The sequence below is a fragment of the Taudactylus pleione genome, unplaced genomic scaffold (assembly GCF_031769625.1).
Source record: "Taudactylus pleione unplaced genomic scaffold, aTauple2 ptg000138l, whole genome shotgun sequence".
Taxonomy (NCBI): Eukaryota; Metazoa; Chordata; class Amphibia; order Anura; family Myobatrachidae; genus Taudactylus; species Taudactylus pleione.
The window spans coordinates 3,055,615-3,127,703 of NW_028284540.1; positions in this window are offsets into that span (position 1 = coordinate 3,055,615).

Genomic DNA, 72,089 nt, shown 5'->3' on the forward strand with positions numbered 1-72,089 from the left:
GTGGAACCAAGCCATACGCCATGTATCGCTATGCCATGGCATATGGAAGATCGTCACTGCACATGCCCAGTTGTCTGTTTATACTATGCTGTTGAATCTTCACACGTGTACTTACACAATTACACAATAGTAATTTCATGACTTCAGAAACTGCTAGTGGGCTCTGGGCCTGATTCAGAGCCGCTCGTAAGCGGACGCTCGTTCGCTCCGAGCGATGTTCGCACATCTGCGCATGCGTATGGGTCACATCTGCGCATGCGCCAACCAGTCTTTGCGGTCAGAAATCATGCGTTCGCAAAACCGCGAGGGCCTGCTAATTTGAGTGACAGAATGAGGCGTTTGTGGGTGGTAACAGGGGAAGGTGCTTGAAGACGGGGAGTCGAGATCCGAACGCAGGCGTGACAAATGGTCAAAACGGGCGTTTAATGGGAGTGCATAATTAGTAAAGGAGCGTCATTGACCACGTCACCTGGTTGTCTTTTAGCCTGAACTGCTCGCAGTGATTGCGGGAAGTAAAACCTACCACAAGCACTGCGAGCAGTTCAGACACCTTTTGATGTACTCGATTAATCTAATAAATAGCGGAGATGACGTATGATGCAAACGGCCAGGGGGCGTCTTTACAAAATAACGAGCGCATGTTTCGTTCGCTTGCTCAGACATAGAGGCGTCAAAAGACCACAAAGAGCGAGCGATCAATTTAAATAGCCGGCCCCTTTCTCTGAATGACCGTTTGCAAATAGCGTCCATCTCTGAATCAGGTCCTCTGTTTGAGAGAGGTCTCTGTGTTACAAACTGACTGTGATTTTAAAGCACAAACTTGCGTCAATTTCGATGCTATCCCAGACTTGTACACTTTAGTGATTTCATGAGGTCAGTAACTGGTAGTGGACTCTGTTTGAGAGAGAGGTCACTGTATTACAAACTGACTGTGCGTTTAAAGTGCAAACTTGTGTCAATATCAGCACGGTTGGTGCTGTGGTGACTGTCAGCCAGTTCCAAGGGGTAACAAATGGGATCTCTGGCACATGCCCAGTGGAGATGCCCAATGGAGTTGTTACAATGACAATGGAATCTGTGGTGCATGCCCAGTGGAGCCAAGCCATACGCGATGTATTGCTATGCCATGGCATATGGAAGATCATCACTGCGCATGCCCAGTTGTCTGTATGACTATGCGGTTGAATTTTCACACTTGTGTCACTCTGCGCTGTCCCAGACTTGAACACAATAGTCAATTTATGACTTCAGAAACTGCTAGTGTGCTCTGTTTGAGAGAGAGGTCTCTGTATTACAAATTGACTGTGCATTTAAAGTGCAGACTTGCGTCAATTTTGATGCTATCCCAGAATTGTACACTTTAGTGATTTCATGAGTTCAGTAACTGGTAGAGGGCTCTGTTTGAGAGAGAGGTCTCTGTATCACAAACTGACTGCATATAAAGCGCAAACTTGCATCAATGTCAGCATGGTTGGCGCTGTGGTGACTGTCAGCCAGCTCCAAGGGATCACAAATGGGATTTCTGGCGCATGCCAGTGGAGCCGCTCCATAGCTGTGGTGTAAGGAGGCTCATATACTGTAGTAGTAATGTGCAGTGTGTCGGGAGTCGCACACAATGGAGCCACTCCATACACCAGTCGAGCTACAAGGAGGCTCACTACACATACAGTACTGTAATTCGCAGCTATCACATCACATACATGACAGATGCAATTCTTAATAGGACAGGCTTGTGGGCAAGGGGTTAGGTGAACCGCCTTGCTTACACTCCTGTACGCCTGTTCAAGACCTTGATAATTTATTTATTTAAAAATGTTCACTACAGTAGTTCAGTATTGTTATCCAACCCTTACTAAACTCAATACATTATACTGTATATGTTGATGTGCCCAGCTACTGTAGTTTGTTGCCCCTTACACCATGTAGCGCATTGCTCGTCACACGCTACACTGTGGCGTATTGAGTCTCATAGCACTGCGCATGCCCAGTTGTCTGTATTACTGTACATACTGTACTGACTGTGCACACTTGCGGTAATGTAAGTACAGTACTGTCGGCATTGTCCCGGACTTAGACATTGTAGTGATTCCATGACTTTAGAAACTACTGTAGTATAGGGTTGAGGTGTGTGGGCTAGGGGGCTAATGCCTAGCCTCACTGCTTCTACAGTCTTCTTGTCCCATGGGTTCGAGACGTTGAAAATATATATAAATATTTTTTGAAAATCTTCACTAATACATTATCCACAAATACTGGCATTTCTATGCTACAGTACTTTATGACACTGTGTGCTCAAGAAAGGGGTGTATGGTGCACCAATACAGTACCCACGTACAGCACAAAGCTAGTCTCACTACAGTATAGCGTTTCGAGTCTATTTCTACTGTGTATGCCAAGTGTGTCGGGATTCACAAACTGTATCCCAGACTACAGTACTGTATAGTGATTTCATGACTTTGGAAATTAGTAGTGTATTAGGCTGTTTAAAAGTGGGGTTTCTATAATACAAACTGATTTTGCATTTAGAGCGCAAAATTGCGTCAAAGTCGGTGCTGTCCCAGCCTTGGACACTATAGCGATTTCTCATGACCAGCAACTGGTAGTGGGCTCTGTTTGAGAGAGAGGTCTCTGTATTACAAAACTGACTGTGCATTTATAATCCTCCATTTTTATATGCTTACTGTTTTTTAACATCTTTCGGTGGCATATTTTATATATATATATATATATATATATATATATTATTGTATGTATATTGCCCTATATATTTAGGGTATTTCTGTGTTATAATTAAATTCCCCTTTTAATATTCTCATTGCTTATGCATTAAGTTATTAATATTTATATTTTTATATCTTTTACTGTATTGAATTGCACCTTTTGCACGGTCTGCACTTTATATTGCAATTTGCACACATACTCAGACTTTGGAATTGTACATATTTCTATTGCATTATCTGTACCTTTTGCAATATTGCACTTACTAGCACATTCAGTGCATTATATCAGTTCTGTTTTATATATATATATATATATATATATATATATATATATTAGTGTAGAGATGTGCGGTTCGGTTCTCCAGATATCCGAATCCACACGAAATTTGTGAATATGGGTAAATCCGAGTCGCAGTTCTAATCTCCTGAGGAAATCCGGCTAAATCCGGGTCGCAGTTATGGTCTTTTTGTGGTTCGGATTTCAGATTTCAAATCCGAATTTCGGGTTTTGGATTGCATAAATTACATGATTTTAGCTGTTTTTAAAATTTTTATCTATTTTTTATTTAAAAAATCCAGATCCAAAACCAAAACACTTGAGGGTGGTTTGCAAAACCAAATCCAGATCCAAAACCTTGAAGGAGATACAGATCCAAAACCAAAACATGGGGGCAGGCGCACAGGGAGGCAATCGGGAAGCCGACTGCCTAAATACCGGCAGCCGGCTTCCCGACTGCCATTTCCCGGCAAGGGTGAAATGCCGGGCGTCTAGATGTAGACGCCCGCATTTCCCCGACGCCGGGAGACCGGCGCCCGGCATCCCGATCATAGGGATGCCGGGCGCCGCCAGCGGACAGCCGCGGGGGGGAGGGTTAGGTTTAGGGCTCCCGGGGGGGACTTAGGGTTAGGAACCCCCCCAGGAGGGTTAGGGTTATGCTTGGGGGAGGGAGGGTTAGGGTTAGGCACCCCCGGGGGGGACTTAGGGTTAGGCACCCCCCCAGAGGAGTTAGGTTTAGGCAGCGGGGAAGGGGGTGGTTAGGGTTAGGTACTTAGAGGGGGGATTAGGGTTAGGCACTTGGGGGGGAAGTTAGGGTTAGGCACCCCTAAGGAGGGTTAGGGTTAGGGGGGTTAGGTTAGGTTAGTAAATACTATCCACGATCGGGATTTCCAGCGCTGTCGGGCTTCCGCTGCGTCGCACTCTGCTCCTGTCGGGCTGCCGCTGACGGGAATCGAACCGCCGGCCGCATCATTCAGATTCCGGCACACATCCCTAATATATAGGAACCCCCCATAAAAATCCTGCATTTGCCCTTACTCTGATGTTCTCTGCAATACAAATGTGTAGTCATACAGTATTGCAGCATCTGTGCCAAATAGCCCTTTTCAGCGCACTAGGTACAGTACCATGCGACTCGGTATATGCCAGGCACCTTTTTCGCTTGAAAATGCAATGCAACACAACCGCTTAATGAGAATGCATGATTAATTTTATATGAAACACTTGCTCATCTGTGAGCCAATAAGTCTGAATTTGTATATGAAATACAACAATGCAGTGACTGCTGCTGTTTTTCACACCATGATAAGTTGTGCTTCATCTGCAACTTTGTAAATATTTAAAACAAATTAATCTGTGGATAAAGTTGCAGCACAGTGTCTCTGATACAAATCGAGTGGTGTTTTGCTGCATTCGCAGTGCAAATAAAACATAAATTTAAAGGAAAAGTCACAACATTACACAGCTAAGCATGGTACACTTGCACCATGCATCTCACGCCGCATAGCATATTGAGGCTAAGTGTATGAGAACACATCTGTATATGGCTGTCTCTGTGATGTTCTCTGCATTGTGCAGGGGTCACTGTGATGCTCTTTGTACTGTATGACAATCACTGCAATGCTCTGTGGCCTGGAAGCTAGTGAAGTACAGGCAGTAATACTTTCCTTTGAGTATTGAGACAATGCAGCCTGCTTACTCTATTTAAGAGTGCCAGGCTGAGTCTTTGCCCAAGGTGAGAGAAAGTCTATCTTAACCCCCGGTTAACTACAATGTTTTTAGCGAGTCTGTGAACAATACTGAAATTGCTTTAACTGTCTTTATCATTGCAAGCTACATAGAGGATATGTTTATTAAAGCATGTTAACGCATGTTTTGTCACATGATAACCTATAGCCAATTTGTAGCCTGCATTGTAAAAGGTTTATTTATGCTGTAGAATACCAGAGTGGAAGAGCTTTAAGATGACAATACCATTTGGCTACACATGCACTATCCAGCACTGTAGGGTCATTTCTACTGTCAGTGGAGAATGTAAGTATGGTCATTATATAACTGCACACACAAGTTGATACCAGTTATTTTTTGACGGCATGTACCAACATGCTCTATAGTAATCATGAGAGACCCATTATCTCCTGTGAAATGTTCACACTCTTATTGATGCTCAGAAGGAACGTGGTCTCTTACTAATGAACATAAAACAGACTGCACAGATTTGGTGCAGACAGTAAATGTAATACATATATGCTTATATGTTGTCTGTTCAGATATCAGTTTAACATTTAAGCGAAAAGTCCACATTAGGTCATATCATAGGCAATACATATTTTGAATGTCATGGCATTTCAGTTTCTGGTGCTCAAAAGAGGAACCAAAGCAGCAAATCAAATCTGTTTTGTTTTTGGATTGCACTGTTACTGTACTTCAGTGTATGAAATAAAAAGGCATAATGCATTCCTGGGAATTATAAGGGTATTAAAAGTCAAGAAAGAGTAATAGCATGGCAGTAGAAAGTCACAGGCCGAGTGTTTTTATACATGTCTATTGAACATGAATAATGGAGATTCTAATATCTTTGCAATTCCAAGTGGGTAGCCAATTGTTTCAAACACAGTTTTTGCATACTTGCCGACATTCCTGGGCAGCTTTCCAGGAACAGCAGGAGGGGACCTGCTGCTGTCCTTTTTGGGGGGTGGGGCCAGACATTAGACAACATGAGGCCCCGTCTCTGTCCCTACAGACCCAAAAATTCCAGATAAAATCTCCCCATCCTGCCCACTTCACTAGGAAGTGGGCTGCATGTGGGAGATATGCTTACTCTTCCGGGGGTGCGGGGGGGCTACCTGAAAAATTGAGAGCCTCCCATGATTCCCGGGAGAGTAGGCATGTATGAGTTTTTGACTAAAATAATGTGGTAAACCTGTGTGTACATTGGATTTCACCTGAAACTAAAACAATTATAGTTTACAAAAAATCCTCTCATTTTTTTACAGATGAATATTATGGATTTTTTTTTAAAGAAAAAGTGTATATCTTTAGTGCAATACTTCCTTATGTACCAGTACAATCCCCCCCAATTACAGTAGGTCACCACACACTTACAGTACCATAGCCTGCAAAATGCTTCTTCATAGCACTAGTAATACCTCTCCCCTACCGCAAGCTTCTTCCATATTATATAATTCATATTATGTTACAGAAGGAGAAAATGAAAACTACAACATCCACTTTTGATCCTGGACCCTATATGTTAGAAATTGCATTAAGTACTGATATTGTTATAGCTATACTCAAGAGAAATGGGCTATATAACATTGTCATAAATATTTGGGGTTACACTAATTGCTCATTTAAGGCTTATAAATATATATTTTCTAACAGGGTTACAGAAAGCATTGTGTGCAGAAAAAGGTGATACAACATTAACTTGTGTAGAACAAGGAATAAAAAGTTATTAGTATTGAAGATTACCATAATGTAAATTTATGTCTGATCATGATATGGCAAAATCACTCTGGATATAAAAAGGTTAAATTAAACTCTTGAAGAATTGTACCATATACAGATAAGCCCAGCTATATCGTTGCCTCTAGCAAGGCAAATCGCGCCATGATTAGCGTGAGTCACACGCCCGTGTGCGGACAAGCACACTGTGTATGCGACCATGCCTTCATAGCAGAGCCGTAAATAGACTTTTTGGTGCCCTGTGCCAGAAAAAGCATTGGCGCCCCCCTCATTTTTCAAAGGGACATATTGCACCCAAAAAAGTGCCATGGCTTCATAGGGAAGGTCCAGGGAAGAGATAGGGGAGGCCAGGAGATGCTGGGGATATATAAGAGGAAGCTACAAGCAAGAATGGTAATAAACAGAAATTTGACAGGCCCAAACAGCGCCCCCTGACCTGTGGTGCCCTGTGCGATGGCACCGGCCGCCGGCCCTAGCTACGGCCCTGCTCCATAGGAATGCATATTGCGATCACAGTGTGCGCCATAGCATAGAGTAGAATATGCAGGCGCGGGGAGTCATATGGCACGATGTGTGCGCATGTTTGTGGCGCAATCAGCCACAATGTAACTGGGCGTATATGTATATTTATTTACCCTAAGTATAGAATTTGCTATGGGTACACACACTAACATACATATATAATATCAGGAAAATGTTTTTGATATTTCATTAAGGAATTTCACTGAAAGTGACTCTGTGGTTAGACATATACACTGTATATTATTAAAGTTTTTTTATATTGTCTTATTCTCCTATGGTTGTAACTCATTGTTATACCCCCATTACACACCCCTCTTATTCCATTAACATTATCTCCGTGTGGCTACTAGAATTATTTTACAGCATATTGCGCATGTTAGTGTCATTGGCAGAAACATATTTTGTATAGGTGCCATTTTCATGCCTTTTTACTAGCAGCGAGGTGACTGTAACATGACAGAGAGATGCTTCGGAATAATTTGCCATGTCGGCTTCATATTTTGTAGAAATGAACCTGCTGATGTTCCAGACTTAAAGGTGGAAACTGTGGGGAATTTAAGCTAAAAACATTACCACAACAATCCCCCGTAGACATTGCTTTTATTAGATATATCATGTACATGCCAGATATTTCAGTCAATAAATCAGAAATCCCACCTGAAGGACACTGAGCAGCGGAGCTCTGTAAATCCATCTCTGATTCTTTACACTCTGATATTTAAGCATATTTTAGGTCCAAGTTTAGTTCTTTCATTAATACTTTCAGCTTTTCCTTGTTCTCATCTTGCTCCTTATTTTAAAGGCTTCTGTCTTTCATATTGCGGTGTAATTGCTCTTGGTCACCTGTGGTGAGGTGGTGTATTGCAATCTGCTGTCACTCAAAATGTAAATGACAGGACGCAGAGCCTCAGGCAGAATAAATTACTCTCTGTAAAGGTTCATTATGAAGCAACTTCCAAAGTACAGTACATTTCAATGTATAATTCCAATATTAGATATTAAGATACAATTTTAAAAACCTAACATTTTACTAAATAATTTACAAAAATTATGTATGGTTTACTTTTGTCTTCAGTAAATCAATGTATTTATAGATTTACTTGTACATACTGAGCAATATGTAGTGCATGAAGTTTAGAGCCATACAGTAAATTACCCTGAACAGGATGATAATCTGATTTATATTAAAGATATGTGCAGGATAATTTTTGGCTGGTTTTGTTTGGTTCTAGTTGCTGTAAAAGAAAGAAAGAAGGATTACCTTAGAATTTGATGGCATATAAGAACGTATGTTTTTGGATTGTGGGATGAAACCGAAGCACCTCGAGGAAACCCACACAAGGGGAGAATATACAAACTCCACACAGTTAGGGCCATGGTGGGAATCAAATCCATGACCTCTGAGCTGTGAAACAGTAATGATAATCATTACACCATCAATATTGCTCTAGTTTTTGTAAAAGAAAGAAGGATTGATTGATTAGTAAATGTAACTGTTTGATTGACTAAGAAAATATATGATGGGGGAGGGGGGGGTAACTTACTTTAATTGTGTCCCTGCTACCAAATTCCATCTTGATTCCATTTTAATAATAATTTTTTTGCATGTTATTGGTCCTCGAAAAAAATCTAATTATTGGCCTACAAAATACCATTTTATCCACTGTCCACTTAAACACAGATATGTGGACAACTGGTACTGGTCAAACTAAAGATTACATGACTGTGACAGCCCACTGGGTGGGTGTATTGCCTTCAGCAGCAGAAGTATGTAGCATCAAATTCCAGCTCATTCACAAGCAGGCTACTCTCTCTATCACCAGCTTCATTAAGAAGCATAACAGCATCAATCTGTTAGAAAAACTCAGGGATGTCATATAAAGACAACTTATCCCGCTAAGACTCTCCTCGGGATTTGCCATTTCCAAAGCATTTTACATTGTGAGAGCATTATAACTGGGTGAATTTCAACAAGACCCATGTTTTGCTCACATGCTAAACTTGGTGGTTTACAATTTTTTTTCAAAATGACAGGGGCGTTCTGAACATTTTTTGCAATCAATCAGCAAACGCATGTATAAGATTACAGTGGATGCAAGAGCAGTTCAATTTATCATGCCACCAACTGAAGCAAGTGATAGTAACCAGGTGGAATTGCACCCTTTATATGATTTAGAGAATGGAAGCACCACAATAAGCCATCAAAACCTACACAAGAAAAGCTATAACATAGGGAGAGGAGGGTGAATGTACCTTACTCCAGCACACTGGAGAAGATGCCCTGTTTTATGCAAGCTACTGAAAAAAAACATTGGAAGTAGCAACTGATGAAATGTAAAAAAAAAGACACATGTTCATAAAAATGAACTACAAATTCTATGAGGAAGACTTTTGCCGCCCAATGCAGCAAAGTACAGAGACTTTTGTAATGGTGGATTCCAGTGTTGGCAATTTCATATTTTTCAGCAGTAAACTTTTCCTTTATTAGAGGTGATGTTTGTTTATGCAAAATAGACCATCCCCAATGTACCCCAAAAATACAGTCCATTATGAAAAGAAAAGTGGTGCAAGATGGAATTGTCCTTGAGTCCTCCCAACCACCTTTATGTTGGATATTAAAAACTAGGACATGCAGTTTAAATAACCAAGCACTTCAGCGACAGGGACTGACAGTTTTGTGGCTGAAGTGCTTGGTTTATTTGGGCCCCCACAAACCAATTTTTTGGAACGACTACCTCCGATCACTAAAAAGGAGGTTGATGATGAGGGTGTTAATTACACTACAATCATGTAAAATAAATTTCATGAACTTGCAAATAACTTAACATGGATGAGGTGCCTAGATGGTTAACCTTCCTATACTAACTTTGGGCTAACAAATGGGGTAGTTTCCTGTTGTCAGGATTTGGGTAAAAAAAATCCCACACCAAGAGGTGGCTTTTTTGGTCTTTGCCCGGGCATCACAATCAATTTATTTTTATTACAGGCAAGAACTGCAGCCACTGGTGACTGACTTACACAAACAACATCCTCATCCTCACTGTAAAATAGTAGTAGTCCACATATATCCCCCTCATCCTGTTCTACTTCCATACAAGCATCCTCAATTTCTATTATAAACCTCATCACCATCTTTACTTGTACTTCTCCTCACATGTGCAGATCATGCAGAAATGATGGAAGGTGGCAAAAGAGAACTAGTATCATCATGACTGCTGGCAGCAGCTGCAGGGACAGTAATTGGTTACTTTTCTCTAGACTCAATGTTATCTATTTTTGAAATTGCAGATCACTGCATAGCTTAAATATGCACATGAACAAAGTGCACTAGGGTAAAGCGCACCAAACAGTACAAACAATACACTTATTTCATTTATTTTTTGATGTCACAGTTCTATTCCTGCATTGTTGTATATATGCACGTGAAAAGAGCGCACCAAACAATCCAATTTTTTTATTTTTTTATGTTGCAGCTCTATTCTGGTGTGGACTGGAGCCACAGGGCTTGCCTTATATATGAACATGACAAAGCGCACCAAACAGTACAATTATTATTATTTTTTTTTTATATGACAGCTCTATTCCTGCATGGACTGGAGCCACAGGGCTTATATATGCACAAGAACAAAGCACACCAAACAGTACAAACAATACAATTATTTAAAAACAAAAATATGTTGCAGCTCTATTAATACGTGGCCTGGAGCCACTGCACTCATATATGCACATGAACAAAGCGCACCAAACAGTATAATTATTTAATTTATTTTTTTGATGTCGCAGCTCTATTTCTATACGCACTGGAGTCACAGGGAACCTGTGCCTGTGAACAAAAAGCACCAAACAGTTCAAACAATACAATTATTTAATTTCTTTTTTATAGACTGGAATCACAGGGCTTATATATGCCTATGAACAAAGGAGCTCATTCAGACCCGCTTGCAAGATGTGATCGCTCGCTGGCAAAAAGGGGCCGGATATTCAAATTAAGCGCTCGCACTGTATCGTATAAGTACGCCCACTATGTCTTAGTGAGCTACTGCACTGAGCGCTCACTGGTGTTTAAAGACGCCCCCTTGTCACTCGCAACACATGTCATCTCCGGGAATTGTAGGATCAATCGGGAACATCGAGAGTCATTGGAGCTGCTCGCTGCCCTTGAGGTTGCCTGTCCCCGCTGCAAGCACTGCAATCAGTGAGGGCTGAAAAATATGCAGGTGACGTGTACAATGATGCCACTTAGCTAATTATGCATGCCCTTTAAACTGCGCTTTGGTGGGCAAACATACCTGCGTTCACACCACTTCCCCGTTTACAAGCACCTTCCCCTGTTACCACCCACAAATGGCACTATCTGTCACTCAAAGTAGCGACCTGATACTAGCAACCAAAATCAGATCACAAAGACTGGCTTGCTCACATGAATTATACGCATGTGCAAATGGGTGGAAAATCACTCAGAGTGAGCGAGCGCAACTTAGCAAGTGGGTCTGAATCAGGTCCAAAGAGCACCAAATGGTTCAAACAATACAAATATGTCATTTTTTTTACGTTGCAACTCTATTCCTGTGTGGAATGGAGCCACAGAGCTTATACAGTATATAAATTATGCATGTGAACATAGCGCGACAAACAGTACAAATAATACAATTATTATTATTTGGTTTTTTATGTCACAGCTCTATTCCTGTGTGGATTAGAGCCACAGGCCTTATATATGCATGCAAACAAAGCACACCAAACAGTACAAACAATACAATTATTTAACTTTTTTTTTGATTTTCAGATTTTGCAGCTCTATTCAAACTGCGTGAAGTCACATGGCTTATATATGCACATGAATTTCTTTACTGATGGACACAGCACAGTCTACAGTATGTACAGCAGAGTACAACACAGTTTACAGTAGCATGCACCCCCTATATATATTCACTAAACAGCACAGCCACTAGTGAGTCTGGACACAGCACAGCCTAAACAGCAGAGTAAAGCGTAGCATACAGCTGCATGTCTGACAAGGAAATGCGGTGAGTACCATTTGCGTCAACTTATGTAGAATCCAAAAACCACGAGAATCCGACGCCGCAAGGATGAAATTTTGCCTCAAAGTGGAATGCGAGTCAGACAGGAATACCTGTGGTCAGATTGACTCAGATTCTTGTTGTTCAGGCAAGTTCAGAAGGAATCCGAACCGCTCATCTCTATTTATATTATTCAATATGTCCTGTCAGTCTATCGTACTTGAATAATTATTTATCTCAGCTTCGTGATTACTATATATTGGTGTCTATTAGTGGTTCACCTGACTTATAAAGATGGGCTTGTTGATGAGTGCCAAGAAATTCAAGAATTATGTATTTGAATGAGGGTGATTTTTTAGATTTAGAAATTAAAAAATAAATAAGTATAATGTTGCAAATCACAATTAGACCACAAATTAGTGCTTTGAGTACAACTGTTTATCCAGAATTAATTTGTTCTAATTTTTGATGTCTCAATCTTGAGAGGTATGGACATGTAAATAATTATGTTATCATATATTCTTGTTTTATGTACATTATTACATACCAGTGTCTTTAACGTTTATCTTGTTGTGTGGATACAATGCGTGAAAACATAATTTGACTTATGGTGACAATTCAGATTTCTAAATTAAAAAATAAAACACATAGGAAGAGATGTATCAAACTTCTCAAAAGTGGAAATGTGGACCAGTTGCATCAGCTTCTAACTATAATTTTATAGAATATATTCGATTAATTATATTGTAGCTAGAAGTTGATTGGGCAACTTCTTTACTTGTTCACATCCTAACTCTTTCGAAAGCTTTTGTTGCTGCATTTTTGTGACATGCTCCACCTACTCCTCCTTTTTCACTACCCTCCCTGTTTTGCCCACTCTTTCTGGGCTACAGTAGATGCTCAATTTCCCAGGAATCTCTTGGGATAACCAATTCCTTTAACCCTCTGCTAATGCTGCCATCCCTCATTCCATCTTCTTGCTTTTCATCCAGTTCCACCACCCCCCACACATCTGGAGTCCCTCACATCATTTTTTTGTTCTCACTCCACCCTTTTATTTTATTCTGCTAACTCAATTGTTCCTTTCCCTTGCTCCTCTGCTCTGCCACTTTTACATTATATTAGCCCCCCACCTTCTCCTTTTTCCACTACATATCTTGTATTCCATGGTTTCCAGTAGCAGGGTTTAACCTCCATTCACTTTCCCTGTATCAAGCCCTCTCCTTGCTGGTGGCTTCATCTAGCATTATTGGCTCACATGTCACCATCAAAATATTTGAGGTTGCAGTGGAGAGGATGTGGGCATTCATCAGTGAGACACGAGACTAATCAATCCCTGGTTATTGCTGCTGGCTGACAAGTGTGTTTCAAGTATGAGATTAGCCCTGTACCTAGTGAGTTTCATTGTTAGACTGATATAGTTGCATCTTTCAGGTGAAGGTAGAAGTGCTGTCAATAAGGAAAGGGTTGATCTAAGTGTTCGACAACTGTTTGGAGGTGAGATGTGGAGGCAATTACCAAGTTCTGGAATGGCTCCAGCAGCAAATGCCATTCTCAGATGGCATTATACCATAACAGCCTATGACTTACTGTATGATATATTTTACAATAGAAGGTTCCTCCAAATCCCACCCAATTGGCCTCCACTGATACATGTGAGGCCCAATAGCCTTGCGTGCATTGTATGCTCACTGGATCTTTAATGGAACAGGGATTTTTGGAAACTCTGTCCTGGCACCCTAACTTTGTTAAATGAATTTGGTCATTTTCATTACCACATTGTGAGTTGGGGAAATATTATTTTAAATGCAGTTTGTGGTAACCATACTCCATGTTTTGAATGTTCAGGGCCTGATGCAGAGGTGGATGCAATGCAAATGTTTGTGCAGTAGAGCTCTTATTTGCTAAAGTTCAGTAAACTCCTATGGTGCATGCATTACTTTCAGTGCACATGGAGTCTGCTGTTGGATATGGAGGCACTGGCATTAGAACTGGCAAGGCAAAACTTAGGGCATTCTTGGGTGTTGACTGGGAAAAGGCCTAAAGGTAATGCAAAAAATGACTCATGGGCATATTATGAGAGTGTCATGGGCGTGTCAGTAAATGCGGCTGTGTTTACAAAGGCATTCTCGCAGCAATAGATGCCTTGTTTAGTCGGAGTTCAGAAGGAGACACTTCACCAGCCACCACTGGCAATGAGATGACAATGGTGGATTGTTCAGAGGAAGCATCAGTGAAGTTACACTATCCATGGACATTGAAAGTTGGCTTCTCAAGGCTTGCATAGTCTGGCACACACTAGTACACTAGAGGAAGGCTGAGACTAGCATTTGCATATTACTGAGGCTGCAACAGCATCCACCTCTGAATCTGGCCCACAATGAGGAGTTCTGGAGGAAGCAAGATATTTTGGGGTGTATGAATTTTTGTTGAAAAGTAAGGATGTCAAAGTTCAGTTGGGGGCCTAAAATGCACATCTACTGTAAGTGAAGGGTAATTGCTTTGCTTTCAATAATGAGCAATGTAATAGAGGGATCCATTGTAGATTTTGTCACACCTGCATGCAATTCATGGGAAGGGGTGGTCACCTGGCAAAGAAATATGTTAAAGGTCTCAGCGAAGTAGTTCGGGGGAGGAGCATCTGAGTCATTTCCTAACTGGTAGAGACACATGCATTTCCACAGGGGCAAGGAATATTAGATGATTGTGGGTTAAGGGCAGGGGATGGTGTAGTTTTTGAGGATTTTTGGGAGATGATTAGTAGATATGGTATTCTCTATATATATTGGTAGTTCAAACGATAAGAATGACCAGGGTAATGGGATAACAAGTGACTTGATATTACACATTTAGGGTTTGATTCAGAGGTGGACACAAGGGCAACATGCATGCACTGGGCCAATGGTTTTGCTACTGCGCATGTGTTTGAGTCTCTCCGCACATGCATCAGGATTGCCTGCACACAGAGACGCTGTAGAAAATGGGATGCAGGGTCTGGAAACTATAATGGACTTTCCTGTAACGTAACATGGCTTGGAGAAAATGGTGTGGGCTGCATACAGAGATACAGGAATATTTATACATATATAAATGAGCGCTTGGAAAAAATATATTTATGTATTTATGTTGCATGTGTTTACACAAAACCTGTAACAAAAAAGGGTTTAATATGCAAACAATGTTTATAAGCCTCTTTTGCCCATTTAGACTGTCCGTGAAAAAAACTCTTTGGGTTCCAAATTTTATCAGTTGCAAAAGTAAGGAAAGTATTGCCGCAGGTCGGTCTAGCTGACTGTCCCTGTGTCAGGGTTCAGCCGGGGTTCGGCACTCCCTTACCGTCCAGCCGGATTCCTCTGACATCCTGGGCGGTCGAGCGGCTGGAGCGGGGGGGAGAAGACTATGGATGGTCCGGTGCCAGGGATCGGAGTTCCTGACATGGACGATGCCATGACAGTCTGCCCATGTGACAGTACTACAGGAAGTTGCCTGAACAACGGTTGTCTCCTAGTGCCTAATAGTTGAGTTCCCAGTCCCGGTTCCTGCTCCATTGTGTCAGCAGCAGTGTGTTACCATCTCTACCTGTGTGCCCAAACGTCTCTGGTGATTCTCCGTGCAGCAGTGTGTTACCACCTCCACCTGTGTGCCCAAACGTCTCTGGTGATTCTCCGTGCAGCAGTGTGTTTACCACCTCCACCTGTGTTCCCAAACATCTCTGCTGATTCTCCATGCAGCAGTGCTTACCATTCCAGCCTGTGTCTCCACACCGCTAGGGACCTCCCGTGCAACCGTGAGTTTACATCCCTAGCACCCCTTCCCACCTGTCCCTAATTGGTTTTAACCAGGGATCTGGCATTTTGACTGCACTTTAACAAGAGGCACAATCTAGGTAAGTCCTAAAAATGTTTATACTGCAGTGCAGCTAAGGGTTGATTTTTGGGGCGTGGGTCCCTTGGATTGATTTGGTTGGGCTGCTTCAGGGCATCGCATTATATACACATTTTTCCTTTCTTTCACTTTTAGCACTTTCATTGTTTGTTTGATATATATGTATTATTTTCACATCTTTATTTCTCACCTCCCTACATGCAGCAGCTGCTGCTCTTATCTATCCTACTTTTTTACACTTCACCCTTCCTTATTGGAGTGATGCCCTGGGGTGGCTCAGCTGGGCTGGTTTGGGGGTGTCCTGTGCTCTGGATTTCAACCCCAGTAGGTTAGGGACCCACCCTCAGAGGTTACCTGGGCGCGGTGGGTGGGCCCATAACCATGGCCATGATTATGCCAAAACCTCTTATTATTTGCAAAATGCTATTGCAAAATGTATTATACATAATGAGTAATGTTGGAGTTGTGCATCTGTAAATCTTTTTTTGTATGTTTGCAACAATAGTCTCCACATGTAGCACCTCCCATTACGTATAGTTTCAAGGTGTGCAGTCTAGGGCCCCCTTTCCACATATCCCTGCCTGTGTGCCAAAATTTCTTGTGCTCTTCGTGCCTGAGTGCACAATTACCAATGTGCTTCCTATACTACAAGTGTCCTAACATTGTTATTGGAAAGTATTATGAAGTGCCTTGTTCTAGGCATTTCCTCCCAGGTCCATTGCTATCTGTGTCTCCATTCCCATGGGGCTTGGGTACCTGGTCAAAGGACCGCAACCTCCCTGCAGGGTGCAGCTAAGCCCAAATCCCACTTGGAGGGGTCACTGGCGAACACCACCTTGTAGGTTAGACTCCGTACTTTTGCCCAGGTCTCGCCAACACCCAAGATCTGTGGATGAGGAGAACATATATCAAAGCCTCCCATCTCCGCTTCCTCCTGCAACGTAACTTAGGCCCACAGTTTCCCATACCTCTGCTACAGACGTGACACCCTGTTTCTGCCTACCTTCCCGGTATGTTTGCCGCTGGCTGGTTCCCTTGGTCTGTCTTGTCCGTAGATGCTTGCAAATCCTCTACTCCGTCTGTCTGTGTTTTTCAATAGCTGCAAACATGATGTGTAGAAGCTGCTGCTGTAGTTCTTTCAATCATGGTGTCCATAAAAAATGCCACCTACGCACTTCAGGCAGTAAGCCCTTTATCAAGGATAGCTTAGGTTGCTTAGAGTGTCCTTATCTTATAGGGAAGACTTTATTAGTAAAATGGAAATTAAATTAGAGCTTTCCTTTGAAAAAAGCAAGTACCATGTGTTATTCTTCCTTCAAGGTACTACACTTAAAATATACTTAAAAATGTAATAAAAAAATATATATATTAAAAAGGGTTTTGCGCATTAAAAATAGGTGAATTATGTATAAAATATGTTTTAATAAATTTATGTACTGTACATGTATAAAAATAGTGCATGTGTGTTTTAAAATTGTGTTTTTTCTTATGTAATGAAAATTATGAAATGATAAATATATCATTAGTTCTGCAAAAACGCATTAATTTCTATATCTATGTTTAGACCTTTTGGTTGCAAAGTTTGAATATTAAAAATCCATTCTGATTCTTTTCTTCGTAATGTTTCTTAAAATTCTCCCCCTCTCCAATATTTTTATATTTTTTGGATTCCTATTAAATTCAGTTTTGTGGGGTCCTTTATTGTGTTATCTCAAAAATGTGTTCTGCGATCTTGGTTTTAAGCTTTCGCTTTGTCTGTCCTATATATTGTAAACACAGTCACACTGCAATAAATAGACCACTCATCAGCCTCACATGTGATTCTTTGTTTCACTTTAAATTCTTTTTCTTTTGATTTGAAAAATATAACAAGTTGAGTGGAAGTTTTTTTTCGTAATTTTACATGGTAGGCAATTTAAACAGTAGAAGCAGCCTTCCCTTTCCATTTTTTTCTTGTTGAGGTCTTCTGTTCTTATATAACTTTTTACTAGTTCTTGCTTTAAACTTCTTGCATTTTTATATATGATGTGTGGGTTGTCTCGGATGTATGGTTTCAATTGATCGTTCAAGTGTAGAATAGGCCAGTACTTTTTAAGGATTGATTCGAGTAAATAATGTTGACTGTTATATTGCATGATAAAAGCTGTGTGATATTCCTCTTGTATTGGCTTTTGTTTATATTTAATCATTTCTTTCCTGTCCATTTTTGCTACTTTATCTATTTCTTTGTCCAGGTCTGAGTCTTCATATCCTCTTGCTACAAATTTCTTTTTCATATCATTACTATGTTCTAAGAGTCTCCTGTTGACTGTTGTTGCATTTTAATCTCCTAAATTGTCCTCCTGGGATGTTTAGAATCCATTGACTGTGATGGTTGCTAGTTAATGAAAGCATGTTGTTACCACTGACTTTCTTAGTATGGCTCCTAGTATGAATTCTATTATTTGAGATGAAGATTTCCAAGTCTAAATAGACTATAAGTTCTCTACTCGATGTGCAGGTGAAGTCAAGACCAAAAGTGTTCTCTCCCATTTATTCAAAAAAGTTGTTTAGTGTTTGTTCTGCTCCTTCCCATGTAAAGAACAAGTCATCTATATACCGCTTCCAACAAATGATGTTTTTGGATTATGGGTTAATGTCCATATTTTCTCCTCCTCCCGCCTAGCAATAAATACATTTGCATAGCTAGGTGCAAAGGAACTCCCCATTGCAGTCCATTTTGTCTGGTTATAGAATGACCCCTGGTTCCAGAAATAATGTCAATGCAATATATATTCAATGCAGCTCATCAAAAAATTAATTTGTTGCTTCACAACCTATATTATGGGATATACATGTATATAGGCAATGCACATCACTTGTGCAAAGGATAAGTCCATCTATCCATTCCATTTTTTCAAAATATTGAAGAATATGTAGGGTGCCTTTTAAGTGACTTCTTTGTTGTTGTACCAATGCTTGCAAATATGAATCTACATACTTGGATAGATTAGAGGACAATGATCTAATGCCCGAAACAATCGGGCGACCTGGGGGATTTAGTGGGTTTTTGTGTAATTTTGGTATTTGATAAAATGTTGGTATTTTAGGGAATGTGGTAAATAGGAAGTCAAATTATTTTCTTGCCAATATGCCTATTTCTAATCCCTCTTCTAGTAGATCCTTAAGTTCTTTTTGATACTGAACAGTGGAGTCATCTGATATTAATTTGTATGTTACATTGTCTGATAGGAGATTTGTAATTTCTGCTTCATATGAGGTTTTGGCCAAAAAAAACAGGCCACCTCCTTTGCCTGGTGGTATAAATACTATGGTGTCATTATGTTTCAAATCTTCTAAAGCTTGTTTTTCTCCTTTTGTTAGGTTATATTTCTTTTGTTCTTTTCCTGTGATTACACTTATGTCCTGTTCAACCAGCTTTTGAAAAGTTTCAATGTGAGGACCTTTAACATATGATGGAAAAAATGTGGAAGCCAGTTTGAATTTTCTGTGTGTGAAAGAGTCCTCTCCTGGAGTCTTTGTAGTTTCTTTTTTTGTGAAAAATGTCTTTATACAAAGTTCCCTAACAAATTTATGGGTGTCAATATAAAGATCAAATTGCCATATATTATAATGGGATGAAAACTTTAATCCCTTCTGGAGGAGGGAAATTTGTTGTTCTGTGAGTGTTTTACTGCTAAGGTTGAATATGCCTTCCTTGTTTTGGTCTTTTTCATTTTCTTCCATATTGCTTATTGTTTTTTTTTTCTTTTTCCCACCCCTGATACCCCTTCTCCTGGTTATAGTATCATTCTTTTCTTTTTTTGTTTCTGGGGGGTGCTGTCCTGTTCTGGAGGGTTTACTTTTCTTATGAGATATTCTAAAAAATCTTCATATTTTTCTTCATCTTCCTCCATTGAGTATGTTCTTTTTATTTGTTGCTTTGTGTCCTTTGGTCTTTCCAATGTTTCACTTGCTTCAATATTTTTCATAAATGTTTAATATTCCAGTTCTTCTTCATTTCTTGCTGTTTCTCTTATATTCGAAATTTCTTGGATTATAAGGTTGATAACTCATCTCTTTTACCGTCATAGGTGGTCTTTTCATAATCAAAGGTTCTTTACATTTATAACATTCAAAATCTTGACCTCTGTGTATTCCTCCATAGCCATTATCTCCTGATTTTAAAATTGTGATTTCTGTTATTATAGTTCCATGTATTCTTTTTTTGTTATTTGTTTGTTTCTTGGATTTTAGAGTTCCCTGTTCTTCTTTCATTTCTTGTAATAATTTGACTTTCCATTGAATCCCTGTGGAATTTTCTTTGTTTTTGCTGAATATTTTCCTCTTCCAATTTTTTCAGTTTGTTTGTCATTTTCATTAGGTTTATATATTCTGTCATGGTGTTAAGTGATTTCAATTTCTTCTCAATATTTAGAATTTTTTAATTTATCTGTTCTAGAGATTGTTTCCTATCTTGGATAATTAATGCAATTAAATCTTTTGAACAATTATCCAAAATACAGTTCCATTTGGTGAAAAAATCAGTTTGTACTGGTTCAAATTTTGGATTTTTCTGTATCCTTAATCCTCTTGGGATCAGATTCATTTCTAAATATTTAGTTAAGGTGGTTATCTCCCACCATTGTTTAATTTCTAAATTATAGGTTTTTTCAAGTAATAAGAATTGTCCACAGAACCGTTCATTTTCTATTTCTGGTTCAGTCGGTGGTTTATTAAGAGAAAATATATCTGTGACATTGTTTCTATGTGAATGTTTTATATACTCATTCATGTTGCAAGCTGCAGTAACTCGTTTAAATAAATGGCAGTATAAAGTATAGTACTGTGCTACTGAATTACAGTATATAATTGATAGCAGCTCACTGTTTAAAATAGCAGGAATATTTCTACATATATAAATTAGCACTTATAAAAAATATATGTTGTATGTGTTGCACAAAACCTGTCACAAAAAAGGGGTTAATATGCAAACAATGTTTATTAGCCTCTTTTGCCCATTTAGACTGTCTTGGTTCCAAATTTATATAATTGATAGCAGCTCACTGTTTAAAATAGCAGGAATATTTCTACATATATAAATTAGCACTTATAAAAAATATTTGTTGTATGTGTTGCACAAAACCTGTCACAAAAAAGGGGTTAATATGCAAACAATGTTTATTAGCCTCTTTTGCCCATTTAGACTGTCTTGGTTCCAAATTTAATGAGTTGCAAATGTAAGGAAAGTATTGCCGCAGGTTGGTCTAGCTGACTGTCCCTCTTTCTGGTATGACCTGACTCAGGCTGGCAGTGTCTGAACTCACTTAATGGGTTATAATTTCAAATGTTTTAAGTAGCTTGCATACAACAAATTGTATTCTTCAGTTTGTTAACATGATGTAATAAGGAGTAGGTGCTTAAATGGTTAATGTCCAAATCTTTACTTACTTTGGCACTACAAATGTCACAGATGCCTTAACAAATTTTGCTAGGATTTGGGTAAAAAAGAAATCCCCACTGAAGAGGTGGCTATTTTTGGTCTTATGCCCAGGCATTACAATGTACTTCATATCACTGGCAAGGACTGGTGGCTGACATCTTCGACAATAATAACATCATCCAACACAATTATCATCAACACCCTCATTAGCATCAGATACCCAAATATCTCCCTCTTCCTGTTGCACTTCCACATTACTATCCTCAAATTCTATGTCATCATCATTATTTTTACTATTACTCATTCTCACATTTGCAAAGGGATCAGAAATGGTGGAAGGAGGCTTCACTGTTTTTAAAATTGTTAGATTGAGAAATGTCAGACTCACACATAGCACTCATGGACACTCCTAGACCTGCTTCAGGCTATTGAGTATAGCCTGAGCACATGTGAGTTACACAGAGCATGTACAGATCAGTGTGATCTGTGAAGGCTTTTGTGTTAAAATAAATGTTAAAACTAAAAATAAACAATGTGTGGTCCCCCCCTAAAAGCACAACCAGCAATGGGCTTTTCTGAGTCTCTACTGGTTATAAAAATACAGGGGGGAAAACATAGGGTTCCCCTGTATTTTTATCAACCAGCACTGGGCTCAGTCCTGTTTATGGAAAAACAGGGGACTCAATTTGTAGTGGTCCCCTGTATAACCAGCACTGGACTCTTTCTAGCAGGGGGTGTAATGCCATAGCTGGGGAACCATTGGCCAAACCATTATCACCTGACTCCAGGGGCTAGCTGGCAACTTTCAGACTGGGGGGCAAACACAAGCAAGTGGCCCAGGAAATGCAATTTTAACAATGGATGTGACAATAATGTTGGGGGTGTGGTTTACATAAAATCAGGTCAATTTAAGGCTGTTTATTGCGGTGGGACGATTTTTAAAAAAAGAAAAAGGCTTAGACTGTGCTAAGGTCACAGTAGATATAGGGGCCTCTTCATGGTGAGGTGTTATTCAGCTATGGCTACTACTGTCCGCCTGTGTCTAGCCGCCGGTCCGCCCTCGCCTCTCACTGACAATTACAAAATGACCAGCAGCTTGTGTGTGTAGCATCTAATAATGCTTGTCCTGCCGGATTCTGGCCAAAAGCATTCAGCCTGCTCCATATCCTTCAGGTAAATTCATGTGCTCTGGTGTCTCGCAGTTATAGGGGAAAGCCGTATGTACGTGTGCTTGAGTGGATTGGGCTGCTGGAGACATGGGGCCTGATTCAGAGGTGGACGCTAATGCGTACGCAGCCATGCTTCCCCATGCTCGTAGCTGTGAAAATATGCTAATGTTAGCAAAGATCACCCAAGCATAAAGACGCCCACTGATGCATTCCTACTTGCGTGCGCTATCGCATGCACGCATAAATATCAGTAACATCAGATAAAGTGGATGGAGATAAAGTACCAACTAATCAGCTCCTAACTGTCATTTTTCAAACACAGCCTGTAAAGTGACAGTTAGGAGATGATTGATTGGTATGTTTTCTCCATCCACTTTATCTCTCTCCAAGTCTTAGTACATAGACCTCTAAAGTTTTTTATCTGTTATTATTATGCTGTATGCACAGCATTTACCAGTTAAAAAATAGTGATACGGTGGAACTAATGCAAGTTACAACGGTACTTCCGTATCTTTGCGGCCCCCTGCTGGATGTGTGTTGAAGATATGGAAGTAGCGTAAACTTCAGGAAATGCTATTCGGACCCTGCGGGCTCGCTGCGCTCGGCATGCTGCAGGCACAGTGGTTCGCTTCACTTGCCACATGGATTTATTCCTCCTCCATGCACACTTGTATAGTAGGGAATGACGTTGGATGGTAGGGAATGACGTTTGACACAAGCTTATAAGCCAGTGTCCAACGTGATTCCCTACCATCCAACATCATTCCCTACCATCCAAGTGGCACGGAGGGGGAATAAATCCATGTGGCGAGCGAAGCGAGCCACCGTGCCCGCAGTGTGGTGAGCGCAGCGAGCTTGCAAGGGTCCGAATAGTATTTCCTGAAGTTTATGCTACTTATGTATCTTCACTGAATAGTGAAGATACGCAAGTAGCGTAACCAGGGGCCGCAAAGATATGCAAGTACCGTTACAACTTTATAACAAATTTTTGGTCACAAATATTAATTAGAAAAAAATTAAACAGTTGTGTGGTAACAGTTATCTCTCTCTCATTTATATATATATATATATATATATATATGTGTGTGTATATATATATATATATATATATATGTGTGTGTATATATATATATATATATATATATTATATATATATATATATATATATGTGTGTGTGTGTGTGTATGTATATATTTATATATATATATATATATATATGTGTGTGTATATATATATATATATGTGTGTGTGTATGTATGTATATATATATATGTGTGTGTGTGTGTGTTTGTGTGTATATATATATATAGTAAAAAAAAAATATATATATATATATATATATATATCTCCCACCTTCCACTTACCTGGTATGAGTGGAGAAGATAGGAAGCAGGCTCTCCACTCTGTGAAACTCATCTCTGCCCCAGCCCCTCTGACTCTCACTTCCATGGGTGCCATAAAATTTAGTTTTTCAGCTCCTCTTCCCACTCGATAAGCCACGCCCCCTTTTCCCATTCTCCAGCCTCTTGGGTTTCTGGGTAGAGAAACCTGGCTCCCCATTGGTCAAAGGTGGCCATCTTTTTGTAGTCTCTTATGGGGGCAGCCATTTTCTTTTAGTCCCTGCACTTCAGTCAGATCTCTCTCTAGCTGGGCAGTGGCTGGGGAGCAGAAGAAGCATCCTCTGCCTGCCGCAGCCTGGCGGCCCTAAAACACTGGATTGTACCGGCCCGGGGGGCAGGTGGCACCCTGCCCCCCAGCCCAGTCCGCCCCTGCCTGACTCCCATCATTAGTGGATCCAGCATCCATTCAGAGAGCTGTCCACTGATTAGCTATGAGCGTGCAGGCTATCTGTCAAACTTTTCCCCATAGACTTCAATGGTGAAAAAGCACCATTGAAGTCTATAGTGGGAACTACTACATTGTATACTATGATGGGAACTGCAAGGCTAATAGGCATTAGGCCCTTTACCAAGATGGCCATTGAAAGTGTTACTGCAAATGTGTGGCATCATTGTGTCACTGTGTTGAGCATCACAGTACAGTATGGCTGTGTGGTACTTACAGTAGCTCTAGAGAGAGACACCTGTTAGAAAACCTTCATTACCCTCTAATGGTGTAGTACATGACCATCTCATCCTCTGTTCAAGCTCCACTTCCTCTACTAAATACATATTGATACTGTGAGTATAACTGTACAACTGCAAATTTCAATGAATCTGCAACCATAATGAAGTCACATTGCATCGCCAACTTTATAAACTGATTCTATTGGTGCTTACTATTAACTATTTTGTGAAGACCACAAATAGTACACATATATCAACAGATTATGGGCCCAGGCACCTCAAACACCACTGAACATTGTAAGTGAAAACATACTGAAAGACTAATAAATTGACTCAGCATACAGCATGTATACAGAAGCTGCATTCACAATGAACTTCTTAAAACTTAGAGGATTGAATGGAAAGTTGCAATGGAAATGTAAGTGCGAGAGATTGTGGAAAATTTCTATCAATCCAGGTGACAGTCCTAATCCTGATGATGTAGATAAAGCAATGGTAGCCATAGATTTAAGTGTTGAACAATGTTTTTATTCTATCATACATGGGAAGATGTCACCACATTACATGTGAATAGCCTAGCAGGTAGTATATGAGGATAAAGGTCTCATAGGGAGAATGAATCTGAGGAAAATATTGTATAATGCTAAATTGAGTGAATGCACAAATATGAAGGACTATATCAATAAGATGGTGCCCAAATCTCAGCAATTAATGTCTGTAGGTTTCCAAATTGATAATGAGGAGATTGCTATGGTGATGCTACTGAATTTGATGTCTGAATTTGATTTTCTTGTAGTAGCTTTAGAAGCTAATACAGCCAAGCTATCAACACCAATCATTAGAACAATACTGCAGCAGTTAAAATAATGTGTACTAGTTTATTTAGATGCTAAAAATACTGCATTTCACACTAAAGATGTAAAGCCCCAAAAATTCAAGTATAAGTGCTACTTATGTTATAAAGTAAAACACAAAGTATCTGAATGCAAACTGAAAAATTGAAATGCTGCACAGAAAAAAGAAGTGTAAATATGTGTCACCTTTAAGTGTCACAGTCATAAGAGAAATTGCTGGTATATTAACTTAGGAGCCATGAGGCAATTCAGTTACAATGAAGAATGGTTCACTATGCTAACCATGTGCAATCATGTAATCGTCTAAGGAATTGGAGACAAGGTACTTAGAGCCACAAAATTTGGGACAGTCATGGCTCAGCTGAGCATAACAGGTAAAACCAAAGTCATAGAAATCCAAGTATGGGTATACATACCAGATATAAGGACAAACCTCATTGCTATAACTATCCTAGAGCAGGGATTCAGATTCCTTTTCTCAGAAAAAATGCTTTGTATAGGGCAAAAGAGGAACTGTAATGACAGCTACCTGATCCTGACATCTGTATGTCCTAGACACAGAGGAGTGTTGTGTGATGATGACTTCTGACTCACAGGATATCTCTGCAAAGGGGATGCCGGTGGTTAGTATACCGGTGCTGGAATCCATCACCTGTCAGAATCCCAGTGCTGGCAACCTGACTGCTGGCAAACCAAAGGTAAGTAGTGGGGTTGGTGGGAGGGTCAGGGTTAGGCACTAGTAGGGGAGGGTTAGGTTTAGGGTGCAGGGAGGGGGAGGTTAGGTTTAGGCTCTAGGTGGGGAGGATAGGTTTAGGTACTTGGGAGGGAGGGTATGGTAGAGAGAGGGGGAGGGTTTAGGATGCATACCAACAGGTGTCAGTATTCTAACCCTGTGGGGATGCCAGCATCAGGATTTTGACTGCCAGGATCCCAAGCACCAGCATCTCATACCCAATCCCTGACTCGCAATCTATGGAACTCTGCACAGACAGCTAGACCATCGGGGGTATGACAGCATCCAAAAACTTCTTGATGGGATGGTGACAGGAATATCCATGAATAGCACAGGAAATTCAGTGTGTGAGAGCTGTATAGTAAGCATGCAACCCCATTGCCCCTTTTCAATATGAGCAACCAGAGTTGAGGTACCCCTGGAGTTGGTGCATGCAGATTTGTGTGGTCCAATAGAAGTGAAATCGATAAGTAGATACAGATACCTCATAACATTATTAAATGATTTCAAAAGAATGACACACATTTTTAATCTGAGCAAAGAATTAAGAAATGAATAAGTGTGCAGATTACAAATGACTGTAGAAACTCAAGTTGAAAGTCTTTAGATCTGACAATGGAGGAGAATACCAAAACAAAGATGTTGCAACTTTCCTAAAGCATCATGACATTGAATATCAACTGACCAATGCCTGAACAGTATGGTGTAAGTGAATGTGCTAATATAATAAAGAATGTATAATAAAGAAAGCTCAATCTATACTAAAATATGCCATCCTAAATAACTGCTTTTGGGCAGAAGCTGTATCTATGGCAGTATATTTAAATAATTATGCTCTCATAGTTGCTGTAAAATATAAAACACATCTAGAGGAGTGGTCTGTAGAAAGCCATGCATCAACCATCTTAAAGTCTTTGGGTACATAGGATATATGCATATCCCAAAGGAGAAAAGGCATAAGTTGTATCACAAATCCATGACATATATCATGCTTGGATACTGCCAAGAAAGTAAAGGATACAGACTCTGGGATTCTAAGAAGAAAAAATGTATAAATTCAAGAAATGTTATATTCCAAGAAACGGCACCACTTAAAAAAAGCTGGAATAGGAATTGCAGAACAAGTATTTTTCATTGGTATGCCAGAAGCTGGAGGCATGTCTAAAATAGAGACTACCACTGTGGACATCCAATCACAAAACAGAACTTCTTCAATTTCAATTAGTGGAAAACTACCTAAAAGATATTATGAGGAGTTTGCAAAAATCACATTTTGTGGACCCCAAGATATACAGGAAGCAAAGTCAAGGAACGACTGAATTGAATGGATATCAGAAATAGACAGGGAGATAACATAATTCAATGACAACAATACATAGATTACAGTTAAAAGACCAAGTCACAGCAACACAGCCAAAAGCAAATGGATCTTCTGCAAGAAGATGAAAGAAGACAGGACCATCACCTATTATAAAGCTAATTTTGTCACAAAGGGTTACACACATAGACATGGAATTGACTACAGTGAAACGTACACTCCTATAGCAAGGGAAAGTATATTATGCTTAGTCATTCCTATATCTGCCTTGTACAAAATCATGTTACATACATCTAAAAACATATCCAAAATTTGACCATATCTTACACAACACACTGCAAAATTTCTTATCCATGCACTCATTATTTCCTGCATTGACTATTGCAATAGTCTCCTTACTGGTCTTCCCAAAAACAGGCTATCACCACTACAATCCATTTTAAATGCAGTTGTGAGGCTGATCTTTCACTAAACATTCATCGTTTGCTGATCCGCTCTGTCAGTCCCTCCATTGGCTAGCAGCTTTCTACTGTAATTACTATAAAATATCTTTACTTACACATAAGGCTATTAACCATACCACTTCAATATACATCTCTTCACTTATCTCAAAATATCTCCCAACCCAACCTCTCTGCACTGCACAAGATCTGCATCTTTTATACACACGCAATACTTGCTCCCATTTAGGGTTACAGGACTTTTTTTGGGCTGCATCCAATCTGTGGAATGCCCTCCCATGCACAGTAAGACTTTCCGCTATTCTCCAAACCTTCAAGCGCTCCCTGGAAGCTCACCTCTAAAGACAAGCTTACCAGATTCCAGGAACACCCACATAACTTTCAAAGCTTCCCTATCTAATTACATCCCTCCTTACAGTATACATATAACCTCACATATTTTCTTTCTTCACTTTCACATTCTGGTAGCCTTAGGCCAATTTCCCTTTGTGACTGAATCATGCAGCCCACCAAGAACCTCTGCAATCTTGCTGGACCAATATGCAATATGTAGCACCTATCCTTGTGTATCAATGGCTAATTCCCTATAGATTGTAAGCTTGTGAGCAGGGCCATCTTACCTCTCTATGGGCTCTATTTACTACAATCCGCATTTGTAATGCAGAGTGTAGTGTGATAATACCGACTGAATTCGCATTGCGAATTCAGGCAATATCGCAAGGATATACTACAAATCCCTTGCAGGGACAGAGCTTGTGATAAAGCTCTGTCCCTGCGAATCCCATCCGCACACTAGTCACGGTATTTTTGCAAAAAATACTGTGACAAAGAGCCCGCGCATGCGCCGACCGGCCGCCGCTGCTACCCCCGGCACTAAGCCCCACCACAGGTGATAAGCCCCACCCCTATGATTGCGGCCCCCCCACACACCCCCTCCCTCCCATAACCCCCGCTCCCTTAATTACACTTACCTGCATGATCCGGACATCCAGTGATGTCTTCCATGTCCTCCGGTCAGGTGATATCCCATACTGCACTGGGACCCGATCACCTGATGACCAGGCCGCAGTGCAGCATGGGAGACCAGCTGACCAGAGGGGAGACATCGCCGAAGCCCCATTCACCAGTCCATGGAGTCAGATAAATTCATTTTTTTTTTACTATTTTTTGTTTTTGCAGTGATCAGCTTGCGGTCTGTTTAGACCACACAACTGATCACTGGGGCCAGCTCCCGGATCTGCGCTGCCTTCAAGAGCAGAGCAGGTGTCCGGTAACCGGGGGAGACCCTGGATAACGCAACCTCCAGATGGCATTCTTATCAAAGGGCCTCCCTAGGTATTTTTTTCAAAATGTATTTTTAGTAACTACCAGGCAGATCACATTTCCCATTACAATTATAGGAAATGCGATCTGCTTACTAAAAATAAGTGATACTTACGGGTTGGAGTAGCATTTTACGAATTCTACTCCAATTGCCCTATAGTAACTGTAGGTGATACTAAAATAATGCGAAAAGTGTGTCAAAACACCCTTTTTCACTTTATTTTAGTAAAACTAATGTTAATAAACAAAGCCCTATGTCTGTATGTTTTTACCCTGTTTTGTTTTATTATTTATATATGTTGTTTCCAATTGTAAAGCGCAATGGAATATGCTGTGCTATATACGAACCTGTTAATAATAATAATAATAATAATAATAATAATAATAATACAATATACTGCTTTACCAATTAAACTTTGACTCAGTTTTCTTGAATAGAGAACAGACAGAGGAGATATACATGGAACCTTCTGAGAATTATGGCAAAAATATGTTCCAAGAAGAAGAAGTCTGTCTCTTAATGAAAACTTTGTACTGTCTAAAAGAGAGTGGTCATTGTTGGTTTATCAAATTAGATGCTGTATTAAAAGAAATTGACTTTATGCGTTCTAAGACTGATCATTGTCTCTACCACTAATAAATAGAAAATTAATTCTTTATTATTGTTGTATATGTGGATGATCTGTTACTAGCAGGCCAAGAATAGCACATCCATCACAGATGTCAAGCAGCTGTTATGATAGAGATTCAAGATGAGTGATCTTGAATATCTACTACCTGCCCTGCACACTACCTGTTATGCCTGACAATCTCACAAGACTTAGAAAAATTAGTCATATCCATTGATCAGCAATCCTACATTAATATAATCTTCAAATACTTGGAAGTTGGAATTTACCAAGTCTAGAAATTCTACACTGAAATAGTTCTGTGATGATGACTGTCATTCATTAAGGGATGTCTGCAGGGTGGTCCGTAAGTGTGGAAACACCCTTATAGAAAGGAAATAAGTAAGGAAATATTACTCCAGTGTCTACAAATATGATATGGGAGTAGTGGAAAACGTTTTAGGGTATGTAACCAGTATGGTGACCATCTTGAAGTTGGTCATTTTGGATGCAATTGGGAATTTTAATTGGGAAGGTAGTCTTGTGACATAGAAAATAGATGCAGAATTTAATAAGAAAAATAAGGGTGTTCTTCATTTTAACATATCGTTATTAATTCTCAAGTTTTAACATAAAGTTTATAGGATGTATTCGAAGTGCTGTCCACCATGTTGCAGTATAAAGGTTATTCTCTTTTCCAATTCCTGATGACTGCTTACAGCGAGAGGGGTGTGAGTCATAGAGTCCACTCCTGCTCTATCTCCTTATTGTGCTTTACAGGGGCATTGGGCCCTTTACCAAGAGGGCTGCCAACAGTGCTACAGCAATTATGCAGTGCCATCTTTCCAGTGTGTTCAGCATCACAGTACTGCATGGCTGTGTGGTCCTTAGTTCCAGAGAGACAGACCTGTTAAACACCTCCAATACCTGATAACACTGCAGTACATGATTGACTGGTCCTCTGTACACATTCCACTTCCTCCACTATCTACATTTTAATACAGTGAGTATAGCTGTACAACTGCACACTTCAATAAAACTGCAGCCCTGGTTAAGTCTCACTTCATGGTCCAATTCATATGCAGATTTGCTTGTGTCTACTATTAATCATCTTGGTTATGCCACAAATAGTACACATATAAAAAGTTTGCAGTTTGCTTTGCACTAGATTGCAGTTGCTAGCAACTCTGTCTGACACACAAAGTCAAACACACACAAATTTCACAGTGACAAAGATGCCTGTACCTGCAGACACCCTTCCCACCTACCCCATCTATTTACCTAAAACTCCTAATGGCAGGGCAGCACAGACAGTGTAATGGTTAGCATTACTGCCTCACAGCACTGAGGTCATGGGTTCATATCCCACCGTGGCCCTACCTGTGCAGAGTTTGTATATTCTCCCTGTGCTTGCGTGGTTTTCCTCCAGGCACACTCCAAAAAATGTACTGGAAGGTTAATTGGCTCCCTAAAAAAATAACTCTAGTGTGTATGTGTATGTGTGCACATGTGATAGGGAACATAAATTAAAAGCTCCACTGGGGCAGGGACTGATGTGAATGGCCAAATATTCTCTGTAAAGCGCTGCGGAATATGTGTGCGCTATATAAATAACTGACGATGATAATAATAATCCTAATGGTGTTTTTTGAAGAACAATTGCAGCCCACACCCTCTCCCTACTCTCTCCTGTGAGAAATGGTACATGATCACAAGGGAGGGACTGTTACAGTATATGCAATCCAAATCACCTGAGATCTCTGGCATTTTGCCTTGTTCTGAGATACGAACGTGGCGGGACCATCTGAGTTGGGACTTGGTTCCACTTGTAAACCCAAAGTTTGAGTACAGTATGCTCAGAGTTTAGTAAACCAAACTCGCACATATCTACTTTAAATGGGGGGCTTTCCACTTTCCAGGTGCTCTTCAAAAGAAAAGTGCTGTTTGGACTGCATGTTCACCAATGTAATAAAAACATTCAGAAAGTGACATTAAATAATTTCTTGATTTTCCCTCAATATTATATTTAAGGAACATAAATGATGCTAAACAAAGCAGTTTTGTAGGAGACAAAATAAAGAGCTAAAATGAGTGAATTTGGCTAAAGTGAATGGACTTAAGTAGGAGTAGGTTCATTATTTTAGGGATGAATCGAAAATCTAGAATGTGGCTTTCACCTCTGTATGCAAAAGACAATTATCCTTGTAATTATACACTTGCAAAAAAAGTTTTATAGTCATTAATCAACAGCAACACATAAACTTCAAGTGCCTTCATACTCTGGCGATGCATCCCGCCAATTATGGCATCTAGTAATGCTATATGCATGATCATATAAGCAAAGAACAGCTCTTCAGATAAGAGCTGTCCTTTGCGGTGTCAGGACTTCTGGGTTTATGATGGCCAGCGCATGAGCAAGGGGTCCTTCCATATAAGAAGTCCATAGGCATCTATTAGGCAACGCCTAATTGTCTATCAGGTCCAAGTCCTGGAAAGTTTCACATTCCGGAGCTTGGTGCATATAGAAAATGTGGTCAAACCCAACAAAACTGCATTTTTGGGGGTCTGGCCACATTTTTAGATTTGATGCATCCCACCCTCTAAGTTACTTCTTTTTATACAGGGGGTCTTTGTGTGATACCTGGAGTCACAGCTCAGACAACTGAGCTTAGAATCATTGTCTTTAAGGAAATGTCAGTTACAAGTAGGGAATAAACAAGAACAAGTTCCTGTTATAAAAATCTGAATCAGTGATTTCTGTCTATTTTATCTGACATTGATGATTGGATTTATTAATTACTGAAATAAATATGTTTTTGTAAATGTCAGTAAGAAATTGCATAATAAGAGGGGCTCCATTTCTTAGGCTGTCTCTGGTAGTAAACTACTGTATGCATTGCAAACACCTGAGATATAGACCTCTTTATACTCTACAGTCTGTTTCCTTGGCAGCTGACTGACCTTGTCTTGAGCATTGTAGAAATACTAGCAGACAGGAATATATATTGTCTTGCATCCAAAGCAGGATTTATATCCCTATTCAAGACGCTTCATGTCATCAAGCAGCCTCTTATAGAATAACAATGTATCAAAAATGAAATTACATTGCTCTTCTTTTAGTAAATTGATGTGATTTTCTGCCTTCAGACTACTTTAGTTTATTGATTTGTATATATGCTCCTGGCAATTTTTACTAGATATTGCTGTATCTGTGTGTCTTCTTCTGTGTTTCTCACCAAAGCCTTTATACAATCAGACTGATTTCTATTTTATTGTTTTAGGCCAGGTACACATCAGAATGACGTTCATCCCAGCCAACCCAATGCCCGATAGAAGGATATATTAGGCAGCTGCACACACTGCACAGTCTGGTGTACAACTATGCGTATAGCATTCCACCCCGCATTCACCTGCATGCCATCATCAACGTAGTCTGCTCATCTGATGTGCAGCACATCAGAAAGGATGACCCCACTGATGACACACGTGAATGCACAATTGAGGGTACACACTGAAAGACATGGATGATATATTGTTCCAATCGGCGTTGGAACAATATATAGTCCAATATATGATCCAATACATCTCCTGATGTGTACCCGGCCTTATTCTCCTTAGATACCACAAAAAACTGCTCTGTGAATACAACTGTATCCAGCAATGTATTTACCAAAAGCTGTAGGATATCTTGTACAAAAAAAGTAAGGTGCTCAAAAAGATAAATCTTTTCTAAGAAATTCCATATTGTCTCTGAATATATAAGTGAAACTTTCAACTAGGTATAAAATTTGCCTCATTCTGAGTTTTGCAGCTTTCCCTGGTTGTGGGCCTGAATCAGAGATGTACACTAATGCAATTGCAGCTTCGATCCCATACACAGCTGCTGTGTGAAAATATGCTAATGCTATAGCTGCCTGAAAATATATTGAGACACCCACCAGCGGCCTCGTAGATTCAAGCCAATGTGTTCGAACACATAGCAGTGGTTGCAGATCTTTCAAAAAATAATCAACCATCTAAGTAACTCTATGATCATGCAGAATGGCCATGTTTTTGCTGTCACTGCCCCCAAATGGTCCCTGATTGTAAATTGCTTTGAGAAGAAATCCTCACTGCTCACAGGATCACAAAGGTACCTTGGCACATGCGCAGTGTGACAGTGACAATGCACAGTCAACTGATATCGCTCAACTGCGTAAATATCAGCATTACTTACTGTCAGGTTATGGCCTAGGACTCACCTCAGCGCTGGCTTTCCTTGACCTCCTGACCGATCGGTCAGATGCCAAGTGCAGCAGCGAGTGAAGCGCTGAGGATTATACCTGGGGTCTGCTAGGACATCCATGTGCTCGCTCCATGATGTGGTTCCTGCGAGTACCGTCGTGGATGCAGACATGACACTCTATATCCTGATTATTCCTTTACCCAATGGTAGCATTGGTTGCTGTCAGCTGACACTATCCTCCGTGAGCAGCTCTGTCATCCCGCTGCACGGCAGCTAACTTCATCCAGCTGCAGCTATACAGCAAGCGGACAAGCCACATTAAGGACGGTATTTATTTGGATACAGCCTTCCAGGGGTCGAGGTACTATCATTTCTTTCCCCTTTCCCACCTTCTATATTCCAGCGTGACTGTATATCACACTGGGACGCCAGTAGTGATTATCCACCAATTAGCAGAATTCAGGCGTTTTCATTGGAAATAAAGTGTTACTTTAAAGTCACACTGTTGCAAAGTTATTGGCAGCAATAGAACGTTGTGCTGTGGAACCTCAGTTATATGGTATCAAGCTATACCCTTATACATTGTAGCAAGAGAGTCATTTGATCTCTGCAGTTACATATGTCTGATTTTTTATGTGCACATGATTGCAACTTTTGATGTTTGTATGTGGATCCATTTGTATGTATTAAATATCTTTTTTATTTTTAATATATTCCTCCTGTTTATTAACAGATAGCAAACCAGATATAGATATATAAATCCCAATCCAACTACAGTGCCTAGCGCAGTAAAGATTTTGTTTTCATTTTGTTTTTTGCTGTGGAGATTTGTCTCTTGGTTTTTGACCAAATCCCTATTACTTGCAGCAGGCACGTATTATATTACTCTTTCTGATATTGAGCGCCGGGATATTTGCAATTGTGATTGCAAATAGTTTTTTCCAACTATCCTCCAATGGACTGCTACCTTAGATTATTTAGCTGGGCTCTGGACAACAGGAAGTTGTCTGTACAATGCTGTTACTTCCAGTGAATACTTGCTGTTGCAGCATTCCAGGTCCCAAGCTCTGTTGCTTCTAGTGACTTGTTCCTAGTGTTGATCCACAGTCTAAGGCCCTCATTCAGAGCCGTACGCTCTGAGCAGAGCGCACGCTCTGAATGAGGGCCGGGCTCCATTTTCATGGAGCGTCCTCATGGACGCTCGTATAGCTGTGGGTCACCACCCACAGGCTATACGAGCGTGCTTTGTGATGGCCGCGATGGTCGAGACCATCGCGACCATCGAAATTGCGAGCCGGAGCCTGCGGTTGAGGTTTTCAACCGCAAGCTCCGGAGTGATTTTGGCTCTATCAGAGCCAAAATCACTCCCACTGACATCACTAGTGATGTCAGTGGGCCGGCTTCTGACGGGAGGCGTTCCCGTGGGAACGCCCCAGTCAGGGAGGCACGCCCCCGGCATGCCCACCAAAGGGGGCGTGCTGTCAATCAACACTGACAGCACGCCCCCTTTGATCGGACACAACGAGCGAAGGACTTTCCTTCGCTCGTCGCGTCTGGCGCATGCGCACGACGGAGCTCCCTCCGTCGTGCGCATGCTCAGTGCATAACATCGACCCACTTGCGAGCGGACAGCCGCTCGCGAGTGGGTCTGAATCAGGCCCTAAGTACAATCTTCTAGAGTCATCTCATGTGCCAGTTCTGCATCTGAAGCCACAGTGTGTGTACTTAGTACATCATCCAAGTACCACCTCATAATACCATTCTCCTGTGCCAGTTCTGCATCTGAAGCCACAGTGTGTGTACTTAGTACGTCATCCAAGTACCACCTCATAATACCATTCTCCTGTGCCAGTTCTGCATCTGAGGCCACAGTGTGTGTACTTAGTACGTCATCCAAGTACCATCTCATAATTCCATTCTCCTGTGCCAGTTCAGCATCTGAAGCTACAGTGTGTGTACTGAGTACGTCAACCAAGTACCACCTTATAATACCATTCTCCTGTGCCAGTTCTACATCTGAAACGACAGCATATGTACTTAGTATGTCATCCTAGTACAATCTCCTAGTACCATTCTGCTGTATCAGCTTTGCGTCTGAATCAACAGAGGGCCTGATTCAGAGCCGGACACTATTTGTGCTCGCTGATCCAGAAAAAGGGGCTGGCTATTTAATTTGACCGTTCGCTCTTTGCGGTCTGTTGACGCCTCTATGTCTGAAAGAGCGAACAAAACATGTGGACGTTTTTTGTAAAAAATGCCCCCTGGCCGCTCGCATCATACGTCATCTCCGTTATTTATTAGATTAATCGAGTACATCGAAAGGCGAATGAACTGCTCGCTATTCATGTGGTTGCATTTTCCTACCGCAATCATGCGAGCAGTTCTGGCTAAAAGACAACCAACTGACGTGGTCGATGACGCTGCTTTGTTAATTATGCACACCCTTAAAATGCCCGATTTGACCTTTTGACACGCCTGCATTCGGATCTCCACTCCCCGTTTTCAAGCACCTTCCCCTGTTACCACCCACAAATGCCTCATCCTGTCACTCAAATTAGCAGGCATTCGCTATTTTGCGAGCACATGATTTCGGCCGCACTAACTGGTTCGCGCATGCGTACTAAAACCCATACGCATGCGCAGATGTGCGAACATTGCTCAGAGCGAACGAGCGGCCGCTTACGAGCGGCTCTGAATCAGATCCAGAGTGTGTACTCAATACATCACCCCAGTACAAACTTTCAGTATCTTTTTCCTTTGCTTTCCCTGTTATAGTGTTCTTCCATTTCCCACTTGTGCCAGATACCTGACCAAAGGGCTGAGACCTGCTTGCTGGGTGCAGCTTAAGCCCAAATCCCACTTGGAGATGTCACTGGGGAACACCTCCCAGTAAGTTAGACTCTGCACCTTTGATCAGGTCTAGCCAACATCTGGTACTAGTGGATGAGGAAGTCATTTATCCAGGCCCCTCGCTTCCTGTTCCTTTCCCAATCTGGTCCACGTATTCCAATACCTTGGCAGAGGGTCAGCATAGCCTGAGCGTGACACTTACATTACTGGATCAGGCCCAAGGTCATAAACAATAGGCAAAAAACCAGCATATCAACCTGGAAAAACAATGGACCTGCACAAGGCAGATAGACTATGATGATCCTTATTGCCAGGTCATTGATTTTAACTAGCATGGCTGTCATTTCTTTAGCCTGCTAGGATATATTATCACACAATTGTGAAAGAAGGACAGCAGAGGCACCCATATTCACCTCTAAAGGTGTTAACTCTTGATCCAAGTTCTGCTATATCAACCTGTACATGGGTCATCTGAGATTGTAGCAGTCTTTTCTCAGGTACCTGCATGTCTTATTTGAAAGGAGTTATCTTCACATGGGTGAGAATCTCTCTAATTTCACTCTGGAGTTGGGAGACCTACGGAAGTTGTCAAAAAGCAAACCTCCCAACCATCCTGATTTCATCAGGACAGTCCTGCTCTGTTGAGTGCTCTGTTCTGCTTTGCATAGCAGAGCAGAGTTGAATTGGTATTCAAGGGGTGATAGGAAAGGGACAAAAGAGAGGTCATTGGCAGTCCTGCACTAGGCAAGCCCTCAGAGGTGTTTCCATGCCCCCTCTGTGACACAGATACGTCCGCTCTGCAGTGTGGACTCTCCGTCAGTCTCAATTATGGGTGGTATGAGAATGGGGGTTCTGGGCCATCATTGCAGGAAAGTATTGGTCGGCGACAATAGGAGCTTTTTGAGTATCAGTAGGAAAGGAGAAATCTAAAAAGGGACAAAAGTCAGCTTGAGGTGAGTGGTCACAAGTTATCATGAGATCACCTTGAATCCGTCTTATCTGAGCCTTTTCTATCCTTCTCTTTCAGGGAGACAATTTAGAATACTGTAGTCTTCTTGAGTGAAGGACACAATGGAGAAGAAAGATCACATTCCCCCATTAATAAGTCAGAACTTCTTGATGGCTACACAAAGCCCTTGTGGAATGGCGGTAATGGACCTCATTCAGAGTCGGCCACACGGTCGTACGCCACCGATGTTCGCTATACTGCGCATGCGTAAAGTTCACAATGCGCGTGCGCAAACTAGCCGCTACGATCAGAAATTTCTCTCTCCTTGAACACAGCCAGGTCGGTAGTTTGAGTGACAGATTGAGGCATTTGTGGGTGGTAACAGGGGAAGGTGCTTGAAAACGGGGGAGTGGAGATCCGAACGCAGGCGTGCCTAATTATGCGAACAGCATTTTATGGGAGTGCATACGGTTTATGGGAGTGCATAATTAACAAAGTAGCGTCATGACACATGTGACATGGGAGGTTTTTACACTGACATGATCGTAGAGCTTAAGAGAGGGTATGGTCAACCTTAAGCTCTGCGACCAGTTCCGATGGTTCCCGATGGTCTCGATTAATCCTTATATGCCCGTAGATGACGTGCAATGCGTACGAGAAGGGGGCGTATTTTTTTGAATTCCGACCACTTCCTCCCCTTGGTTGGCTAGCTACCGATCCGAACTTAGGGACGCAACTTGCGAGGGAATCATTTGCATATCCGGCCCCTTTTCCCGTACGACCGCGCGGCCGCTTCGACCGACTCTGAATGAGGTCCAATAAAACAATATGTAATAAAGTAAAAAAGGCAACCAGTGTAAATTAAACTTCCCTTCATAGCAGGGTACCAGGTGACACAGAGGATACAGACGGTGCAGAGCAACGGGTGATGTATATGCCAGATGACATTCAAGTTAAGCAGTAGAGTGTCTCAAGAAATAGTGGGAGAACCACAGATGGGGAAAATATCACTGTAGATTAGGAAGCAGTAGAGATGTAGTCCTATAACAAAAATAGTTGAGTTTAATCAGGGAGGGAAAAGCAAGACTGCTTTTCATAGCAAGAGTAGAGCAAGGTAGAGTGGGGAGGAATGTTGTTCGACCTGACCCCAGTGTTATGCTGCACTTGGAGGGCTCCACACAACAGCTACTTTTGATTACAAATCTTACAGGGGTTGGAAGGAACCATGGCCTGCATAACTAACAAAGCCTGGGTCTCTGGTGATTGAAACCTGCCATAGTTAGTCCTGCTCACAGTTGACTGACATTATAAAATGCTGAAACATCTTCATCTTCAGACTAATAATTAAAAATCAAACTTATGAAAACTAGCATTAAAAAAGGAAATAAAGGGAAACCGCTATTATTTTTAGTTCACTTCATTTACTTTTGTAAAAGTCTGTATACAGAGCCTGATTCAGCAAGGAACGCAACTGCTTATTACGCATTTAATCGGCCAATTGGGACTGCGATCATAGTGGCTACGCAGACCCATCGCAGAGTGATTGATAGGAAGTGCCGTTTGTGAGTTATGACGGGGGGGTCAGGGAAAAGCAGGCGTGCCAGTGCATTTGAACACCGTTGCATGGACTGTGATGCCCTACGCTGCCTGATAGCATGCGCTGAAGTTAGCAATTTCTGAGTAAGGTCAGAGCTTGTGCAAGTGTGCGTGAGGCTGCGATGGAACTTAATTGTACCAATGTTTTCGCAGTCGTACTAACCATTACGGATGTGTTAAAGGCAAAGTGGGCATCCTTAAGTAGTGCTGCAACGGCATTGCGATTGCAATGAATTAGCATACTATCGCAGTTGACCTGCATGCATAATCACTATTGCATTCGCAGGTGCGATCCGTAATGAATCAGACCCACAGTACGTTTAAATATTTATGACGCCCCATAATTATTTTTGGTTTAAATAAAATTGAACTTCTTGCTCCCAAAGAGAAAAATGTTATCTACCCCTGTTTTAAACAATTTTTAAGATATTATGGCTGGAGCTCAGCAAAAGCACGTCCAGTGGCAAAGAAAGATTGGGAACGGCATCTTGATGGACAGAATCCCAATGTTTGAAATGCAGAATCCCAGCGGTGAAAATGCCTGCAATTTTCTGAAAGTTTTCTAAGGCTAACCCTAACCTCAACCATAACCCTAACCCACCACTCCCGTAGCCTTACCCTAATTGCCCCGCCTCTGCAGCCTAACCCTAACCCTCTCCTTCGGCACCCTAACCCTCCCCACCCACAGCCTGCCTTTAACTCTTACCCTAATACTTACTGTATGAAGTTGTCAGCATTTTGGTCCATCAGGGTTCCACAGCCAGTATAGTGCACATCAGTATTTTGACTGTCAGGATGCCGTCTACTTACCGAATAGACTGCCAAGTCACACCCCATTGTATGGATTTTAAAATACTTTGCTGCCCCTATTTCAGCTCCAAAATCTGGTCTATAAGGCAATGTAACATTGCATGTTTAATCACGTACAAATTACACAATGTTTATATTACAGATGAGCGGGCTCGGTTCTCAGAAAACCGAGCCCACCCAAACTTCCAGGATCCAAGGGGATCCGAGACACAGCTTGGATCTTGCCACTGACCTGGATCTCTATTTGAGGCAAAACGACAAGATCCCGCTGTTGGATCTCGCGGTTTTGCCTCGGGCACCAATTTCAAAAGTACTATTATTGAAATCAAGGGGCTGACCACTGATTTTCTGAGAGAGTCATCTGTCCTGGCTCACAGCCAATCAGCATTACCCCATAGACTTTAATGGGTCAGACGCAAACAAAATGGCTGCCCCCACTGCACTGAGGACAACACCGCCCGCAATTGATGACACCACTGGCACCCCCTGCTGCTGACTCTGCTGGCACCCCTTTACTGAGGACACAGCTGGCACCCTGGCACTGAGGATACTGCCAACACCGACAGCACCACCACACTTAGGACACTGCCAGAACTCCTGCTCTGCTGGCACCGCTAGCACCCCCACAATGCTGACATCACCGGAAACCCTGCACTGAGGACACCACCGGCACCCCCACTCTGCCAACACTGCCGGCATCCCTGCTGCAATATCGCCGCGGGCACCCCCACATTTCTGACTCCACCAACAACCTCGCACTATGGGCCCGACTCAGACCCGCTCACTAGGCTGCGTTCGCATGTAGCCTGCCAATCTTTGCAATGTGCGCATGCATATACGATGCAGTGCACATGCGCAAACCAGTCCATGCAATCAGGAAGCATCGCTCGCAGCACATAGACACCTCGCTAGATTGATCGACAGGACAAGCCATTTGTGGGTGGTGACATGGGATGGTCGATGGAAATGGGGATGTGGTGGTGCGAACGCAGGCATGTCTGAGCATCTTAACGCTGTTTCAGAGGCATGCATAATTAAGATGTACCATCATAGTACAAGTCACAAGGTTGGGTTACACACTGAAGCACTCGCAGTGCTTGCAGTAGGGTATGGTCAGCCACAAGTGCTGGGTACGCTTCCGATGGTACTTGATTTTACCGATTGTTGCATACACTTCCTGGGGATATGACATGGGAAAGTGGGTGTCTTAAGACAGGCTGGTGGGCATCTAAATACACACCATAATCACTCATCAAGACATAGTGGGTGTGCTAAGGCCTTGCTGACCAATTGTGGGATTTGCATACTTTGGCTGCATGCAAACAGATCTAGCAAGTGATTCTGAATCGGGCCCTGAAGGACCTGCCAGAATCCCCACACTGATGACACCACCGGCACCCCCACAATGAGGACACTGTAGGCACCCCTGCACTATAAACTGCACTGTATCCATCCCTCACTGCATCCAACACACACTGTATCTAGCACTGTGACCAACTCACACTGTTTTCACCCATACTGTATCCTGCACTGTTTCCGACCCCAGGCCTGTAACTAGGGTGGTGCGGCATGTGAAACTGCACAAACAACAAGGCAGGGGTGGGTGCTGGGTTAACAGAGCAGCTCCTCATGAGATCTAGAAAGATACTCCTCTCTATATTTTATTATCCTCCTCCCTGTCTCTGCCCACTCCTGTCCCTCTCACTCACTTTTAAGGAGGCAATGTGTCAACCTAGCCATGAGGCAGCAACCTCTACACAGTCAGCACCCTGGCCCTATAGGTGCAGCAGCATTTCTGGCAGACCCTGCTGTGTTGTGTCCACTGGCAGAAAATGATCCACAGTCCACACAGGAGCAGGGAACTGGAGTCAGCCCCAACCATGGCAAGCTACTGCACCAATGTGCTCCCAAGTCCCCGCCCCCTCCCCTGATCTGTTCTGTCCTGGCATCTCCCCTTCAGCAGCCAATGTATGAGGGGAGCACAGCACCCAGAGCAGGCAGAGGTAAGTTCCTGGGGTGTGGGGGCTGTGTGAGCTTATTCTTGGGGGGGTGGTAATGCTAATATTTCCTGGGGTGAAATGGGATGGGGGGTATAGTACTGTGTTTGCGTGTGTATGTAGGGGGTTTATAATATTACCTGGGTTGTTTTGGTTTGGATCTATATCTCCTTGTGTTTTGGATCTGGATTTGGTTTTGCCAAAACCACCTCTTGCGTGTTTTGGTTTTGGTTTTGGATCTGTATTTTTTTTTTTAATTATTTTTTTTTGTTCCTACAGTATTATTAACCTCAATAACATTAATTAATTTCCAATCGTTTGCAATCAATTTTGACCACCTCACAGCTGAAAATATTATTTTCGTACAGTTTAGGCCCAAAAATTTTCACCAAGCTAGCTGTCTAACTAAGCTAAGCGGCAGCAGTGGGTGGCACAAACACATGGCAGTTCAACTTACAACATGGCACTAATAGGAACAAATTGGCTGCGCTCATTCAATCACACTTGGTGTGTATATTATAAACCATACTTAAATATGAAGTGTAAAATAATTTTAATTGGACTATCTCTTACACAAATATAAAAATATTCAAAGCCTAACTGGAACATATATATGTTCCTATAAAAATGTAAATACATACATACATATACAAAACATATAGATAATTTCAAAAAAAGAGGTTTGATGGGTGTAATCAATTGTCCTGGTTTGAATTGTTACCAGGCAAAGTAAAAAGGAAAAAATGTGTCCCTTGAATAAAGATACTCTGTATCTGTGGCAATTTTGTGGCTAGTGCAACAGTTTAGTATAATGTTGCTGTATTAGGCAATATGAAATGAGCCCACCCGATTTTCTGGCTGGTATGACAGCCTGTGATCTGCAGAATAAAAGTGCTAGTATTCCATGTGTATAGCTGTATGGATCCCGGTGGCTGCGGCATATACCTTTGTGTGTCTGTCATTGGATAGAAAATTTTTCCCCTTTCATCGCGGGAACTCTCGATGGTAATGCTCCGCTCCATGTCAGGTAATGTATCTCTGCTGATGAAGCCGCTGGCCAGCTTGGCTGGACACTCGCTTGTGAGCAGGTGCCTGCGGTCACAATGGAATGGCGTGACCACCAGTGGAGACTTCGTGCCGGTTGGTTTATTGCCGGGATCTCTCTGTTGAAGAAGGTGATGGGCTGTGTGATGATCTTGGATATTAGGTCCGCTCAGAGAGAAAAAGTGTTGCTTTTAGGAATCAAATGCCACAAGTTCAGCTGTGTTTGCTCAATGCGTTTCTGTGTGTCTGCACACCTTTGTCAGGAGCAACATGGCACATCAAGAAACAAATGTTTTTATTATTCAAGAGGCCTAAGGGGGTTGGAATATGTATGTAGTTGAAGTCAGGGACATGAAGGGTTGATTGGTAGCAAATTGAATTAAATTTTTTGATTCCAAAGTAAATTTATGAGGGAGAAAGAGAGGGGAGGAGGGGAGGCATTTACAAAAATTATTTTACTCATTTACATCAGTCCTGCCTCAGAAGAATCCTTGAGCACCATGTCTGCTGCTGCTGTGAGTGGATTTTCATCCCAGAAGGTGACCAGGAAGACTACTAATAGTGCTTTTCAAAACAATTAACTGTCAAATAATCCTTTGCAAAGATTCCACTTGAAAAGTATTTCCCAACCTGTATAGTGACATTATAAAAACATTGTGGTAAAAACAGAGTGGCCTCCAAACTGCCATTGTACCCACTGTCCACTTAACCAAAGATATGTGGACAAGGTGAACAGAGCAAATGCAACCTTTAAGGTTTAAGTCTTATGCTATGTCTTTCTTGAGAATCCTTGACCGTCATGCCTGCTGCTGCTTCTGGGAGTGGATTTTCATCCCAGAAGGGATGAAGACATTGTGTCTTTCTCCCCAACAGACACAGATCTGAAGAGATGTAAAGATCTGTTGGTAAGACAATTGTCAGCTGAAGTGGCATGTGATGCAGAAATGGCTTCTCCTTCAGTTTCTCCAGCAAGTGCATCTGTCGAGAAAAAACTAAACCTTCAAAACATCCACTGGTAATGCAGATGAGTCAACAAAACCAAGTTTTAACTTTTGACAACTGGTTGGGTCAGAATTGCTTGCAATTAATTACACCTCTAACGTGACTCCATCTGTTACGGTCACCATTCAAAGAACGGTTGAGGACTATTTAAAAAATTTTAATGATAGCATCCAAATAGGCATGTCAGACAGTCTGTTTGACTACTGGCAGGAAAAAGGGTAGTTTGGAGGCCCTTGCACAAACTGCTTTTGCTTTACTTGAGCTGCCCTCCCTCCAGTGTGTACTCAGAAAGAGTTTTAAGCACAGCCGGAAACCTTGTCAGTGATCGGTCTATGAGGCTACTTCCCCAAAATGTGGAAAAGATGATGTCCATCAAAATTAACTACAAATTCTATGAGAAAGACCTTTACTGTCACTTACATGCAAAAATTACAGAGTCACCTGTAATGGTATATTCCAGCGGGGACAATTAATATTGTGTGAATATGATGTATACACTGATGATGGTGAGGTATAGGATGATGATGATGGTGGAAACATCTTGCCTCTGTAAAGCCAGTTTGCCTGCAATGTTAGCTGCCCATTGGTAGCTTGTTTTGTGGGTGCCCAAACAAACCAATCATTTCATGATTGAGGATATTGTTGATGAAGGTGTTTGTGGTGAAGATAGCAGGTGCTTGGAACTAGCAGAGAGAAGGGAGCTAGCTGACACTGGACTGCTTGTTGATACTTTTTTAGCCAAATTTCTGAATTTTGCAAAAACGTTTTTGATGGATGCGCTGCAGATGATGTAACAGGGTGGAGGTTCCTAAATGTTAAGGTCCCTATCTCTAATAATTTTGGCTTTACAAAGGGTACAGATGCCTTCACAACTGTTGTCAGGATTTGGGTTAAAATAATTCCACACCCAAGATGTGGCTTTTCTGGTCTTATGCCCAGGCATCACCCCAGCCTATATCCCCAATTTATATTGTTACCCCAGCCTATACCATCACACCAGATTATACCAGCACCCAAGCCTATATCGTCATCCCATCCTGTGTTGTGTATAAATTACAGCTGCTCTCCCTGTTAGATTGGGGATTCATTATCCACTTTGGTGGATGTGAGCTCTATTTTAGTCCATATCACCATACCCCCTACACATCTTCTGACCTGGGCTACAGGGGGAGCAGCTGCATTCTGGAATATGGTTGCTCTGAGTTGCCCCTCTGATTCGCTGAAATTCAGGTAGAGGGACCATGGGTAGGGAGTAGGGACACTACATCAGAGAACACAGTTTTAGCTGCTATATTCCATTTTTAAACCATATCCTCTATTTTTACCTTTTGAAAATATGTTTATGCGAATTTCAGCTGAGGCATTTGGGATATCATTATGTTTAATATATTATGCATGTTATTTAGCACTTTGCTGTGGTCTTGTAGTCGGCATGTAGACTAATAATTTATTTATGATTGAGGAAAGAAGTGAAAGGTTGTATTTTTTTATTGCTAACTTTGTGTTATTAAATTGTAAAGTTGTGAAGTTTCCACTTACAGTGTCACAAATTAATTTAATACATGTTGAATATTACACTGTGGTTCCACTTACAGTTTCACAAGATTTTTTATGAATACACTGCGTCTCCACTTACAGTGTCACAATATTTTTTATGAATACACTGCATTTTCCACTTACAGTTTCACAATATTTATTATACACTGTGCTACCACTTACAGTGTCACAAACAATATGTGTATGAATATTACACTGCGGTCTGACAGGCAGCATCACAGTAAAAAAAAAAATAATATAGTACACTGGGGTACAACAGCCCCTGGATGGCCCCAGCAACTCCTGGATGAACACAGCAGCCCCTCCCCTAGATGGACACAACAACCCTTGGATGGACACAGCAGCCCCTGGATAGACACAGCAGCCACTGCCCCTGAATGGACACAGAATCCCCCTGGATGGACACAGCAGACTATGAATGGATACTTGAAGCCCCTGCCCTTGATGGACACAGAAGCCCCTGGATGGACACAGTACCCTCTGCCCCCGAATGGACACAGCAGCCCCTGCCCTGGACAGACATCCATTCAATACACTCTCTACAGCCAGAGTGAAAATGGCGCCGATCGTGGGGACTTTTATTTAATCCAAAACCATGACTGCACTGACTACACTGTGACTGGCAGTGGCTTTCCATTGGAAGTGCTACCTGCTTGTCACAAACAACAAGCAGTCTCAGAGGGAGGAGACACCTCCCCTTGGGACTGCCAGTCCCGGGCTGCTATTAGTAGGTAGGAAGGAAGCCACTTCTCTGCCTTTCCAACAGCCGTACCCAGCTCCTAGGGGCTGCGGATGATGCAGCCCTTTGGATGCCAGTGCTATTATGCACATGCACTGCTCCCTACCGCTTGTGCGCATGCGCCGGTCCTGGCGCCTGTCAAATCCCTTACACAGGCACTGGGACCCAAAAAGAACAGGAGATGGTGAGTTAGTGTTTTTTTCTTATGCACCCTCTCATTTTTGGTGTGGCAGCCCCTCATCTAAGAGGCTAGGAGCCGCTGCTGATACTAATATCATCTGGGGAGGAAGTGGGTTGGGAGTTGTAGTAATGTGTGTGTGGGTGTATACTAATATTATCTGGGGAGGAGGTGGGTTGGGAGTTGTAGTAATGTGTGTGTGGGTGTATACTAATATTATCTGGGGAGGAGGAGGGTTGAGAGTTGTAGTAATGTGTGTGTGGGTGTATATTAATATCATCTGGGGAGGTGGTGGGTTGGGAGTTGTAGTATTGTCTATGTGTGGGTGTATACTAATATTATCTCTGGAGAGGGGGGATGTAGTAATGTATGGGTGGTTGTATACTAATAATACCTAGGGTTTGAGGTGGGTTTGGTTTTGTTGTAATGTGTGTGTCTGGGTGTGGTGTATACTAATATTACCTGGCGGTGAGGAGTAGTAATGTAAGGGGGGTTGTATACTAATACTACCTGTGCGTTGAGGTGGCTTGGGGGTTATAGTAATGTATTGGGAGTTTTGGGGTGTAGTAATATCTCATTGTTTTTGTGGTTACAGTACTGTAGGTGTAAAATTATTTTTATGTGCTTTTGGTTATACTGCTATAATACTGCTAACACTAATGCATTAGTGATTTGTAGTGAAATATCTCCCATCCTACAAATGGGGACTCTCTGACCTTACCTGATGTGAAGGATAGCAGGGCTGTAACTAGGGTAGTGTGACCAGTGCCATGGCACAGGGCACCGCAGGGCAGGGGGCGCTGTTTGGACATGTCAATTTTCCTGTTTAGCATCATTCTCACTTGTAGCTTCCTCTTCTTTTATCCGCAATCCCCAGCATCTCCTGGTCACCCCTATCTCTTCCCTGTCCCTTCCCCATGAGGCTATTGCCCTTTTTTAGGTGAACTATCATGTCCCTATTTAAAAAATGGAGGAAGGGTAGCAATGCTTTCTTTGGCACAGGGCACCAAAAAGTCTAGTTATGGCTCTGAAGGACAGTATTATAGTAATGTCGTGCTATACACACTACTTATGGTGACTACTAAGGCCGGGGTTACAGATCCTAATCTAATCTAATTTAAAACATGGGGGGGCACTGATACTCTTTCGCACAGGGCACCAAAATGTCTAGTTAAGGCTCTGTCCGACCCGCACTCTATCCAACCCACACTGTATCCCGCAATGTATCCAAGCAGCACTGTATCCCGCAGTGTATCCAATCCACACTATGGGCCTGATTTAGTAAAGATCGCTATTGCGTACTCAGTTGTGAATTCGTATGGAACACAGCTGCGAATATATGGTAATGCCCACCATAGCTCATTCAGCATAGAGACGACCACTGCTGCTTTCTCACATCCATACTCCCTGTATATATTGGTGCCATGGATGCACATCAGCCCATCACGCACAATTACAGCAGGTCTGACCAGCCACAGAAACTGCAAGTCTCATCGCTCACAGTGAGTACTCCAGCTGTGTATGCAATCGCAGTTGCTAATTTATGCACGCCCAACAAACGAACCAACACACCTGCATTTCCAGCCATTCCCCCATCACCACCCCCAAATGCTCACATCCTGTCAATCACTTTTCCATGGATTCCTCAGTGCATCCATAATCGCAGTATGATAGCAATGCACGCGCAGTGCGGTGCATATGCATGTGCAGTGTTTAACAATCAATTGATCTGCTTATGTAATTGCAATTACGTATGCTGCTGAAGCAGGACCTATATACTGCACTGTATTCAACCCGCACTTTATCCGACCCACACTGTATCCCGCACTTTGTCTGACCTGCACTCTATCTGACCTGCATTGTAACCTGCACTGTATCTTACCCACACTGTTTCTGACCCACAGGGACAGAACATGTTTTTATGGTTAGGGAGATTTTGGGGAACTGCTCAACAAAAAGGCTGATTGATTGGGGCACAGAGTGCCAGTCATCAGTCATCAGATTGGACAATGAGAATAGGCATGTGCTAGGGCCATGTGCACTTGTGTATGGGGCATTCATGTCTGCTGTTGCTATTTTACACGTGGGTTAGGGTTTGTTAACTATTACCCCTTTTACACCAACCGAATAACCCGGGTTATTGCCGGGTCAATCCGGGTCGATGCTCTGTGTGAACGGCTTCCAGAAAAATTTCCCGGGTTGATTTACCCGGGAATCTTACTCGGGTTGAGAGCAGGGTTGAACACGGGTTGTTCCCGTGTCATGCGGCAGTGTGAACGGGTGCTACCTGGATTATTTTACCCGGCTACATTCTGCTATTAGCTGATTGGAGCTTCTGGGGCGCTGGCAGATGATGTCATTTGTCAGGGCCCTGCAGAGAGACGCACACGGAGCCATTACTTGTCTGCCTAACCTCCTGCACACAGCCTGCACCACAGCCTGACCAACTCCCACAAAATGCAGGCTGATACACAGGCTGCCACAGTCAGAACTGCAGCCTGCACCACAGCCTGACCAGCAGCTCCAAACGCAGGCTGATACACAGCCATAACAGCAGCCTGACCCACAGCCTGTTGCTACAGCAGCATGTGTGCTGCATCAAACTGGACCGATGCCGATATCCGAGAGCTACTGCTCATCAGGGTGGAGGAAGAAATTAAACACCAGATGACCGGCACAGTGAAAGATGCAGTAGTGTACCACAATATAGCCCAGATGCTGGAGTCCCAAGGGATAAAACACACGCAGCAGCAAGTGGTCAATAAATTGAAGGCCTTGCGTAAGCAGTTCACTAAAGTGCACAATCATAACCGCAACAAAAGTGGTGCAGGCCGCAAGGAATAGGTACATTACCAATTGTGCTACAGCGCTTTTGGAAATACAGCGCTTTCAAACCCCATAACACTGTCCTCCTCAATTGTGCCATCCTGCTCCAGCAAGCAGGAGGTTAGTCAAGAGGTACCGGCTACACAGGTTACCCTGCCGTCCTCGCAAAGCAGACCAACATCACAGCTCCTACTGACCGATGAACTTGGAGAAGGTAGTGGGATGGATTCATCTGTGAATGCTGACAGGATGGATTCATCTGTGAATGCTGACAGTATAGCTTCCACCATAGATTAGGTAGTTGAGACAAGCTCAGAGACTGCGCCCCCTAAAAAGACCCTCCGCTACGCGCTAATAGTAAGTATTTAAAAAAATAAAAACACCCACATTACACACACACACACTACATTCACTTAAATCCAAAGGGTAACTGTTGCAGAGTGCTGCTAGCATGCAGGTAGATAGAAGGCCACAAGCACATGTACGCAAACACCACTGCTATCTTTACATCGGCTCAGTGCATATTATTTTATTTTTTTTTGTTTCTCCCCTTTGCAGTCTACAATGTGCCACCCAAAAAGAAGAAGCTCAACAGGTCGGAGCAAGAAGCTAGAGCGATGACTTCTGTGATCGTGGAGCATCTCCGTGAATTGGATGCCGATATTCAGAGGCAGGAGGATGCTAGATTGGATTGGTTTCTAGAGTCCGAAAGGGAAATGCAACAGTCATTTATGAGGCAATTAATGGATATGCAAGAGAGACAGATGTTGTTTTTTGAGCGCACATTTGGTCGTGGCTATCCAAACCAAACACAGGCATTACCACAGGCCCCAGTGTACCCAGAACACAGATTTGGGCAGTGCAATATGGGACCCAATTATTACAACCCTAGCACTAACCCTAACACAACACAAACAAACCAAGAGTCACCACAGTATACAGTGTATAGGCAATTGCCGTAAACATGGCCATTTCAAATATTTTATCGTTGTACCAACCAGTACATGTTGTATTTTAGTTTTGTTTTTTTATATTGTGTGGCTAAAATTATCATGTTTATTGTGTGATGGCACTTTTCATTTTTTTATTACTTTTATAGTATATTGTTTTGCCCGCAGGGATCTATAAGGCACTTTTTTTTATACTGGGCATACGATGTTTGCAATATGTTTTATACTGTTTTTGTACTTTTTCTGCAATCTGAGAATGTGTTAAAACTGTTCTATTAAAAAACACAATATATGCACATGGTTAAAGTAAAAAAAATAAAAACTTTAACACCAAATAAACCAAAAACATGTTTGGATTATCAAATTTTTCCTTTTTATTTTAAATCAATAAGGGAAGGTTTGTGGAAATGGTGGCCTGGATGAGCTCGGCGCTGTCCTCATGCTCCCCCAAGTAGCTTACTGCATCACTTGTAATGCCCCCCACCTCAGTGTCCTGCACATTCCACTCGGGAAGGAAGTGGTCCTTTTGAATTTCGCAAATGTTATGCAGTATGCAGCAGGCTGCTACTACATGGGGCATGATTTTTAGGTCCACATCATTCCTCTTCATGAGACAGTGCCAACGTCCTTTTAAACGTCCAAAAGCATTTTCCACAGCCATCCGGGCAGAGCTAAGGCTGTGAGTGTAGGTGACCTTTTCCGGGGACAACTGTACATGTTGTGTATAACCCTTCATTAGCCAATGCTTCAAAGGATATGCCGCATCGCCAATGATGTGGACCGGGACCTCCACGCCATCTACGGTCACCGATTTCTGTTAAAAAAAATATGGTCACTATAATGAGATGTGGCATAAGGTGTATTCATATGGTGGTCAAGTAGGTTTCAAAAATGTCATGTATTTTTTAGCACAATATATATGTTGGCAAATACTTTGGAATATCATGCATTCTGCACCATTTCACACTTCATATTTTGCTAAAGCACATAAGAATAATGGACATAAAGAGAAAAAGGACCATATATTCTTACCTCTCTAGGGAAAAGCCATCCACCCCACTTTTCCTCTGCTATGCTGTACAAGTCAGAGTTGGCTAGTACTCTGGTGTCATGTGCCCGTCCAGGCCAGCCTATGAAAACATCTGTTAAACTAAAAAAAAAAAAGAGTATTCTACCAACAAAAAACAAAATAAAAGTAGATATGAAAGAATAATTTGTACAAATTTACTTACCAGTATCGGTGGTCCACAACAGCTTGAAGAATAATGGAATGCAACCCTTTACGATTATAATAATCCACAGGGTTTTCATGGGGGGCGATGATGGTAATGTGGGTCCCGTCTATGGCACCAGCACACTGCGGATACTCACGCCTGAGGAAGCCTTGGATGGTTTCATCTAGGCGCTGTCCTTCTGGCAAGGAGATAAAGCGCTGGTACAGGGTATCCACTAATGCCCGCGTCACCTGGTAAATGATCTTGCAGACTGTACCAATCCCAACACCAAATAGACAGGATAGTGTGCGGTACTCTCCGGGGGTAGCATACCACCAGAGTGCAATAGCTAATCTCCTGATTGGGGTGATGGGCTTTCGGTAGTTGGTGGTCTGCATCATCAGTGCTGGTGCCAGTAATTCCAATATATAGTAAAAGGTGGCACGCGACATCCAAAAGTGTTCCAGCCACTGCTCCACTTGGAAAGCTTCTACAGTTAGCATGAAAGCTTCTCCATGGTGGCGGTCTCTGACCCACATTCTTCGATTTCTCATCGTGGTCAATCTCATCATGGTGGTGATGTTGGCTGAAATCAGTGCTCTCCTCCTGCGCAAATATTGGCGTCGAAATCTGGCCCTCTCAGCCAAGAATTGCGCTCTCCTAGAACCCTGCACAAGGTGCCACATCATAAAAAGCTGCATCCAATTCTCTGTTGCTGAAATCAACAGAAAGCTGAAAACAGTGAGGACATCGGGAATACCCACATGTGCTCCGTCTGCCATCATTGCTGCAATGCTGTAAGCAGTCCCCACCCCTCTCTTTTGTTGCCTTTTGTGACCTTATCTTTGTCAGCCCTTAAAAAAGTCAATTTTTAATTACATCTATAGGGAAAAGCAGGGATTACCCGGGTTCAGTGTGAACGGGGCAAAACCGGGAATAACCCGGGTCGAGTAGCAGTGTAAACGGGGTCTGAAGCTGAGTTCGACCCGGGATTGACCAGTGTTCAAATTCCAGGGTCGGACCCGGGATTTTGGTTTAAAAGGGGTATATGACTACTTTTGTTTTGAGCAAGGATATTCCATGCATGATTTTTAGAAAATTTCTGTGTTGTTTTGTTTTCTATAGAAAGTACTTGCTAGTTAGTTTGATTTTCTATTGCTAATACAGTAATAATTTGCACAACATTTTTAAACAGAAATAACTGCTGTGCATTTGTGCCGCTGCTCTGTCGCTTACTTTAGCCAGCCAGCTCATTGCAGCCTTTGGCCTATATTGGTGAAAATTAGTAAAAACAACATTGTGAGCTGCGAGGTGGTCAAAATTGACTGGAAATTACTGGAAATTCATGTTATTAAGGTTAATAACACTGTAGGAACAAAAACAGGCCCAAATTATGTGATTTTAGCAGTTTTTTTATTATTTTTGAAAATAAATACAGATGTAAACCCAATACCAAAATCAAAACACATGAGGGTGGTTTTGCAAAACAGAACCAAAACCAAAACACAAAAGTTAATTCACATCCAAAACCAAAATACAGGGGTTGTGGCACATCTTTAGTTTATATATAGCTAATGTGTTCTTATGTGTGCTTTCAAATACATTCCATCCTTATCTGTATACTAAATGGTGGGATCCAGTCAAAATCCTGATGGTCGGGATGCTGGCACTTAGAATTCCGTTGCTGCAATCCCGACACCTGTCAGAATCCTTCTCGACCGCCGGCATCCCAACGGTAAGTACTGGGGTTGGAGAGGGGTTTAGGGTTAGGCACTAGGGGGAAGGTAGGGTTAGGTTTAGGGTGCGGTGGGAGGTGAGGTTTAGGGATTATGGGTGGAGGTTAGTGTATCCCTGTTTAGGGTTACGGAGATATATTACATATAAATATAATTCATATATACAATTGAAACAGGTATATATTTTCATTCATCTATTTACAGCAAAATACCATTTATGAGGTAAATGTTTAATATACTGTAGGGATATATGTGATGTGATGTAAATATAAGTAAATATGTGGAAATGTATGGCGTCGGGCTCCAGCTATGAAGCGGGCACCTCCTCCACTGTCCACAACATATTCACCCCACTTAGGGCTGTAACTGTGTACCAGGAGTGTACCGTCACAGCCGCCCAATACATGGCACCCCTTCCCGGCACCTGAGAAGCCACCATACACTAGTGAAGAGCTCCATGTCAGACCATCAGCTACTGCCTTTGTCTATCTATAGTCTGTCTGCATGAGAATTGCTACATTACAGTGTCAGCGGCTGTGACGGGGGGCATCAAATTATAACTTGCCTCCGGGCGTCTGGGATGAACTTACGCCACTGGTATGTACACTGTGCATGTTAGATATCTATGATGTCAGTGGACTTTAGTGCTTCATGCTGCAGATATACAATTCACAGACATTGGTGATAGTTGCAGAAGGGGGCGGAGTAATATAGATGAGAGTGAATCGGTTCCTGTCAGGAAAATAGGATCCGGTGAGGGGGAGGATATACAGTCAGGTGCATAAATATTGGGACATTGACAGAATTTTCATATTTTGTCCTCTATTCTCCACCGCAATGGCTTTGTAATGAAACAAACAAGATGTGATTTAACTGCAGACTTTCAGATTTAATTTGAGGGTAATTACATCCAAATCAGGTGAACGGTGTAGGAATTACAATGGTTTCTATATGTGCCTCCCACTTTTTAAGGGGCCAAAAGTAATGGGAAAAACCAAACAATCCTAAATCAAACTTTCACTTTTTAATACTTTGTTGCAAATCCTTTGCAGGCAATTACAGCCTGAAGTCTGGAACGCATAGACATCACCAGACGCTGGGTTTCATCCCTGGTGATGCTCTGCCTGGCCTCTACTGCAAATGTCTTCAGTTCCTGCTTGTTCTTGGGGCATTTTCCCTTCAGTTTTGTCTTCATCAAGTGAAATGCATGCTCAATCGGATTCAGGTCAGGGGATTGACTTTGCCATTGCATAACATTCCACTTTTTAGCCTTAAAAAACTCTGGTTGCTTTTGCAGTATGCTTCGGGTCATTGTCCATCTGCACTGTGAAGCGCCGTCCAATGAGTTCTGAAGCATTTGACTGAAAATGAGCATATAATATTGCCCGAAACACTTCAGAATTCATTCTGCTGCTTTTGTCTGCAGTCAGATCATCAATAAATACAAGGGAACCAGTTCCATTGGCAGCCATACATGCCCACACCATGACACTACCACCACCATGCTTCACTGATGAGGTGGTATGTTTTGAATCATGAGCAGTTCCTTTCCTTCTCTTCTCTTCCCATCACTCTGGTACAAGTTGATCTTTGTCTCATCTGTCCATAGGATGTTGTTCCAGAACTGTAATGGCTTTTTTAGATGTTGTTTGGCAAACTCTAATCTGGTCTTCCTGTTTTTGTGGCTCACCAATGGTTTGCATCTTGTGGTGAACCATCTATATTCATCTTGTGAAGTCTTCCCTTGATTGTTGACTTTGACACATATACACCTACCTCCTGGAGAGTGTTCTTGATTTGGCCAACTGTTGTGAAGGGGTTTTTCTTCACCAGGCAATAATTCTTTTGTCATCCACCACAGTTGTTTTCCATGGTCTTCCGAGTCTTTTGGTGTTGCTGAGCTCTCCGATGCATTCTTTCTTTTTAAGAATGTTCCAAACAGTTGATTTGGCCACACCTAATATTTTTGCTATCTCTCTGATGGGTTTGTTTTGATTTTTCAGCCAAATGATGGCTTGCTTCACTGATAGTGACAGCTCTTTGGATCTCATATTGAGAGTTGACAGCAACTGATTCCAAATGCAAATGTCACACCTAGAATCAGCTCCAGACATATTACCTGCTTAATTGACAATGAAATAACTAGGGAATAGCCCACACCTGTCCATGAAATAGCTTTTGAGTTGATAGTCCCATTACTTTGGGCCCCTTAAAAAGTGGGAGGCACATATTGAAACTGTTGTAATTCCTACACCGTTCACCTGATTTGGATGTAATTACCCTCAAATTAAATCTGAAAGTCTGCAGTTAAATCACATCTTGTTTGTTTCATTTCAAAGCCATTGTGGTGGTGAATAGAGGCCAAAATATGACAATTCTGTAAATTTCCCAATATTTATGGACCTGACTGTATAACAGCTGTTAGCAGCAGCTGAGGGGCAGTCTGCTGATCCCTCCCTCCAGTGCCTGCCCTCCTGTGACCCGGGCAGCCAGTGAGCAGTAATGGGCTGCTGGGTGCAGGGGGGCAGAGCCGGAGAGGGAGCCCAGCTGGAGCTCGGGAAGCAGGTGGGCAGCAGTACTCACCCTGCCTTTGCTGGTGCAGTGGATGGAGGCATCCCAGCGGGCATCCCAATGTGCGGTTCTTTGTGGGAGTGATCGGGGTGATGACCTGGGGAGCTGGCTCAGAGGCAGAGGTCGTGGAACAGCAGCGGTGGTCCCGGCAGCGGAGCAGTGCAGAGGGCCTGGTGGTGAGCAGAGGTTGTAAGTGGGCAAAGCTGCAGCACATCCCAGCAGCTTAGAGGCTGTATCCCAGTAGGAGGGGTGCATCTACAGTTGGGGAGGTGTAGTTGCAGTGAGAGAAGGAGGGTAGCTGCCTTAAAAGGAAAGTGCTGGGGGAGGAAGTATACTTTACTGTTACCATCTGCATAGGAGCAGAAAGGAAGCATAAATTCCTGTTGAAGGGAAAGGAAGACTAGGGCACAGATACTAAGGGTGTACACCCAAGTTACAGCAGTCACTTGCCTCATCTGGGGTCATCTTTATCCTTTGGAAGGCATTAGTTTGACTGTCATCTGTATAAACTAAACTTGGATGATATAAAGCAAATGTGAATTCAGGAGGTATCTAGTGTTATGCTTTGTTCTCATTGGGAACTAGGGGCCTGATATAGACCCACTCGCAAGCGGCTGTCCGCTCGCAAGTGGGTCGATGTTGTGCACTGCGCATGCGCACGACGGCGGGAGCTCCGTCGTGCGCATGCACCAGTCGCGACGAGCGAAGGACTTTCCTTCGCTCGTTGTGTCTGATCAAAGGGGGCGTGCTGTCAATGTTGATTGACAGCACGCCCCCTTTGGTGGGCGTGCCGGGGGCATGCCTCCCTGACGGGGGCGTTCCCAAGGGAACGCCTACCGTCAGAAGCTGGCACACTGACATCACTAGTGATGTCAGTGGGAGTGATTTTGGCTCTGATAGAGCCAAAATCACTCCGGGCCTTGCGGTTGAAAAACTCAACCGCAGGCTCCGGCTCGCAGTGGCAATGATCGCGATGGTCAAGACCATCGCGGTGATCAAACTGCATGCTCATATAGGGGTGGTGACCCACAGCTATACGAGCGTCCAGGAGGACGCTCCATAATTATGGAGGGCGGCCCTCATTCAGAGCGTGCGCTCTGCTCAGAGCATACGGCTCTGAATGAGGGCCTATATTCTAAGTACCACTTATTGCTACTACTGCTAGTCACTAACTGACTGTAAAAGAAAGACAATAATAGTTGGCTGCAGTGGACACAGACTTCTAATTTGTGCATACCAAGGAGGGTAACAGACAACTCTAGTGCTCTCACAGAGAGGACTGCTTTCCAGCCCATTTATATATATATATATATATATATATATATACATACAGGTTGAGTCTCCCATATCCAAAATGCTTGGGACCAGTGGTATTTTGGATAATGGAATATTCCGTATTTTGGAATAATTGCATATCATAATGAAATATCTTGGGAATGGGACCCCAATATAAACACAGAATGCATTTATGTGTTATATGCACCTTATACACACAGCCTGCAGCTCATTTTATACAATATTTTCAATAATTTTGTGGCTCAAGCAAAGTTTGTGTACATACAGTGCATGAAATACATTTATGTTTCATTTACACCCTATACACACAGCCTGAAGGTAATTTTATACCATATTTTTACTAATTTGTGCATTAGACAAAGTTTGTGTACATTGAACCATCAAAAATCAAAGGTTTCATTATCTCAGTTATGCCAAAATTATTCCGTATTTCAGAATATTCCGTATTTCGGAATATTTGGATATGGGAGACTCAACCTGTATATCAACTGAAAGTTAAAATATATTATTTATGTATAACAATCTTATAAGCTGTAGAAAATATATGTGAGGCTCGGTGGCTCACACCGGTAATTATATTGTTGTACATGAGAAGGGATCACACATTACAGTTTAAGTGCAAAAGGAGAAAAAGAGGTTGATGTAACGCAAATTAATAGTATGTTATTGGTGCAAACTCATTTGAATGAATTCATTGTAAATTATAGCAATGTAAAGGTTATAACTTAAATACTGTTCTTAAAATAATTAAGAATAAGAAAGATGTTTACAAATGAATAACTTGGAGTGTTTATTTACATGAGAACATTTCCGGTTTCAACTATCTTCACATTACAATATATTTTGGTGGGTTTTCCCAAGTAGGCCTACTGTCTATTTACTTATACTTGGGTGAAGGCACTGGATTAATTATAGAGGAAAGGTACACCACTTAGAGAGAGATTAAGGGTGGGTACATTAGGAGTAACAAAGGTGATAGTAACCCTGTATCCCTTTTAGAGAGTAAAGGGGGCTACATTAGGTTTAGGCACCAAAGGGGAAGGTTAGGGAGAGAGGTAGGGTTAGGCTACTGACTGACAAGAATCCCAATGCCTGTCAGGATGCCGGTATTGGGATTCTGACTGCTGGGATCTTGAGCGCCAGCATCCCATACTAAACCCATTCTAAACATGCCTCCTTGCAAAATGTGGAAAACATACAGTATACAGTATGCATCTCATTGTGTTTTCATTGGATTCCCACAGAAATTATTTAGAATAATTACACAGAACAAATACACTGTATCTTGCTGAAGCCATTCATCCACCTTCCTCACAAACGTTACTAATTATTTGCTCGCAAACCACTGTTTGGACACTTTTTCCCTGGCCAGTGAAGTATATGTCTGCATATCCGCTCTGTGACCATACCTATGTTTACATATAAGGCATGCTGTCTGCAGGGGATGTAATCAGATCCCAAAGGTCAGGATGACGATGGTCATAATACAGACAGCTGCATCTAGGTGGTCATAATTCTGACACATTCTGGTGGCAAGTATTAGTGTTAGAGGCAGGGTTAGGGGGAAGGTAAGGGTTAGGCACTAGGGGAGGGTTAGAATTAGGTTGCAGGAGGGGAGGGTTAGGATTAGGTTGTGGGATGAGAGGTTATGGTTAGGCTGTGGGAGGGGTGAGTTAGGGCTAGGCTGCTATAGGGAAGGATTTGGGTTAGGGAAAGGGATAGGGAAAGCATTAGAAAACACCTAAATCTGTTGGGATTCTGAACATCGGCATCCTGACCGTCAGGATTCTATACAGTACCAAACCCTTCTGTTGGATACACATCAAATTTTTCTTGCATTTTTGCATACTAAGTTGCGACCCACTGAATGACGGGTCCAAAATTCTAGTACTTAAAAATCCTGAAACATAAAAGTGCATAAACTTTTGGGGATACATTTCAATCTAATGTACCACAGCTTGTGAATACTAGCACAAATATTGTTTCATTAGGAATCAAAAATATTTTTGGCGCATTTTGGCAAAGGTTCTAAAGCATATACATTATAATTTTTTTTGCCATTGGTATATATAGTTTAGACTGATTACATTTTAGTACATTATGTTGTATTTTTATGTTACTGTAGTAACATTGTCTAATTTCTTAGTTATTGTTTAATCTATGAAAGGTTTTTATGAGCGCTGTTATATTCTCTTTTCTTTGTAGTGATAATATGAGGGATTCCAGTAATCCCATTAGCAGCACCTGCAATCACTCCATTTTTTAAGGTCCTTAAAAGTAAATTTTGTGTTTGCTGGAATTGATGTTTTCTAAACATAGTTAGTTTATTCCATATTCATAATGATATGTGCAGATTTCACATCTTGAAAAAAATATATAGTTGAGTTTTCAGGGAAGGGCAGGAGGAATAAAAATCATGTAATGCTATGAGTGACAAGATAGATGCTCACTGATGCATCACTCAGAGATACCAGTAAGAACGAATCATTTTGTGAGTATTTACAGTGTGTTGAATGCACAATTAGAGTGATGCGCATACTGTACAGTATGATGCTTTATTTATTGGTGCACATGTGTACAATGCCCTTTCCTCTCCTGAGTCTTATCTGACTTGATTGTTTTTTGTGGAGACTGAAGGGTGATGTATCAAAGTGCAGTTTTTGCAAACTGCACTTTAAGTGGCATCTTCTTGTGCTGTCAGATCACAAAAATCTCACTTTGTGTCCTGATATCCATAAAAATGGTTCAAAGTATCAATCAGGGTTGGTAGACTTGCACAAGAAGATACAACTTTCTTATTTGAAGAAAGAGGAGGGAGGGCAGAGAGATGATGGCTAATAGGGTGAGGAGAGCTGATAGGCTTTGAGGAAAGGTGCATTTAAGGTTGCAGTTGAAGGAGTGCAGGCTGGTAGACAGTCTAATAGGGCAGGAGGTTGGGTATGGATTGCCGGTGGACGGGATGCCACTGGTCATAATACCGACAGCGGCATCCCGACAGTCAGAATCACGACACTCATAGGTAAGTATGCTAGAGCTAACCCTAACCCCTACTGTAACTCTAACGGTGCCTACCTCCTCGGTGCCTACCTAACCTCCCCCTTAGTTCCTAAGACAATTGGCAGCCCTCACGCTGGGATGCCGACAACATCTCAGGGTAGGGAGTGAGTTCCAGAGGATAGGAGCAGCATGGGAGAAGTCTCGGATGAGTGAATAATCAATTCAGAGGCAGGAATAGTGGTGGGCCAAACCCCCATTTTAGTCATTATTGGGGGGGTCCTGGAGATGCGGACTGCCATGGGGACCAGTCTGTTTACAATGCTGGCTCCCTCAATATGCCAGGAGCCAATTGAAGCATGTAATGCTACAGTGCAGCACCCAGCTCCTGCCAGTGAGGCGGAGTTGGCACTTTGGTGTCACCTCTCAGTGGGTGACACCCTGGTGCAGTCCGCACCCCCTTATGATGCCATTAGTCAGTAGGAGTATTAATTTATATGAGTTTTCCTTGAGGGTTGGCGTAAGGGGTTTAAAGTGAATTATGTAGTGTAAGGGGATCAGAATGAATGAGTTGAATAAGAGGAGAGGTTGACTCAAAGTGATGAGATATGAAAATAAGATGAGCTACAACACTGAGGATAGATGTAAGAGGGGAGAGTCAGGAAAGAAAAAGACCAGAGAGTAGGAGATTACAATAGTCCAAACAAGAAATGAGAAGGGCATGAATTAGAGATTTAGTAGCCTCACTGGAAAGTAAGGGATTCATTTTAGAGATGCTATGGAATTGCAAGTGGCAGGATTGGGAGGTACAGATATGTCCTCATATACCCAGTGTCTAAACACAATACGGCGTGAGATGCCCGACATGACTGAACTGCTCTGAAAGGTGTAGCATTCTGTCTTTTTACTTAAATGTTGTATCATATTTGCATCACAGACACAGCGAAACACAACACAAAGTGTACTACAAATGCTGTGCTGTAAATTTAACTGCACAGGAAGCTGTTTTAAACACATAAAGCACAACGGAACTGTGAAAAAAAGCAGCACTCGTTGCATTGTAGCACTTCATATGCAGAGTCAGACTTACTCACACACAGATGTACAAATGTTGCACATCAAATTGTGCAATGCAATCTAGCAAAGTAGTTTTGTCAATTCGAGTTGTTTTATTTATGCGAAAAAGATGCCAAATTTGAGCGAGAAAGAGGCTTGGAGCAGTCCAGTTGCACAGAGCCTGAGAGGGGCTGTTTGGTATGACTGAAGCCACAGTGTATGAGTACACAACTGAATCATGAATATAGGGGTGAAGTGGAGGGATGAGTCAAGGATTACCCCTAGGCAGTGGTAAGAGAGGGGTATAACTCCTGGAGGAGTCTGAGAAAATAAGCTCAGTCTTAGGCATGATGAGTTTAAGAAACCGCTGGGACATCTCTTTGGCAAGATTTCTGAAATCACATGAGCATGATTCTAATGAAAAGGTGCCCAAATTACAGTTCAGTAATTAATTACAGTTCAGTTGTAAAATGAGTCCATAAAATTGCCATAAAAAATTAAGGTTTATACATTATATACAACAAGTATAACTTTAAGTACAACACATACAGTGGATTAAATTAGACACCGGGCACTGATGGGTGGCCCGGTACAAAGAACTTGGGACACCATCAAAGTCCCAACATGTCAACTATGGTAGGTATAGACAGGATGTAGTCAATTTACTGACATCGAAAGCCCGACTGGGGATTAAAGATAGGTGTTGAAATCCAAATGCCTATCTTTAGCCTGATGATGAAATTCCAAAAGCCGGAATCCCGAATGAAGGTAAGCGGAGACAGGTTAGGTGATCCGCAGAAGGGGGTAGGGTTAGGTTTAGGCACCCCTGGGAGGACTTAGGGTTAGGCACCTCCCCGGGGAGGGGGGGTTAGGGTTAGGCACTACAGGGGGAGGGGGTGAGGGTAACGCACCCCCCGGGAGGGTTAGGTTCAGGGTGCGGGAAGAGTTATATTAATGACACCCTGTCAGGATTTTCAGCTTTAGGCATCCGCAGTCGGGATATGAACCGTTGGGCTACTTAGCTGCCGGTATTCATACCCAACCCATTTAGACAGAGCTCAGGCTCCTCATCCCACCCACAGACCCAGCTTAACCACTTGCCTGGCACAGTTGCAATTTTCCGACCACACCAAGCAGTTCGTTATCTGCTCTTGTCGCTAACTTTTGACCAGTCAGATAAACGTGAGGGTGGCTGCAGGAATGGAATCTTCCCGCAGCTGCTGCTCTTGAAGGGACCTTCCGTTCCCTCTGCTTGCCTGTACACTCTCCCCCTATGTCTGCTGTGCTGCTGATCACTGCTGATCAGTCAGCAAAGCAGGACCCTCCACCCAGCAGCTGCAAAGATTAGCAGCTGCTGGGAAAAAGTAAATTAACCTCCTCCCTCACCCCCTGTACCTGGTGCCTGAAACCAGTGTCAAATGGAAAGTCACATTGACCACAATGTCTCTGATGTTTCCGATGTTCCACTGGTGGTTACAATATTATGCTTATCTCTGGTGTAGTACACCAGCGCTGCAGTGTCCCCATCAATTGTTTCGGAAGCTGCTGAACACATAGTTGTCCAAATTCGGGGAATAAATAGAGCAGAATTAGGGTTGTGTGTCCAGCACTAACCTTATATGTCTATAAGTACAGAATTAAGTAAATGTTGTTACAGATTTCATCAGATAAGATAAACTAAAAAAATGGGATGTTTATTATATGAAAAAGGAGTCACATTGCTCCTATGGCAAAATAATGTCCAAAAAAAAGGCAGTAATGAACTGTTGTAATGATGGCTCTTATTTGGTGAGGTGAGAAGGCTCCTTTAGGGTGCCTCTTTTCGTAGGGCACAATGGGTGTCTATGTCTCCCTATGGCCAGACTGAGTGTTGATCCCTATGGTATGTGGGATGTCTCAGAGTCTTAGGAAAAAACAAATAAGTGGGAGCGCAATGTGTCACTTAAATAAATAAATAAACCCAGATAGTGAGAATAATAAAAGAGTATAGGGCTCACCTGAATTAAAAAATTCCGCTAAAACTAGTGTAGATAGATATAATTAAGATTTAATAGACATATGACATGTGGACCATATTTGGTCAGTAATAAAATAAAAAAGAATGAGTTACTGGAACTCTCGAATTAATGTTCAAAGACATATAAAGCAGATAGCACCATTTTAAATTCACAATATAATATAAAGACAAAACACACATAGAAACACTTATATATAAAATTGTGGGATGATTCAATCAGTAAATAGATGGCTTCCAGGTAAATGGGAGCAGGATCAACAAACAGAATTGTAGTAGTAAGTCATGCTCCTTTGAATGTCATATGAGATGAAATAAACACGTATAGAATGTCAAAATAGACTCATGTGGATAAAGACACACGTTGAGTGTGTGATTGATATGGCATAGATGAAAGTTTTTGGAGCAAATATTGAATGTACCTGCGCCGGTATGGCGATGAGCATGTAGCGTGGTCAGAGGGCAGTGTCCGGAATGCCGCTCTGCAAATCTGTGCTATGTGCCTATGTTTCCCTTTAAATCTCTGGCTGTGACAACCCTTGTAGATAAGGTAAGATAAAAGTAGTCTCCAGTGGATGCTTCTCAATGGACAATATGTCCTGTACTGGGTGAGTGTAGGGTGTAGGTATACCCTCAATGAGGGCTGACCTGCCATATAAGTGTATCATAAGTCCCCTGACTGTATAATAAAGGCACTGGGGCCTGTGTGCATAAACGGGTGCAGTATAAAACAGGGGCGTGAGTAGTGTTCTCTCTCCCTGTGCAGCGTCTTTGATTGCCTCCTGCTGTCACTCGCGGCTTCTGGTCCCACCTCCCCTCCAGGGCGCCTTCTGCCGGGACTGTTGTAAGCTCCCACCAAGTGAGAGCGCCGGTGATCTGATACTGCTGCCTGGGTGATGGTTAGCAATGACGGGTCACTGCGGTGTGTCACGTGTCAAGAACAACGCGTTTCAGCCTGTCGGCCTTTTTGAAGTTACAATGTTTTAAAAAACTTTGTTTTTTTTACAAATCTTAAAACCACAGAGAAAGCACACTTTAGAATAGAATAGAACAGAACTGAATATCAAAGCACCATTCCAATAATGTTTTAGACAATAGAAAGAATAGAATAGAATAGAATAGAATATAAACCCTGGATTTAAAAAGCATCAGTTTTGAAAACAAACATAAAACCACTGACAAACTGGATGAAAAAATGGTTGGTCTCAGACAGGCGTGTTTGCTAAAAAATCAGTTACATAAATTGATTTTGACAGGCTATGATTGATCGACAGGAATATCATCCAACTGAGCTATAGAGGATTATGATGTCACTCACCAGAGATGACTGGTCCGAAATACAACAAACAAAGATATAAAACAAGAAAATAAAACACTCCACTCACACACAAAAAAAAATCATGACACAGGACAAATTTAGAACAATAAACAAGACAACAAAAAAATCCCCACAATTAGCAATCACTTTATATCTTTATATTTTTCCTACAACTTTCTCTTTCTCAACTTAAACTCCTCACAAATCCACAAAGTGAAAGTAGCCAGCTGTCTATTTCCATGATGATGTCAGGTGAATGTTTTTTCACATTTACATTTTTTTACATTTGGGCAGAGCCGGCCCTAGGCATAGGCATGCTAAGCAAATGCCTAAGGCATCTGGAATGCCTAGGGGCATTCCACAACTCTGCAGTCCGTCCATCTCACCGCTGCCACAATCGGAACTCAACTCCGATCGAGCAGTGCAGCAGTCAGCTGGTCCAGAATGAGCTTCTGCACAGAAACTCATTCCGGCTACATGAGACAGGAAGATGGCCGTGACCACATGAGGGCATGCATAGCATGCCCGACTACTCCTTCCATGGTCATTCGCAGAGCAGAGCCATGAATGACAAGTCACGGCCCTGCCTCCACCTCCATATTAGCCAGCGCCCTGCTTCCATCAGATCAGGCATCAGAAGAAGGAAGAAGGTAGGCACCAGCAGCACAGCTCAGGACGGCCCAAACCCTGGCGACTCCTACACCAGCCTGGCAAACCTGAGGGCAGAGATCCCCAGAGAAGAGTCTCACAGTAAGTTAGCTCAGGCTTTGAGAGGGGCGGTGCCAGGGCACTTACTGGGCAAACTTCTGTTCTCACCTGTTACTCAGTACCTTATCCAGATTTTAACCATTCGCTGTAACTATCGCTAGTGTTTACAGCAGGTTTTTGTATATATGTTGCTATGACAACTAGAGATAACTAGCCATAGATTCACCTGTAGACATCACCGCCATGCTGCAAGCCGGCCGCTGCATCCTGGAAGTGTCCTTGAAAGGACATGTTGGAACCCGGGATGCCTAACGGCACTGCATCATTCCACTTACCTTCTTCCCATCCAATAGACAGCGCTAGAGAAGCACCGTCACTGGGCTGGACAACGTGACATCGTGAGAAAATTTTGGATGGAAAAAATGGGGTTTAATTGGATACCACTGCTAATTGAATTCTGTCTAAGGGATATATTCATGTAGAACATGCAGTGGCAACTAAAAAATATCACTAAATATCGCATCACATCGATGCAATATATAGTGATGTTTTGTAGCTATTCATGTAGACTTAACTGTCCAACATCTTCCTGCGGTATCCGGCCCTTCTGCGATCCAGGTCGTAGTAAGAATACAGACATATCGGGAGCCCGATATGTCTGTATTCTCACTGCGCATGTGCCGGCATCCTAGAGCAGCAGGTCAGGTCATACCTGCTGCAAAGGATGCTAGTCAGTGGGGGGTGGAGCCAGCCCCCGGGTTCCAAGAAGACAGAAGGGAAGTATGCAACTTCCCTGCTCTGTTCGGCTTGCAGTACAGATTACTCCATCCTTTATGAATTGCACTCACCAATCAAAAGTATGGTGATGTGATTCATATATGAAGTGTGGGTGCCGCTGGAGACAGAATAACCTTCTCCACGGTAACCCCCTCTATGAATCACCGTAATAAGTGAAAAGTCCTGTTTTCAGCTAAACAGGACTTTTCACTGCTCTATGAATAGAACTGTAAGATTGTTAGTGGGAATATCAACTAGGGAGCACCAGCCAAAATCTTGCCTAGTGCACCAAATTGGCTAGGTTCGGCTCTGCATTTGGGGACTATTCAGCATACTTTAAATGGCCCATTAACCATGCGTAAACGCTAGTTTCCGCATATTTAAATGACTGTGCCTTTCATCATCAGGGGTCTGAATAGGACTGTCATGCTTTGCTTAATGGAATCCCCTACAGAGTGGATGGAAGCTGAGGTCCCAGGAGGAAAGGGAAGCCGGAGGCATGGAGCCTGAATATAGGATCTTCTCATCCACAGTATCAGATGTTGAAGAGACCTGTCCAAAAGGTGTGCAGTCTAATCAACTGGGAGGTGTTCACCTCTGATCCCTCCAAGCGGGGTAGAAGTATTTTGCTTCGCCCAGGTGGCACGTCACAGCCCTTTGGACAGGTGTCTGAAACTGTGGGAATAGAAATCAAATAAGCTATGGCCCAAGAAACGTACTTCTACCAGAAGTACCTAGACACTAACACGGTACTGAAGTGGCAAGTGCTTGAGGCAGGTGCGTCAGATGGGGGTAATCGGATGCCCAGTTGCATAGAAAGGTGGTACTAGTATTGCACTTCGGTGAGGCTCGAGGTGTTGGCACTTCATTCCAAGGAGATCATGTAGGGAACCTTGAATGGGATATCAGCAATACACAGAGTAGCAACAACATTGCATAGTCAACTTCCTGCTGTCCAGAGACAGGCTTTATACCCTGAGGTAGCCGATCACTGGTGGACAACATCAGCTGACCACCACCAGGCTACCATTGGGTAAAGGTTAGTCAGGTGATGTGAACTGTCATGGCTGTGTCCATGATGGCAAACTCAGTAACCAGGCACAGCGCAACTCATAGAGGTCCAAATGGCTCTAGGTGTAATACTCAGCACCTAACTCGCTGTCACACCTGACATCTGATCACCTGAGGGACCAGGAAAAGCTGGCACTGTGGTGAGTAATGGCCAATCCTAGGCCGCAACCTGACAGTACCCCCCTTTCAGGGTGGACTCCGGACATCCACAAGGCTTCATAGAAAACTTTCTGTGAAAAGCTTGTACCAGTTGAGGAGCATGGACGTCAGATGCCTTAATCCACAACTTTTCTTCTGGTCCATATCCCTTCCAGTCGATAAGATATTGAAGGTCATTAAATCAATGACAAGAATCCAATATTCTCTCTACCTTGAACTCAACAACCTGATGAGTCTGAACTTGTGGTGTCTTTGGAGTAAACTTTTGAAATTGGTTGAGTACCAATGGCCTTAATAAAGAAACGTGGAAAGAATTAGAAATTCTTAACTGTGGAGGAATTTCCAATTTGTAAGACACAGTATTGAGCACTTTGAGAATATGGTCCGATGAAGTGTGGTGCTAACTTCATGCTAGGTACTTTAAGGCATTTTTTTTTAAGAGAGCCATACCCTATCCCCCACTCTCAGGAGAGGAATGTCAAGACGTTTCCTGTCTGCAAACTTATAGTGGTTGTGGGACATCTTTTTTAACGAACAATGGACATCCTTCCATAACCCCCAAAAAGTTTTAACTACTTCAGTAACAACAGAAACCTCCATGTGAGGTAAGTCTTGAAAATCAGGCACTCGTGGGTGTCTACCATAAAATGGAGTAGAATCCGATGAGGAGTGGTACCTGATATAACTTGAGTGGGAGCCAACACCAGAGGATCTAGTATCATCTGAACTTGTGGTTGAACCTCCTCTTCTGAAGGAGACAGAAAGGACCGAGAAAAAGCATCTGCTTTTTTGTTCAAAATCCCAGGGTGGAATTGGAGCTAGAACTTGAACCGGGCGAAGAAAAGGGACCACCAAGCCTGCCTAGCATTAAGGCGATGAGCAGTTTGTAGATAGACAAGATTTCTGTGTCCATAATAATAGTGATTGGGTATTTCGCCCCCTCTAACAGATGCCTCCATTCTTCCAAGGCCAGATGCATTGCTAACAGTTCCTGATCCCCAATAGTATAGTTTCTCTCTGCTACAGAAAATTTGTGAGAAATTAACCCACAAGAATGGTTCTTTCTGTCATCTCCAATGTGAGAGAGTACTGCCCCAACTCCCACGGAGGAGGCATCCACTTTCAGAGTGACAGGTTTTTCAAGCTGCGGTAGTTGTAGGACTGGAGCCATAGAAAATGCAGTTTTGAACTTGTAAAAAGCAGCAATGGCTGCATCTGACCATCGAGAAGGATTGGAGCCTTTCTCTATAAGGGCCGTAATAGGTGCCACCAATGGAGAGAACCCCAGAACAAACCTCCTATAATAGTTTGCGAAACTTAGGAATTGCTGAATGGCCTTCAAATAAGTTGGCTGGGGTCATTCTTGTATGGCCTTCAATTTATCCAGATTCATCTTTAAAGAACTTCCAGAAATAATGTGTATCAGAAATGGTACAGCAGACTGCTCGAAAAGACACTTAGATAGTTTCCCATACAGGCTGTGTAACCAAAGGTGGGACAGTACCTCTTTGATATGAGATTTATGAGATTGGAGATCCTTGGAAAAGATTAGTATATCATCAAGATACCACCACAAATTGATAAAGAATGTCTCTGAAAATCTCATTAATATACCCATGGAAAATTGCTGAAGCATTGCTCAACCCAAACGGCATTACCAAATATTCAAAATGCCCATCTCGCGTGTTAAATGCGGTATTGCACTCATCATCAGTTTTGATGAAGATCAGATTGTAAGTACTGCAAATATCCAGTTTTGTGAATATACAGGCACCACGCACCTTATCAAAAAGTTCTGATATGAGGGGAAAAGGATATCGATTTTAGATGGTGATTACCTTGATCCCCCTGTAATCTATGCATGGTTGGAGTCCTCCATCCTTCTTTAAAACAAAGAAGAAACCTGCCCTTGCTGTGGAGGTAGAAGGTCTAATAAACCCTTTGGAGAGATTATCCTTGATGTACTCACCATTGCGGCAGTCTCAGGCAATGAAAGAGGTTAAACTCGACCTCTAGGAGGCATCTTCCCTGGCATGAAATCAATTTTGCAATACCAGGGGATAGTGAGGAGGCAACCTATCCACAGATTGCTCGTTAAACACATCGGCAAAACTTCAATACGGATGTGGCAAACGAGGGTCAGGAAGAATTTCCTTCAATTTGGAGAATGGGGAAGGACATGGAATGAGTAACTATCCATACAACCTGAGACAGAAACTGGTGGAAACAGTTTTGTCTCCAAGCCAGCACTTGCATTGAAGATCAATCCAATGTGGGGTTGTGTTTCCTGAGTCACGGTAACCCCAGCACTAATTAGTAGAAAGACCTGGAAGGACCAATAATTCCAATTCTTCTCGGTGCAGGCAACCCACCTGAAGGGACACACAATGGTTAACATTAGTAATTGTATTATCCAACATAATGCTGCCATCCTGGTCGCAAGCTAAGCTGTGGGTTACCACGCACAGCTTAGCTAGCGACCAGGGTGATGGTCTCGATGGTCAAGACCATTGTGACCATTGGGGCTTGTGATGAGACCCTAAGGTTGGGTCTTATCAACCGCAAGCCCCAGGGAGCTTCCTGCTCTGATCGAGCAGGAAGCTCCCCACTGACATCATTGATGATGTCAGTGTGGCTGCACACAAACGGCATGCATTCTGAAAGGAATGCCTCCATTTGTTCAGCCACCCCCAGGCCCACCTACCAAACGGGGCGAGCTGTTGACCAACATCGACAGCTGCCCCTTTGGTAGCGAGCTCCAGAGCAAGAGAGTTTCTCTCTCACTCCTGGGCTTGTGCATGGGCAGTGTAGCCACTGTGCGTGCACAGGGCTAACCATCGACCCGTTTGTGTACACATTGGCGCTTGTGACTGGGTCTGAATGAGACCCAAAGTTTGTTCTGGAATCGGCGGTTTCGCTCTGCAGAAGATAACCAAGACCAGTTGATTTGCATTGGCTCTTCACTGCTGAGAATAGGGGAGGAAGAACCCATGGCCTGAGACTGGATTTTGTAAGCGGTTCTGCCAGCCCCTACTAGCCATCTGCTCTTGATGACGTAGATCGATTTTGATACTTAGAGAGACCACTTTTGCAAAAGATTCTGGAAGATCTCAAGAGGCCAGTTCATCCTTCATCTTTTCCAAAAGACCGTAGAGAAAAGTGGCCTTTTCTACCTCAACTCGGAACAAATGGTCTGGAACTGTACCACATATTGTCGAACAGTCCAGGTACCTTGACGAACTTGCAGTAAATCTGTAGAAGCTGAAGCAAATTTCATAGTTGGAAACTAGCAGATCTGCTAATTCCCACAGCGTCCACGCTGTTCCAGATAATAATGAAATAATGTATGCCACTTTTGATCTCAGCGTGGGAAAATTCAGGGGTAAACACTCGAACTGAATTTCACACTAGTTAAAAAATCCCTGGCAGCGTTGAGAATTCACATCAAAACATTCCGGAGTGGCCAGCTGAAACCGAGACCTGGCTCCACTAGCAACAGGAGGCTAGCTTGGTGGAGTAGGAGGCACTCCACCATGTACAGAGGAGGGAGTGTGGCCAAAGTTGCTTGAAATGACAGTAGTTGTCCAGACAATTTGTAGTGGTATTGCTACACCTGCGGTTGTGCTGCCTCTTGACAGTTCATGCGGGGGACCAACTCTTGAACTGCTCCAGAAGGCTGGGAATCCTTAGCAACCATTGGGCCTGTGCAAACTGTCATGCTTGGCTTAATGGAATCTCCTACAGAGGGATGGAAGCTGAGGTCCCTGTAAGAGAGGGAAGCCAGAGGCATGGGGCCTGAATATTGGATATCCTCTTCCACAGCATCAGACATTGATGAGACCTGTCCAAAGGTGTGGAGTCTAACCACCTGGGAGGTGTTCAACAGTGACCCATCCAAGTGAAATATGAGTATTTTGCTGCCCCAGCTGGCAGGTCACAGCTCTTTGGACAGGTGTCTGAAACTGTGGGAATAGTGTCGAAGCTGGATAATTGGCTGAGACAAGATCAGCTTAAAATTAGATAGTAAAGACGCCATCTTGTGACTGGCCGCAAGATGCCATTTTAGAAAATGAGATCGCTAGACGCCATTTTGCGAATGGCCGCCCAAGTGCCATTTTAGGTAAACTCACACCTACGTACATATGGCGATATTACTATTAGCATCATGCGATTGCATCTTTCACCATTTCTCATACACACATTAATACGCACAATTGCGCTGTTAACTAGTCGCATATTAGCGAATGCATAAGATCCTGCATGAAAACACTGTTTATCAGCTTCATGCGCACGCATCTGCCCCAAGTTAACTAGCGTCTTTATATCAAACCCCAAATACTTACACAGTACATAGTCACATAAAAGATCTCATAAGCTTTAAAGTATAAGATTCAAGTTTGTTCATTTATTATAATTGCTGTGAAATAAAGGTTATTTGGTAGCTAAGGTTTAACACATGATAAGTAAGTCATGTTTGATATTATACTGATCTGCACTCTTTCAACAGCATTTTGATATCGTCAGTGTGAAGATTGCAACATGCATTCTCAACTTATGGACCGCAGAGACTTAAAGCACCGAAATGTACATTATATGACCAACTGT